The sequence below is a fragment of the Oryzias latipes genome, chromosome 2 (assembly GCF_053564925.1).
Source record: "Oryzias latipes strain Hd-rR chromosome 2, Olatipes_Hd-rR_3.1".
NCBI lineage: Eukaryota > Metazoa > Chordata > Actinopteri > Beloniformes > Adrianichthyidae > Oryzias > Oryzias latipes.
The window spans coordinates 51,681,509-51,753,391 of NC_136238.1; the positions used below are offsets into that span (position 1 = coordinate 51,681,509).

At 43.9% G+C, this 71,883-nt stretch overlaps 1 protein-coding gene and 1 long non-coding RNA gene across 2 annotated transcripts; one reads left to right on the top strand and one right to left on the bottom strand.

Annotated features, from left to right (window-relative positions):
- Positions 1-28,487: 28,487 nt before the first annotated feature.
- Positions 28,488-28,856, bottom strand: LOC144990044 (uncharacterized). The gene is made up of 2 exons (XR_013653977.1): positions 28,812-28,856; positions 28,488-28,536 (listed from the first exon to the last, which is right to left on the bottom strand). It is a non-coding gene; the product is annotated as an uncharacterized LOC144990044 (long non-coding RNA).
- Positions 28,857-44,752: 15,896 nt separating this feature from the next.
- On the top strand, positions 44,753-56,170 carry LOC101174158 (polyunsaturated fatty acid lipoxygenase ALOX15B-like). Its single transcript, XM_011493768.4, has 15 exons — positions 44,753-44,830; positions 44,894-45,065; positions 45,200-45,401; positions 45,512-45,584; positions 49,939-50,061; positions 50,164-50,264; positions 50,439-50,605; positions 51,444-51,587; positions 51,952-52,152; positions 52,239-52,325; positions 52,402-52,571; positions 52,683-52,804; positions 53,259-53,359; positions 53,925-54,107; positions 55,687-56,170. The coding sequence occupies exons 2-15, from the start codon at positions 44,919-44,921 to the stop codon at positions 55,864-55,866; spliced, it is 2,001 nt and encodes a 666-aa protein (XP_011492070.1). The 5' UTR covers positions 44,753-44,830; positions 44,894-44,918; the 3' UTR covers positions 55,867-56,170.
- Positions 56,171-71,883: the final 15,713 nt, after the last annotated feature.

Here is a 71,883-nt window from a genome sequence, read left to right on the forward strand (position 1 = left end):
CTGCTTCCTGTTAGCAGGCTGGGGTCGTCCCTGCTGCGTGTCAAAGCGGGTAAAGAAGAGGTTCAGTGTGTCTGGGAGATCCCTGTCCTGACTGACCTGTGGGGTAGTTCTGTTGTAGTCAGTAAGAGTCCTGATTCCTCTCCACATGCTGCGAGGGTTGTTGTTCCTGAAGTGTCCCCCTATCTGTTGTCTGTTGTTGTCTTTGGCTTCTATGTTTCTTTTTGTCAGATTCTTCCAGGCTGTGCTGTACTCTAGCTGGTTTCCTGACCTGTAGGCAGTGTTCCTGGCCTTTAGCAGTGCCGAACTTGCAACGCTCCAAAAACATTTACTAGGTCTTCTGATTGATACATTACCAACGGATTTCCTCACCATGTTATTCAAGCCAAACAAACCCAGATAAACCCAAACAAAATAAGCCAGCCACTATATCTGCTAGTCACAAATGGCTTTTTATAATGAACAAAAAACTGAAATTGTCTTTGAAAGATCTTTGTCCAGCATAACCCAGAAGAATTACAAAATATACCCATAGAAACACCCTAATAAATAAATGTCCTTTTCCCCGCGACAAACCCGCTGAAAAAGGGAGAAACAACAAAAAACAAACAAACAAACAAAAAGAGTCAATAGTTCTCTGTCCGCTCCTGATATGATGCAAAAGAAAATATTTGAATAATCCGTTTGGGGGGAAATCCCTTGGTAATGTATCAATCAGAAGACCAAGTAAATGTTTTTTGAGCTTTACAAACTGTTCCATTAAACCAGGGCTTCTGGTTGGGGAATGTTCTGATGTTTTCTTTGGGTACCGTTTCCTCTGCACAGAACTGATCCAGTACAGCAGCTGTGTAGTCCTCCAGGTCAGATCCCTCAGCAAACACATCCCAGTCCGTAACATTAAAACAGTGTTGTAGTGATGCGGTGGCCTCCTCACTCCACACCTATACAGTGCGTATGGTGGGTCTGTTTCTGCATCCCACTGGTCTGTAGGATGGGGTCAGTAGTAAAGAGATGTGGTCTGATAGACCCAGGTGGGGGGCTGCTGCAGCTTTGTAGGCTCCCTTGATGTCTGTCTACATCTGGTCCAGAATATTGCCGTCTCTTGTGGGGAAGTCTATATATTTGTGCAGCTCTGGCAATCCTGCGCCCAATCCTTCGCCATCTCATTTCCTGGTGTTAGCAGTCTTCCCAAATACTTATAATCATCCACCTCCTCCAGTTGTTCTCCATCCACAATTATTCCTTTCCTTCTCCTTTTCCTTTTTTTTTTTTTTTTTTTTTTTAACTTGTCCTATCCAACAGCTGGGCAGACAGATGAGAGCTGAGGGCCTCTTGTGTTGGACATATTTTACTTTAACAAGAGGGGTTATTAATCTTCAGACAAACCAAAGGTATGTCTGAATAAACACCTTTTGTAGTTGAGGCCAAACTTTATTCATTTCAATCATGTCTGAAAACCTTTGGTGTTGGACCGGACGGAAAAGGAAAGAGGGGAAGAAGAGAGAGGGACGTTAGAGAGAGGGGGGGTAGGAGGGTGATAATAGGAAGGGAAGGGGGGTAAGACCATGAAGCAGCATAAAGCAACAAGTTTACTGGTTGTTAATCATTATGGTAAGGTTCAAATGTAATACAAAAAGGGCGGAGCCTGTCCACACACACATTCAAATGTTATCAACACACCTGCTAGCTGCAAAAATGTCCACCTGTCGACATGTACACAAAACAGATAGTGTTCACACGCATACTTATGCCTTAAATCCAACTAATGTGAAATATTTCAGTCATTCAGTCATGCAAACTGTTGAGCTAACACCTGTGCTCAGGTGAGTGTTTATGTTCTTCTAAAATGGATGGTGGAACGTGAAAAGAAGGAGAGAGAGTGCCCAGCCATCCCCACCCCAAGACCCCCACCGCAGCAGCAGCGGCAGCCGGAATCCCCCCAACGCCACACGGGAACCGGCAGGGAACAACCGCCACCCGGGTGACCAAGCCCACCACCCAGGCCAGGGCCAGCAGGACCGCCGCAAGGCCCCCAGAGCCAGAGAGCAGGGAGGCACGGAGGGAAAGAGAGCGCCGCCGCAGCCCAACCAGGAGAGCAGCCCCCCCGCCCCCCCAGGAGAACCCAACGCAGGGCCCCACTGGAGAAGGACGCCCACAGCCCCAGACGAGCACCCCACCACCACCCAGGAGTTCCGGGCATCCCCCCGCCCCAACCCCAGGTACGAGCCAGGACCCCCCAAGGGAGACCCGCTCCGCACTCCAGGCAGCCATCCGCCCGGCCCACGGTTGGTCCAGGGAGGAGCAAGGCAGGGGCCCGCCGCCCCCGCCCAGGAGGGGGGAACCCCGGGGAAAAAAGAGGGCCCACAAGGGGTGTTGTAAATATGGCCCGACCAGGCTCGGCCACAGTTTGAAATTTGGCAGGGCCCAGCACTCAGGAGCAAGGACCAGAACCCACCCCCCAGGGACACGAACCCCCCCGGCTCAGATGTAATGTGAACCCCCCCACCGCGCGGAGAGAGCACCGCCGGGCCCAGGAAGCCGGCACCCCGGGGACACGGCCGCCGTTGCAAAGGGGCCCGTACCCCCCACCAGGGAAGAGGCAGGGGACAGATGGTCCTAGGTCCCACCTTCCTTGTAAAATGTGTGTGCGTGTATGTGTGTTTGAGAGGGTGTGTGTGTGTGCATGTGTGTGTGTTTATGTTGGGATGTATATATTGAGGGAGGAGGGTTGTATGTACTAAGGGGGGTGCAGTTAAAATTGGCGGGTAGGGCACTAAGGGGACATCTCCTGATTACTCACAGTGACGTCCCCTCACCCTCCCCACCAAGGGGCCCTAAATGTCTAAGGTGCGGTTAAAATTTGCGAGTAAGGTGCTAGGAGGACATACGCTGCTTGCTGGCAGTGATGTCCAAGCACCCCCCCTACCAAGGACCCTACATGTCTAAGGTGCAAATAAAACCCAAAGAGGGGTGGCCCACTCCCCTACGGCAACCATAGGAGGGGGGCCACTGCCTCGTAAACCCCCCCCCCAAGGCTCATCGCAAGCTAAGCCCCCCACCCCCTCACCCTATTATGAGGTTATATGAGGAAGGGGGTAAGTTGGGGACAGCTGGTAGACTGTCCCCCGGTGGTCAAACAGCTGTCCCCCGCCCCCCCCCAGCAAGGGGGCCAGGCCCACCCAGCCCAGGGGCCCCACCCCCGGAGGCGCCGACACCCCAGGCCCAGCACCACCCCCCCCCATACAGAGAGAGAGGAGCCAGAAAGCGTCGGCCCCCCCGGAGCAAGCCCCGGCCCCCACCCCCAAACGCCGGCCCTAGAAGAGCTCTGGTCAGGCCTTGACGGGACCGAGGCAGCCAACCGGCCGGGGAAACCGCCGATGGCCTCAGCGGAGACCCCGACCCGTCAACCCCCCCTGCCCCGTACCAATAGTGCCCCCCCCCTCCCCCAGAATGCCCCCCCACAGGACAGGGCCGACAAGACCCCCCACCCCACCCCCCCCAGACCCCGCAGCCGAGGCGGATGACACCCAGAGCGACCGGGGGCCCCAAGAGGGTTGTCCCGTCCCGCCCCAGAGCCAGGGAAGGGCCGATCCCAGCCCCAGGTGTAGATGGGAAGCCCATCCAGCGCCGCTGGGCCCCCCCCCCCGAGCAGCGCCCCCCGCCAACCCCCCCCAGCACAGGCAAAGGGACCACCCCCCCAAGCTAAGCCAGACCACCACCCCACACCCCCACCACGCACCCCCACACCCAAGCCCAGAGGACCACGCAGCGCCCCAGCCCGCCCCACCCAGGCGCCGGACCCGACCCCCCGAACAACGGAGCCCCCACCACCCCCCGCCAGGCACCGGAGGCCCCGACCCCCACCCCGGCCTACGGCAGAAGGGCAAGGAGCAGCGACGACCAGGCCCCCCCACCCCCTAAGTCATGGAGTTAGCTATGGGAGACCAGAGAGACTGAATTCTTTCAAAGTCACTTGAACTTTGGGCTGACATTTTTTCCAAGCTGATATGATCAAGCAGCAGATTTCTGTGTTGACTTATATTTATATTTTTCTTGCTTTTCCAATTTATTAAAATAGTTTTTTTAGCAATGCAAAGAGTTATGAAAATGATAGAGCCTAATCCTACTTCTACATCGATGGCACTCATGTCACCAAGCACACAAAGTGACGGAGAAGCTGTGATTGAAACCTTAAGCCAGACTGATAGATCGGCACATACCTGCTGCCAGAGAGCCTGGACAGGCGTGCAGAACCATAGTGCATGCATGTAATTGTCGGGTAGATTACTGTCACAGTGCTGACAAATGTCTGAGTTGCTGAGACCCATCTTGAACATCCTCTGTCCAGTGTAGTAAATTCTGTGAAGAGTTTTGAAATGGATTAGCTGCAGATTTGGACTTTTTGTCAGTTTAAAGGTGTTTAGACAAAGTTCTGACCAGAAGCTTTCATCTGTGCTGATGCTCAAATCCGCATCCCATTTTGTTGTTGGAAGTGAAATATTGTTATCTAAATTACATAAAAGTTTGTATATTTTGGAGAGAGTTTTATTCATTGAGAAATTGATCAGAGTGGTAACTACATCTGGTAGCTTTAAATCGTTGTCTCTGTATTTAAACTTTTTAGTAATACTTGATTTAAGTTGCTGATATTCCAAGAAGTTATATATTCCATGTTTGTCTTGAAGTTCTTGGGGAGTTATGAATCTTCTATCAATAATTATGTGCTCTAGTTGTTTTATGCCCCCTGCTTGCCAAGCTGGGAAGTGGATAATTTTTTTGTTTATGAGAATGTCTGGGTTGTTCCAGATGGGTGTCATTTTGCACGGTTGAATTGATGATTTTGATATTTTGAGAAATTCCCACCAGGCTGTTAAAGTGGCATTTATATCAATACTTTTGCAACAATCCTGTTTTTTAACTATTTGGCTAATAAATGGAAGATCTGACAGGTTGATCTTTCCACATAACGCCTGTTCCAAGTCTAACCATGAGTTGGTTTCTGGATTATTTTTTAACCATTTTAAGATGTATTGTAATCTATTTGCAAGAAAGTAATTGTGGAAGTTAGGTAATTCTAATCCTCCACAGCTTTTTGCAGATTTTAAAGTTTTTAGACTAATTCTTGCAGGTTTATTGTTCCATAGAAAGCTTGATATGGATGAGTCTAATGTTTTGAACCATTTTAATGGCGGTTGTGTGGGAATCATTGAGAAGAGATAATTAACTTTGGGTAAGATTTTCATTTTTACCGTGGCTACCTTGCCCATAAGGGACAGAGGCAGGTTGGTCCAGCGTGTTAGATCGTCCTGTATGTTTTTCAGTAAGGGGGTGTAGTTTAGCTGCACCAGTTCTGATATTTTGGGGGAAAAATAAATACCTAGATATTTTATATTGCCTGATTTAACTGGTATTGTGAGTCCTTGCTCCGCATTACTGTTCAGTGGTAATAAAACAGATTTATTCCAATTAATGGAATAGTCTGATATAGAAGAGAATTCATAAATGATTGTTGCCGTTTCATTTACAGAATGTATATTACTTAAAAACAGTAATATGTCATCTGCATAGAGACTAATTTTATGATGGCTGTGTTTGGTTTTAATTCCTTTAATACTCTCATTCTGTCTTATTGCTGCAGCTAGAGGCTCGATAAATATAGCAAAAAGAGAGGGGGAGAGTGGGCAACCCTGTCTAGTTCCTCTTCCAAGAAAAAACCTGTTGGAAGTCTGTTTATTAGTTCTAACTGATGCATTGGGGTTGTGATATAATATTTCGATCCAATTGATGAATGATTCTCCAAACCCAAACTTATGGAGGGCAGCAATGAGGAACTTCCAATTTACTCTATCAAAGGCTTTTTCAGCATCCAGGGATAGTATAGTCATTTCCTGGTTTTTGATGGTGGCAAAGTCTATTATGTTAACGAGTCTGCGGACATTGTCATCCGAGTGTCTGCCTTTGATGAATCCAGTTTGATCAAAGTGAATTATGTGAGGAGTGACTTTTTCTATTCTCTGGGCTAGTGCTTTGCAGATAATTTTTACATCTGCATTAATTAAAGAAATGGGGCAATAGCTTGAAGGACTCGTGGGGTCTTTGTCTGGTTTTAGAAGAAGGATAATGTTGGCAGAGTTCATGTTAGGTGGTAGAGATTGGCTTTCATTGATAAATTTTACCGTTTTATAAAACGTTGGTGCCAGTTGTTCCCAGAATTCCTTATAAAACTCTGCAGGAAAGCCGTCAGGCCCTGGTGCTTTACCATTAGGCATAAGTAACAGAGCTTCATGAAGCTCAGACAACGAGAGCGGAGAGTCTAAATTTGTGATTTGATCTTCGTTTAACTTGGGCAGGTTTATATTGTTAAGAAATGAGTTGATGCTTTGTTCTGATGGATTGATCTGTGGATTGTATAAGTTTTGATAAAAGTCTTTAAACGCATTATTAATTTTTACCGGGTCATGGGTGACATTCCCTGTTTGGTCCATAATAGAAGTGATTGTTGATTTTTCTTTATTAATTTTAAGCTGATTAGCTAGAAATTTGCCAGATTTATTTGAGTTTTCATATCTTTCCAGTCGAAGCCTTTGTATCTGGAATTGTGTTTGTTAACTGATGATGTCATTTAACTGCAGCTTTAAATTTTTCAGGTCACCCAGTATGTGTTCCTGTGCAGAAGCAGCATAAGCAGTCTCCAGAGTTTTGATTTTATTTTCTAAATCTAATAAATCTGCTTTCTCTTTGCGTTTTTTATGCGTTGAATAAGAGATGATTTTCCCTCTCATGACTGCTTTTGCTGTTTCCCAAAGAATACTTGGTGATTTTTCAGAAGTATTGTTGAATTCTAAGAAGGTTTCCCACTCTTTTTTAAAGAATTCAATATATTCCTGGTCTTTTAACAGAGATGTATTAAACCTCCAGGTTGAACCCGAGGGTGTGGGTACTTCCCTTGAAATAGTAACAGAAACTGGTGCATGGTCACTGATAATAATTGGATGAATGTTGGAACTTTTAATTTCTTTCAAAAGGGAGTTACTGACTAATAAATAATCTAAACGAGAGTGTGAATGATGAACTGGAGAAAAAAAGGTGAACCCCTTAGTGCTTGGATGACATGAGCGCCACGCGTCGCAGAGACCCAAATCATTCATGTACTGCTTTAGAATACTTGCAGACTGCCATGTACGCTGGTTTGCTGCTGTGCTGAGTCTGTCAAGTTCAGGGTCCAAAACAAGGTTTTGAGTCGTCAGCATTCGGGCCATAGACACTCGCTATGCAAAAGTCCTTATTCTGAATGGATATATTAATGATTACAAATCTGCCTTCTGGGTCAGTAACTGTATCCTTATGAGTAAATGTAACATTTTTATTAATCAAAACTGCAACCCCTCTTTGTTTGGAGTTGAAACTGGCAGAATACATAACTGGATACTGGGAACAGCACAGGAGATGACCAGCTGATAAAGATAAATGGGTCTCCTGCAGCAGAGCTATATCTGCTTTAAGATCATCCAGGTGATTTAACACTTTCAATCTCTTTGGCCCAGAGCCAAGTCCACGCACATTCCAGCTAACGATGTTAAGACTGTTCATAGCTGTTCTAACCGGGAGAGTGCAAGGCTAAATAGTGCGTGTGCCCGTCCGTGTGCGCGTGCACGCTGTGCGTTCCTGCTACACTGACAAGCGCTGTGCGTTGTGGGTGAACGTGTCTTGGCTGTCAGCTGCATGTTATGTGCGTCCTGTGTGAGCCTAAGTGAGGTTTTTGCAGTTTATCAACGTGTGTGTGTGGGATCGCGTGTGCATGCTCTTATGCGCGCTAGTATGCGCGCGCGCCCGTTCCGTGCATAAATAAATACTCACCGTGGTTGCGTTGACTTTACCTGATTCACATATGAGGAAATGGGAAGGGGGGGGGGAAGGGGGGGGGGACAAGAGAAAAGAGAGAGGGAAAGAAAAAGAACAAAAAACAAAAACAACGAAACAACAACAGAAACATGAATGTGAGAGAAAGAAAAAACACTTTTCCTGAGAGGTGTGGATTATTGATGATCCGATTATTTCCTATTCAATTAAATAAGTTTGCGGGTTTCTTCTGGGCGGCGCAGATGTCAGTGCACCTCTGAAAGCCTTCAGCACAGCCAGGGTGTTACCTCTGGGTCCCGGAACAGCTTGCCGTTCACAAAAAGTTTATCAACGGCAACCACCGCGCGTGCTCCAGCAGACAGGTGCTTCCTCCTCAACGGGAAGAGGATTTTCCGCCGGCGGAGGATCTCGCCTGGGAACTGATCATTCACGCTATAATGTGTGTCTTTCAGCTCTCGCCCTCTGCTTTTTACCAGCTCCTTTTGTTTATAATGTTCAAATTTAGCAACAATAGGACGGGGACGCTGATTGTCCGGCCTTTTTCCTCCGAGCCGGTGAACCCTGTGGAAGGAGATCTTCTGGACTTCTTCCTTGGGGAGCTTCAGGTGGTCTTCCAAAAAGGACCTCACCGTGGCCTCGGGGTCTTCTCCTGCCTCCTCTGGAACCCCGGAGATCACTAGATTGTCCCTCATGCTCCTCGACTGAAGATCCAGGAGGGTTTCCTTGATAGATCGGTTCTCCTCGGAGAGACGGGCGGTGTCATGGCCCAGAGTCTTGACGGTCTCTCCGAGGGCCTGGTTCTCCTCTGCGAGCTCCCGCACCTGCTGCTGGCTGAACTCCAGAGACTCCCGCAGACCTTGAAATTCTCTATGGAGGATCTCCAGCAGATTGAGGCGGCAATCAAAGCTGGAGAGCTTTTTGTCAATCGAATTCAGGATATCGCTCACGCCGCTGCCTGGAGAGGACACAGCCCCGGGAGAGTCCTCAGGCCGTCCACGCTTGGAGGAAGGGGTGGTGGTGGCGATTTTGGGTTTCACCATGTTGCAGGTATTAAAACACTCGTCAATGAATTTCTCCAGGTCCTCCAGGCTGACAGAAGCTTAATACTCTTAACAGGTTATGTTAGTTTGCCGGAAATATTTTAATATGGCAGAAAAATGAAACAAGATCGAAAATGTTTGTTCAAATGCTTACGCGCCGCCAAGTCGACTCACCACACTCGTCTCGCTGGGTCTCGCGATACTACAGCATCTCGTCCCTCCTACCTCTTCCTTCTCCTTTTCCTTGCCATTTCATTGCACATGATTTTGGTTTTCTTTTTGTTCATTTTCATGCCATCTTTTCTCCCTTCCTTGTTCAGATTATTGAGCAGCTTGCTGAGATCCTCTTCCTTTTCTGCAAATAAGATAATATCATCTGCAAATCTCAGGTTGTTCATCCTCTCTCCATTGATGTTAATTCCCGCTTCAGCTTACATTCTCCTGAATATTTCTTCCAACGCTGCTGTGAACATCACTGGTGACAAGGCGTCTCCTTGCCGCACTCCCTTCATGATCTTAATCATTCGGCTAAGTGATTCGTTCTGAACCTGAGCAGTGCCTCCATCATGTCTCTTTCAGGATGTTGATGTACTTCTCCTCTACGCTGTGTTGTTTTAGCGCCTCAAAAACAGCCTTGTGCAGGATAGAATCAAAGGCTTTTTCATAGTCTACAAACGCCATATAAATGGGTATTTTATACTCATTGGTTTTCTCGAGTATTTGCACGACTGACTGCAGATGGTGGATAGTTGAATGACATCTTCTTTTTTTTTTTTTTTTTTTTTTCTCTTTTTTTCTAACTTGTTCTGTCCAACAGCTGAGCAAACAGATTAGAGCTGTTTTTGTGTTGGACAGGTTTTACTATCACAAAAAGAGGTTATATAGCTTCAAGAAACTAGAGTGTAGATTTGTATAAACCCCTTTTTGTCGTATTATTTTTATTTATTTGTTACATTTAGTGTGTGTGGGGAGGGAGAGGGGAAGAATGTGAGGGGAGGGTGGAAGAGAGTAAAAGGAAGAAAGGTGAAAAGGTGGGGGATACAAGCACTGATTTGACTAAGTTATTAATTTAAGCTGTAACAATTATACCAGATCTGCTGGAAAGACGAATGTTACATCAAAGGTGAAAATCTGACACTAAGATGAGCGAAAAAAAAAAAAAACTGTCCATCAATACACTGTAGGTAAGGAGGAGGGATGAAGCAGACAGGGAGCAGTGTGGCAGTGTGCACGTGCATGTGGGGGTGGAGATACATGCATGCTGCCGACGTGAACCGTGTGTTCATAAGGGGAACCAGATCCTACCCAGCCAGACCAGCCAGACCAGGAGAGGGGAGGAGAGCCCCCCAGGCCAGAAGCCCCCCCAGCATCCGGACCCAGGCAGCCCGGGAGGGGAGGAGGAGGGGACCGCCCACCCCACCAGCCAGGCACAGAGAGGGCCCCCCTACAGGGCCCCCCCCAATGCCCAGAGGCACAAGCGAACCCAGTGAATGACATCTTCTGTAGGCAGCTCGTTCTGGCGGCTGGTGGTCACTCAGATTGTTATTCATCCGATTCTTCAAGATCTTCATGAAGAGTTGGTAGACTTGGGAGAGTAAGCTGATTGGTCTATAATTAGCAAAGTCTTTCTTGTCTGCCTTGTTAAATATGAGTGTTATAATGGCATTTTTCCACTCGTTGGGTACCTTTTCTTCAGTTATCACTTTATTGAAGAGTGTTCTCAGCTTCCATCTCACAGCTTCACCTCCGGCTTTGAGCATTTTCATTATCATAATCTGATCTTCTCCAGGTGCTTTGTTATTCTTCATACCTTTTATGGCATGCTCAATTTCACTATGAAGGATTTATGGTACGTCCTCTGCTTCTTCTTTTCTGATGTTCTGGGCTGCATCTTTGTACAGCGTTTCATAGAATTCTGCGCACCTCTCCAGAATTCTCTCCCTGTTGGTGATGACGGTTCCATCTTGCTCTCTCAAAGCTGATATAAGAACCTTGTCGCCTTCTTTTTCTTTTGCTCTCTTCAATCCTTTCCTACTCTCAATTGCCTCTTTCACTCGCCTGGTGTTGTGCTCTCTCAGATCTTCTCTCAGTCTTTTCCTGATGATTTGACACAATTTGTTGTACTCTCTTCTCTCTTGGTGGTTCAGATCTTTCTTTGCCATTGCTCTCCTTTCTTTCAGCAGTTCTTTAGTTTCCTGCTTGAGCTTCTCCTCTCGCCATCTTTCCTCTTTTCCTGCTGTTTCCATAGCACAGTCCTTAATGGTCTTTGTGATGTTAAGTGCCATTTCCTCCACACTGTCCTCAAGGCTTGCAAGGCTTCAAAGCGATTTTGCAACTTCAGTTGAAATTCATTCAATTCATTTTGATCTTACTTCTGACCATTCTGTGATCACTACCGATGTTTACCCTTTTGATGACATTGACATTCTGAATCATGTTTTTGTTTGCCAAAGTATAATCGATCTCATTCCTGGTTTCGCCATTTGGACTTATCCAGGTCCATTTTCTGATCTTCCTCTTCCTATTGAAGGTATTTCCGATCTTCAAACCTTTTGATTTTGCAAATTGCACCAGTCTGGTTCCCCTTTCGTTCCTTTTTCCAAGACCAAACTTTCCAACTGTCGCTCCGTCGCTTTGATGATGTTGTCCAACCTTTGCATTGAAGTCACTCATTACAATCTTGTATTGGCTTTTATTCTTCTCCATAGATTTTCCAATCTCCTCATAAAGCTCTTCAACTTCTTCATCACTGTGACTCGATGTTGGCGCATATACTTGTATCACTTGTAGTTGGTATTTGCTGTTTACTTTCAGTGTAAGCGACGTCACTCTGCTGCCCTCACCTCCATACTCTATAACTCGGTCCTTGATGTTTTTGTTGACCAAAAAATCAACTCCTCCAACAGATTTGTTCTCTCCTTTTGTGTACAGCACATGCCCACTTTGCAACTGTTTCAGTTGCTCTCCTTTCTTCCGTGTTTCTGACAGTCCAATGATGTCCCACTTGAAACCTGTCAGTTCTTGCTCTAGCTCCTCCTCCTTCTCTGGATCTTTCAATGTCCTCACGTTGTAGGTGCAAACATTTAATTGCACTCTGGAAACCCGGGGATTCTTAGCACCCTCTGCCTTTCGGCTGCCGGGGAGTGAGGGCTGTTGTGTGTTGAGTGTATTCATGTTGTGAGTGTTAACACTAAATGTAACAAATAAATAAAAATAATTAGACAAAAAGGGGTTTATACAAATCAACACTCTGGTTTCTAAAGTTCTATAACCTCTTTTTGTGAAAGTAAAACCTGTCCAACACTAAACGCCTTCAGCTCTAACCTGTTGCTCAGCTGTTGGGCAAAACAAGTTAGAGAAGAAAAAAGTATTTTATGATCTTTCATATTCCTAACTACTCAGTGTTTTATCAGGGCCTGTTTGGATGAACAAAGACCTGATATCCTGGAGATGGAAAATGTTTTTAGATCAGTTAATGAGGGCAATTTCCCATGGCACACCTGACCATCTCCCGCAGCACACTAGTGTGCTGCGGCACACTGGTTGAAATACACTGCACTAATTGGTGCCTGATGGTTTTCGACGCCATCTTGGTGAGGTCGACGACGCCCACATGACAGTGATTTCTATTGATTTTAGTGGTGTCTAAGTAGCTTTTATAAACTGTATATATTTTTAGATTTAAATATATTTATACATATATATAAATACATTATATTTTATGTATATAATATATATATACATTATTTGTTGTTGTTAAAGAAAAGAAAAAATCAGCCTTAAAAGCTTAAACTTGAATGAAAATGCATTGTTGCAGGACTTCTTACAAATAAAAAAAATATTAGAAAGAATTTTTAAATTTAATTTCTAAACATTTAGAAGTTTTAGACCTCCTTGACATGTAATTTAAATTATTTAGAAAAACCCAACAATAAGTCAATAATAATAATAATAATAATAATAATAATAATAATAATAATAATAATAATAATAATAATAATCAAAAGAAGTCCAAAAGTGAACAATAGATTTACCCTAAAAAAAACAGTCTGGCCTCTTATCAAAATCTGTTTCCACAAATGTTTTGAACAGCCAGACTGTATTACTAGTTGGTACCACAGTGATCCATCTGGGTTAACTCTTTTGATAGCTAAGGCCCACTTTTTCCTTAAGTCTGAATCCATTGGAAACCTGCAAGAATAGTTCAGTCACTGAGTCAGAAATGTATAAATCTATATTACTATAATAGCCTAGTATGCTGCATACAGGTTTAGCAAAATAAAATGTACATTTATGTTGACAGCAAAATAAATGTACATCATGCAGCATGTTGATAACAGCCCTGCAGCATCATACATGTCAACATGTGTTCTATTAATGAAACCCCTGCAGCCTTAAAAGAAAAAAAATACTAAATACTAATAAAATACTTACCTGTGAAATGATACACCTACCTCCTTCACAAACTCATTTATCTGATTTTGGCAGTTGAAACCCGCACAATGAACTGGCATTATGCAAAAAATGTGTTCACATGCATCCATAGAGACGACTGTTGTTGTGATTTTGGGCTATACAAGTAAAATTGAATTGAATTGAATTGAAAAATGTGCATGAAAATCATCAGAACATGGCACCAACCATTCAAGCACCAGGCTACTGCAGCTATGTGCGCCACCGTGAGAGGTCTAAAATTGAAAGAAAAAATAATGGGGATAAAAAGAAAACTTGATTCTCAGGTTAACCTCTCCTTTGCCATGCTTCTCTGTCAATTTTAAATAATATTTACAGAAAAAAGGGCACCTCACTAACACAAGAGGAAAAGAAAAAAAAAACACCTGCAGGTTACAGCTTGCCCTTTATGACAGCTTTGTGGATAAGGAACTCCTAAGTTTCTGCAGAAGAATGGGTAAACCACCGTGCATGTTTGTCAACACATTTTTAGAGTTGGAGCAGGAATGTTCTTCTGTTGCAAGTCCGACCGTTTTAGGGGAATTCTGCTAGGTAGCATATACTTCCTTTAAGTTATCTAAATGCTTTGAATGTGCGTGAGTGTGTGGGGGCGTTAGCTGTCACACATCTAGGTATGTGAAATTTGTACTCTGCATTTGATTGATCTCCTGACTAGTGATCAGGTCTGGGTGACATACTGAGCCATCAGAGTCTGAGCTCCCTGCTGGACTCTGGTCTCACTAGCTTTGGAACTGGTGCAGAAAGGGATAGTGAATGTCCTGGTTATGGTGGGTTCTATGGGCGTGTGGGGTCCTCCACTTACGGTGATTGGTACTTTAGCCAAACCAATGTAGTTATCTTACCGAGGGGAGTAATTGAGACTCTCTCAGTGATGACTACCGTTGCAACTTGGAGCTAAAGCCTTTTTTTATCAAATCCCATTCATTCAGTGGATTTGTCTTCCTTGCTTGTGGAGGAGCAAAGCAAGGTGAGGTCTTCTTGATTCTTTGATGCACTAACTGGTGCCTGCTGGTTTTCTACATTGGATTTCTCCTCTATTGCCAGAAACAAACAGGTTTTAATGGACATAGTTATTTTGCCAGTCCTTCGTGAGTGCTGTGGATGAAAACATCATCACTAATATAAATCTCTAAAGTGTGCCATGACACACCCATGTCCCGACACCCCCTGTAACAAGCCTATTTTCCCTGTACAGAAACAAACAAAACATACTGGCGTATGACCCAAGATTTAAGAGCAGTAAAAAAAGCTGTGCAGACCAGAGCCCAATTAACATCAGAACACCTCAACTCAAGGGAGTTGAGCAGTGAGCAGTGAGCAGTTGAACAGTCAAACCATAATTTTTTTTATCAGTGGTAAATCTGAGTAATGAATTTTTGTCCGTCCCAATACATCCATATTCTCAGTTCTGGTTTGCACTTACTTACAATGGTATTAAATTTGCTTATACCAGGCTGCCCCAATTTTTTTGCAGACTCTCCCACTATTTTTACACAAGCCATGGTGACCTGCTTGTCTGATCTACAGTTATCCCAGAAAAGCCAGCTAATAGTGTATGTAAATGACCTACTAGGGAGTGAAGATAAAGAAAGCTGTAAACAAGATTCCCTTGTACTGTTGCACCACCTCCACAAAACAGGAAATAAAATAAGCCAGGTAAAACAGCAACCGATAAAGGAAGAAGTCACATACCTAGGTCACACCATGACAGCTACAGGGAAACAAATCCATTTGACTAGAAAAACAAGTTTGAGTAGAAACCCTCAAGCCATAAACAAAACCAAACAATGTCTTTTTCCGAGTTGTGCAACTACTGTGCTTGGATCCCACACTATGCATCTGTCACTGAACCCCTCTTTGACCTAATTTACGCCAAACAAATGGACATGACTGATAAGATACAGTGGACCCCAGAGGCAAAAAAAGCATTTAGTGACCTTAAACAAGACCTAATCCACACTACCACATTATCACTGCCTGATTATTCCAAACCCTTTGTACAGACAGTGGACTGCAGGGATGGGTTCATGACCTATCGTGCTGTTTCACTGTTCTGCAGATATCAGCTGCCTGAATTTAGGAGAGAGAGGAGTCCATGGGATGGGTGAGTGGGGACCTGATAGAGATCGACCGATATGTTTTTTTCAAGACGATTCTGGTTTTTAGCAGATAACCGATATTTGGAGCAGATATTAATTTGAAGCTCCGTATATTCCAAAAAAAATTGGTGTTTACTCCAAAAATGTGGCAGCCGTAATGGCGTATAATAGAGACGGCATCTATTGGAGACCAGATTTATTCCATCACAGACAGAACAGTGATGTTCATTTTCCATTCAGTCATAAAAAGCGGACACCAACACCAGATGATCATTTCAGGATGCAAATCAGAACACAATTTCACTTGTGTTCTGATTTGCACTGGCTGTGAACGTTTATAATCTCTTTGAAGCATCAACCTACTTATCAGAAATCCTCTTTTCTTTCATGCGTAACAATTTTCTTAGAGACACCCATCTTCCTGTCTTTGCTCATTGATTTATTAGAATGTAATAGCCACAAGGAAGCTCCTTAGTTTCGATTTCAGAATTGTTAAAGCACGAGCTAAATGGTGCAGCCAGCTATTTCATTTTTTCAGGGCATGAAGTTCAACCAACACGGACTCACAGGTCAACCCACACTGGCTCTCCAGCTACTGGTCTGTGTGCCCCTCTTCACTGCACCTGGGAAACAAGGTTACAACCGGCCCCGCATAAAAGCTTACAGTCCCTCTTAACAGGTCTAACTGACAGCCTGCAGCCCTTAAAAATCCAAGCCAAGAATTCACGGGTCCTGCTCTGCCGCTAACCAAGCGGTGTGACCAAGCGTTTTCCCCCCAAAAGACAAAGAGAGTTCACCCCTGCCTTTCATAGAAACCACCTCACCTGTGATGGTACGTAGACGTACCAAAGTGGGCTCCAGCACAGTTCCCTCTGGAACCACGTCAGGTCTCACTACAGTCACTGTTGACCTATCTGTGCAACTAGCGCTGCACAGGGTATCCCTTCAACTCTTTTGAAGGGATACCCCTTTCCACTGTTAACATGGACTGCACATACTAGCATAGTTGACTTTAAAAACTCTGTTAACCCAGAATAAAAGCTGTCAATTATTCACTTTAACAGCAGAAGCATGTATACCAACTTGAAGACATCAAGAACTATTTACAGAACATCGGGCATTCCTTTGATATCATAATCGTATCTGAGACTTGGTTCAGCTGCGACAAGGACGCTGACTTTGAATTGGAAAACTAGGAACTCAACTATGTGAACAGAGTCAAAAAAAAAGGTAGAGGAGTAGCAATATATGTGAAAAAAAATATGAGGTTTACGTTAATTGATAAATTGTCTGTCGCAGTGGATGGAATACTGGAATGAAATATGTAACAATTCAGGGAAAAATGTCATTATAAGCTGTGTTTATAGGTCGCCAGGGTCAAAATTAGAGGTGTTCAGTGACTGGCTGGAAAAGATGTTTACCTCTCTAAATAACAAAATATTATACATCTGTGGAGACTTCAATATCAATCTGATAAACCCCAGCAAACATAAAGCCACCGACGACTTTATCAGCAGAATGTATGCTATGAGTTTATATCCAACCATAACAAGACCCAGCAGAATCACTACTCAAAGTGCTACTCTGATTGATAATATTTTTACAAATAATATACAATACACTTATATGATTGGACTAATGATATGTGACATAACTGATCATTTACCAGTTTTTGCACTTTTTAACATCAAGGTGAAGACAAAGAAAATGATAAAAGAACCAGTCTACAAAAGGTTAAGAAATGAAAAAATCATGAATACTCTAAATCAGGGGTCTCAAACTGGCGGCCCGCAGGCTATTTGCGGCCCCCAAGAGGATATTTTGCGGCCCCCGCCACAATATGATAGTCTAATGTAAATGCGGCCCGCCAGTCTGTGTGAATGACACCTTTCCAGTGTTCGCGGCGCTGACAACCAACCAATCACAGTGGGGTAAATGACTCTTGGGGGTGGGACATTTTCCAGGCTTGAAAGCAGGAAAATATTTAAGACAAGAAACCTGACAGCCCCCTCCCCGGACCACATTAAGGAGTTCCTTATTTTCCTTATTAGAACGTATTTATTCGCTCGTTATTTTCTAAATCCATGCAGCGGCTGCTGAACTTGTTTCTGGCTCGCATGGACCCGGAGGAGGGTTATGGTTACGGTTAGGCGCGCGGCGGCGTTCAACGCAACCAAACGGGTATCTCCGCTCCCACAGGAGAGTCGGGTCGCCGCTCAGAAAAATGTCCCACACGTACATGCGTGACACCTAACGGGGCTCTAAAATTAAACACGTGCGAGAAAACAACACGATTTAGTCTTAGACACACTGAAAATACATGTGACGTGTGAAAATGCAACGGTAGACGTGTTTGAGATGAAACAGCACTGCGCCTGTATGTTGGATAGACCAGGTGCGCGGGGGGGGAGAGGCGAATCTGCAGTGAGACTGAAGGTGGACAGGAAGTTTTAATTGTCCTTAAAATTCAATTTAGTTTTAATGTGCCTGTCCCCCTCAGTATGATCTGTGTTATGTCTTTTATATTGATTTTAATGTTTTATAATGTATGTAGCCTTTTTTTCAATCAATAGGTATTTTAAATGATTTTAATTGATCACTCAACTACAAAAACCGTCAGGACACTTTTCCCACAATGCATTGTTTTGTAGTCAATTGGCGGCTTGCAGTCAGTACATTTCCAGCTGCGTTTGCTCAGGTTGGGGCCTTGCTGCTCCCGCCCTTTTCTCCTGATATTTTTGTGATGATTGACAGGGGATGTTGGAGGAAAAGCAGAAACATCCGTCACACACCAGGGGCCTGTTTCAGAAAGGAGGTTAAGTGTAAACTCTGAGTGCGTTAACCCTGAAATCAGGGAAACTCTGGGTTTTCTGTTTCAGAATGGGAGGTTTGTTAAGCCAGAGTAAACAGAGTAAGTCAAACCCGTTTCTGAAAGAGAGGTAACTTATACTCGGAGTCGGTGTCCATGGTTACTTATGCTGTGAACCTAACCTGGTCGGGAGCAGGTTTTATCCTCTAAACTCAAGGTTTCTGCCGGTCCCCTCCCCTTTTTAAAGACGAAGCGGTATTTTTCGCTTTAACCTTCATTGCCCACATTTCCGTCACACAGAGACGGTCTAAGTGACAAGAATGGCTTGTCCTTTTTTGGAGGACCCAATAGACGAGGAGGCTGCATTAATTCATAGAGAATTATATTTACGTCGTGCGAGGATTTTGAGACCTAGACTCGATTTTTTGTCATTTCCCCATACGTTTTTGTTTGAGGGTTACCGTTTTTCGTTGCAGTCAATTACATATATACAATGAAAACAACATTAGATATCAAACTCAAACTCAAACTTTATTTATTTATATGGCGCCTTTCATTTTGGTTAAAAACACAAAGCGCTTAACATAAAAACAGATAAAACAGTCATAAAAAGTGAAAGTTATTAAAAACAGAAAACAAAGGACAATCACACAAAGAAGGTACCCCTCCCTCACCACCCCCGCCCCCACCCCCACCCACCCAGTTACCCCAGTAGAACCGTGAACAGAAAAAGAACTGCAGTTGAAGAAGGTCTGGCTTGGTACTGCTGCGAGGAAACGATATCATGGGGATCCATTCATACCAAGGCCCAGCCGGACCACAGGGGCCATTACCGCAGCGCCCGCCCAACACAGGGCAGCCCAGGGCCCCATCCATGGCTATTAGACCACAGAGTGGGACCCCAGCCCGCCCAACCAGAACGGGCACCACAGCAACGGCACCCCCTACAGGTCAAGCTGGTGGTGCCCAAGAACGATGGATCCCCCAGAGGAAACACTGGAGTAAAAAAACATCAGAATAAAAAATAAAAATGATCATAAAATAACAACAATAAAAATAGAAAAAGATAAAAAATAAAATAAGATATAAGAATGTTAGTAATTAAAAAATAAAAAAATAAAAACGTCAGTGATTAAAACATAACCTAAGAATCATTGGTAAAATAACAATAAAAAGAATTGCATATTAGAAACAAAGATAATAATAGTCCTTACAAGAAAATAAATAATTAAATATGTAAATAAATACCTCAATTAATAAATAGATGAATAATAAAAGACATAAGGAATGATCAAAGTCATATAAAAGCCAGACTAAAAAGGTGGGTCTTGAGCCTCTTCTTAAAAACCTCTACAGTCTCTGCGGCCCTGAGGTTCTCCGGCAGGCTGTTCCACAGGCGAGGACCATAATGGCAGAACGAAGCCTCACCATGTGTCTTGGTCCTTACCTTAGGGACAACTAAGAGGCCAGTGCCAGAGGACCTCAGGGTCCGCGAGGGTTCGTATTTTAAAATAATATCATTTAAATAAGAGGGCCCAAGACCATAAAAACATTTATAAACCATTAAAAGAACTTTAAAATCAATCCTGAAACGCACAGGGAGCCAATGCAGCGATTTTAAAACCGGTGTAATGTGTTCCCGCCCCCTGGTCCTCGTCAGAACTCGTGCCGCTGAGTTCTGTAGAAGTTGTAAGTTTGAAAGAGACTTTTGGGGTAAACCAGAGAGCAGGGCATTACAGTAATCTAAACGACTAAAAATAAAAGCATGCATTAGCACCTCTGTGCTGGCAAGAGAGAGGAACGGGCGGACTCTGGCAATGTTTTTGAGATGATAAAATCCTATTTTCACAATGTTTCTGATGTGAGGAGTAAAATTCAGCTCAGAGTCAAAAAGAACGCCCAGGTTTCTCACACACTGAGAAGATTTAAAATTCCTAAGTTTGGGTAAAATCATCTCTCTCTTGTCTTCAGGACCAATGATTAAAACTTCAGTTTTGTCCTGGTTGAGCTGCAAGAAGTTTTCTGCCATCCACAGCTTTATATCTAAAATGCAGTTTAAAAGAGTGTTGACAGGTTCAAGGTCATCAGGAGACACGGCGATGTAAAGCTGTGTATCATCAGCATAGCTGTGAAAGTCAACGCCGTGTCTCCTGATGACATCCCCAAGAGGCAACATATACAAGTTAAAAAGTATTGGACCCAAGATTGAACCCTGGGGAACCCCACAACTTATTTCATGGACTCCTGAGGAACGAGTATCCATACTTACAAAAAAGTGTCTATCTGTGAGATAGGAGTAAAACCAGTTAAGAGCAGTTCCTGAGAGGCCGACCCGACTCCTAAGTCTGTCAATTAAAATCTGGTGATCCACTGTATCAAAGGCGGCACTCAGATCCAGCAGCACCAGAACAGAAAGTTTCTGCGAGTCATAATTATGTCTGAGATCATTTACAATTTTTAAAAGGGCCGTCTCAGTACTGTGATTTGTCCTAAAACCAGATTGACACTTTTCAAGAACATTATGTTCACTTAAAAAATCATGTAATTGAATAAAAACAAGTTTTTCAATAAGTTTTCCTAAAAATGGTAAGTTGGATACAGGTCTGTAATTGTCCATGATCTTTGGGTCCAAGTTACTCTTCTTCAGAAGGGGCCTCAAGATATGTATTGCTATGTAGATGTTTCATATGTCAAATATTGTCAACAAAGTCTACATCCATGACATGCCTTGACCTGATTGAATTATGTTTTTATACTTCATTTTTAGCTGCTGCCATGTTCTTTTAATTCCTGCAGGATTGCATCTACATGAAAATGAAATCAGGGACATTGAATTAGATTAATGTAACAATTACTTTTTGGAAACACAATTTGCTAGCACTGCTTACTTTCTTAATCCCATATAAACCTATACCACTTGATCAATACAAGAGTAGATAAAAGTTCACTTTTCATAAGACAATTGAATGTATTAATATTAAACTGACCAACGTTTGCAAGAGGGGAAGGTTAACAAAAAAGTCCTCTAAACATTACCGACGTTAAATGCATTTTCCCCCAGATTGGTTCTGTACACTATGCAGCATTTCATGCATTTACACCAGGAATAACACTTCAAAAGTACACCTAAATATCGCCATTTTTTATTTCACTCCTTACGTTATTTAAAAAGTTATTACAGCCAATATTTTATAACAATGATTTAAATGCAAACTTAGGCATTAACTTGAGCAGCTATGTTTTCCACGCTAACTGTCTCTGTTTTGCAGATGCAGCGGTGTTGCTTTTCTTCTGGAATATGTGCTCATATTCACTGTAACTCTGCAGCAGCACGTCAAGTTCAGCTGACGAAAAATATGCAGACCTCTTTTTTTCACGGTTGCCATGGTGACTCGTGATATCTGCGCTCCATTGATAATGGCTTCTTATAGTCGCGGTGCGCACGCTTACCTCCGAATCAGTCCACTCATAGTTGATTGACCTAACTCCGATCAGCTTCTCTGAAACAGAAAACTCAGAGTTGTTAATCTCTCGATTGACCAACTCAGAGTTCATGTTGGGGAGGACTGTAAGGATGGAGGACTGTATTGCTGATTCGGGTTAGGAGTTTAACCGTAAAGAAGATGGGGTGTCGGTCAGGACACAGGGAGGAGGAAAAAGGAGAGGTGACTCCACTTGTCAGACGTTCTGCATTTATTCCTTTGCTGAATATTCCAATTTAGTCTGTAAACAACAAAAATCCTCTCATCACTAAATAAATAACACAAATAGCCCTGCTGTAAATAAATAAATTACATAAAACAAGGAAACTGACTCAGTATGTCATTATGAAATAAACTCCAAATAAGCAAAATGATAAGTAAATTGGCAACCTCCAGAATAGGCAAAATATATAAATATATAATCAGATTTGCTTTAAACCTCATAGAAACAGTTACAACAGTGACACCTAGCGTCCGAGAAAAATAACTGCACGAATAAAACGAGCGAAGCATATAAAACAAAGGATTCAAACACTTACGTTTTCTCAGTTACTTAATATTGAAATACAGCAACTGGAATGAACTGGGGTGTTAGACAAGGTTTTTTTGGCAACTTAAGTCTCTCTCTCTGCTGATGGTCCAGAGCACATGGAAACAGGAACTAGCTCAACAAATCCAGAAAACCACCGAAGAAGAAAAGGAACTCGGCATCACTTCCTGTGATGTCATCAACAATGGGCTGAGCCTTCACAACAGCCGCCCCCAAATGTGCAAGGCACATTTGCTTCAAATAAACATAAAGTGCAAACTGAAACTAATCTTCCCCAGATGGCAATGCAGGTAACATAACTAAACGAGCAACTGGTCGGGTGTACACATGTCCATTTATCTCAACATCAGCCGACCGGATGTGTCCATCATCACTCCGATGAATCTTAACAACTCTTCCTATGGGCCAGGAAGCTCGGGGCAGCTGAGGATCAACTAACATGATCACTGCACCCATGTAGAGTTCTGGGGTAGCTGAATGCCATTTTTGCCTGGTCTGCAAGGTGGGGAGGTATTCCCGAAGGAATCTTGCCCAAAAGTGGTCCGCGAGCACCTGTGAGTGCCGCCAACGTCTCCGACTCAGGATCTCAGTGTCTGGATAGACCACCTGAGGCAGCGATCCTTCAGGCCGCCCCATCAGGAGACTGTTAGGTGTCACAGGGTCAATGTCTGCCACGTCCGCAGAGACGTAGCCCAGAGGTTTAGAGTTAAGGATCATCTCCACCTCCAAGAGCACAGTTAGAAGCACTTCCTCGTAGACTGGTTGGGCTCCAACAGATGTGTATAGGGCCATCTTCACACAACGAATTTCCCGCTCCCACACACCACCAAAGTGTGGAGCTGCTGGTGGGTTGAAGTGAAACCTAATTTTCTGCTGAGCAAGCTGTTGTTGTAGGGCAGGTTCCATGCTTGTAAAGGCCTCCTTGAGTTCACGTTCTCCACCTTTGATGTTGGTCCCCCGATCAGACCAAATCTTCGCTGGTGTCCCACGTCTGGCGATTAATCTTCTTAGGGCCATGAGGTAGGCGTCCACGTCCATGCTTCTCAGGAGATCCAGGTGCACTGCTCTGGTTGTCAGACACTTGAAGATTATTCCCCAACGCTTTTCATGGCGTCTAGCCACTTTAACCAGCATTGGACCGAAACAATCCACACCAGTGGAGTAAAAAGCTGGCTTGAATATTCTTAGGCGAGCAGCTGGCAGGTCTGCCATTTTAGGGATGGCTGGTCTGGCCCTCCAGCGCCGGCATTCCACACAGGTGTGTTGGTATTTGCGGATGGCCTCCCTGCCACGTAATATCCAGAATGATCTCCGCAACTCCGCAAAGACCCGCTCTGGACCTGGATGGTGGAGATTTTGGTCGTACCTTTTAATCAGCAGCAGCGTAACTGGATGTGTCGGATCTAGGACGATCGGGTGCAACGTTAAGTCACTAAGGCCCTCTAACCGACGTAGCCGACCACCTACTCTTATTAGGCCTGATGACTGGTCCAGCTCAGGAGAGAGGGTAAGTAAGCGGCTGCTAGATGAGACTGACTTCCCTGCTGCTAACAGTTTGTAGTCCTCTGGGAAAGACTCTTGTTGTGCCTGCTGTATGACAAGTTTCTCCGCTTGGCGATACTCTTCGGCGATCGGAGGAGATTCTGAAGGGCTCGATGCATGGAGGGCATGGACTTTAGCCTCGATGCACTCCTGCCAGGTCTTGTAAACAGTAGCACTTTGGCTGCTTGGTGAAGTAACTGCTAAACCACAGAAGGCAGTTTTCCGAAGCTCTGTAGTCTTCCTGTGGCTCCGTGCTAGGTCTCTCTGGCCAGGTGTCTGGGTCTTGGAGAAGAAAAGGAGGTCCTTGTGACCACCTATTATGCTCTGTGAGGGCTCTCAGGGGTTTCCCTCTGGTCAGGTCATCCGCCGGATTGTTGACTGAATTCACATAGCGCCAGGTACCATTCTTTGTGAGCTCTTGGATCTCGGCTACTCTTCCTCCGACAAAGACCTTATAGCGACAGGATTGTGATTGCAGCCAGGTTAAAACTGTTGTGGAGTCGGACCATAACACCATCTGACTCACTGTCAGGGTGAGTTCTTTCTCCAGGACATGAGCTAGTTGGGCCGCTGTGAGGGCAGCGCAGAGTTCCAGACGGGGAATCGACTGGACGCGCTTAGGAGCCACTCGTGATCGTGCAAGAATGAAGGACAGGTGTACCTACCCGTTGCTGTCTTGAGTTCGCAGGTAGGCCATTGCTCCGTAGGCTTGCTCAGAGGCATCAACAAAAATGTGGACTTGGTGCGTGGTTTCTCCTGAGGTGGTACTTACAGGCACATAAGGCCGTGGGAGAGACAGCAGAGGTAGAAACTGAAGCTCTGCCTCCCAACTGGTCCAGGCTTGAAGTAGTTCTGAGGGCAGGTTGGAGTCGTTCCAACCACGTTTCTTGTCCCATAACTGCCGAATGACGATTTTTGCGCGGGTGGAGTAGGGCAACAGATAACTTAGGGATCATACTGTGATGCTAGGACTTTGTAGATGTTCCTGAGAGTTGGTTTCTCATAGGTCACGGACCTATGTTTGTAGCCCAGGGTGTCTGTTTCCCAGTTCCAACTGAGGCCAAGGGTAGATTCTTGTGGATCTGACTTATCTTGTGCGAGCCACAGCTCCAGGCTCTCAGATCTGGCATCTTGAGGTAAGTGACTGAGTACACTTGCATCGTTGCATGCCCACTGGCGTAAGTCAAAGCCTGCTGATGCTACGAGGGCTCTTAGACGATCCACGAGGGACTTGGCTTCCTCTGATGAGTCCAGACTCTGTAAGCAGTTATCAACGTAGAAGCAATTTTCCACTGAAAACTTCAGGTCCTCAATGGGATGGCTCTGATCTGCGACGAGGCGTTGAAGAGCATAAGTGGCACAGCAGGGGCTGCATGTTGTTCCAAAGGGAAGGACCTGCCACTCAAAAACTCTCGGAGGTTCATCCACTCGTAGGTCCCGCCACAGGAACTTGAGGAGGGGGCGATTGCCAGGAAGGAGGCGGACCTGGTGGAACATCCCTTTGATGTCACCACTAACTGCAATGGGGTGCTCTCGAAATCTTAACAGGACTCCAAGTAAAGAAGCCCCGAGGGTGGGGCCCGGTAGGAGGAACTGATTCAGGGACTGTCCATGGTACTCATGAGAGCAGTTAAAAACCAGCCGGGATTTCCCATTGTGGGTAACAAGATGATGGGGAATGTACCACTCCTCTTGGTGAAAGGTTTCTTGAGGGACTTCCTTCACAGCACCTGCATCTATGAGCTTTTTTCTTTCTTGTACACCTCAGCTTGTTCTGGGTTCCACAGAAGGCGTCTCTCCGTGCTGCGCAGCAGAGCCAAGACAGAGTCCTTTGGTGCAGCTAGCAGTGGCATGTCTGGGTGGCGCAGTAATGGGGTGGCATATCTGTTGATGCCATTCACCTCTGTGCGGATTGTCTTGGCTTCGAGCATGACCACAGCCTGTTGGTCCTGTTTGGAACGAACAACTTCCTTTTCAGGTCGGTACGGCACGGTGTCCATTTGCCAGAGCCTCTCCACATGCTTGTAAAGCTCTTCAATCTTTTGTGGGGATGAGGTAAACAGGCACTGCACTGCATTGGTAGGCCGCCCCGTCAGGTGAACTGGGCCTTGGAGGGTCCACCCTAGTCTTGTGTGAACTGCTGCTGGGCTGCCGGGGGGACCGAGTCTGACTGGCTCAATTGGTGGGATGAGGTGAGGCTGGTCAGAACCGATAAGGCGGAAGGGTTTTGCATCTCTAAGAGCAGGGATAGGAAGACCACGTAGGTGGCTGAACTTCTTCTGCAGGCGTTCAATGGGATAGGTGTGCTGGGCTAGGCTGAGACGGTTAGCTGTAAAAGCACCCTCAATCTTGTAGCTGGTGTGAGGCCGAGCCACCGAGGAGATGTGGAAGGTCACAGCATATCCATGCAGGACCTGAATATCCTGTCTGACTGTGCGGAGAGGAAGATCTTCAGGTGTCCCCTTAATGCCCAGAGCTTTGGCTGCTGTTGGTAGCCAGAATTGCAAATTATTGCAAATCCAGAATTGCAAATGCGCTCAGGGTCCGTCCACCATAATGGATGAGGATGGGAACCACCTTCAGCATGACTCGGCTTCCTGCTCCAGGTCGATCTAAGTAGAGGGTGTTGGAGGCAGAGCTGGTTAAGCAGCTTTCTTGCTTGGCTACTTCATGAGGAACATTTTCAGTCTTTGCATTAATCTCATGAAGGGGCAGGAGATGCTTTCCATTGCACAAGCTGCAAGGTTTCTTTAATGTGCACTGAGCAGCAAGGTGGGTTCGTACACAACGCCAGCAACGCCTATTGACTTGAATCCAGTCTTTTAGCTGCTCTTTGGAGAGTTTGGCAACTTCACCACACTGACTGAGATAATGTTCATTGCTGTCACAATAGGCGCAGTACACTTTACTCTTAATCTTCTCTTTCATGTAACCACCTTTAGATGACAAGGTTGGGTTTGACTCACCAGCGCCATGGAGGACCATCACACTTTGTTTGGCTGTACGAGTCTCGTTTTTCATGCTCGGCCTGTCTCTGGAAGTCTTTGGAGTGGTTTGGTTGTCAAACGCTTGACACCAGGACTCATAGCGTAACCACTCTGACAGGTCAATTAAGGTGTGGCTGGTTCCTGACTGCTTAAACTGGTGTCTGCGGAAATCAGCACGCTGTTCAGGTGGAAGCTTGCTGAGGAGACGTGCAACGTGTGATCCACAGTTCAGTTCAACTTCACCTTCAGGGCCCAAGGTTTGCAGCAGCCCCACCAGAGACTGTATTTGGAGGGCAAACTTCTGAAATGCAGCGATATCTCCACGCTTCACTTCCGGTGCATCGAGAACACTGGCTATCTTTCTGAGGGCAAGTTGATGGGGTTGGCCAAACTTATCATGGAGAGCTGCCAATGTGTCGGTGTAGGGGGTTGGAGAATTCAGATAAGCATCCGCTATAAGCCTGGCTTCTTCCAGCTTAAGGTGGTCTACTAATACTTGGTATCTGAACAGTTCGGTGGTGTTAGCAGGAAGCAGGTTCTCTAGTGCTATGCGGAGTCTGGCAAATTCACTGGGGTCTGGATTTGTGAACTTAGGAATGGTAGGTTGAGGACCTCTATAGAGCTGTTCAGGTACTGCAGGTGGCATGTGGGGTTTAGCAGGCTGAATGCGTGGTGCTGCCCTCGTAGCTGGAGATGGGGGCTGAGTTGGCTGAAAGAATGACTGCTTTGTATTTACAGAGGCTGCAGCCAGTGGTATATGTGGTGGAGGAGGAGGAGGCCACTGGGGGGAATTGTCAGAGTCTCTAGAAGAGTAATATGCTTGGTTACTTGCCCCTTCAATCTTTAGCTGCTTCATATCCTGCTGCAGGTCTTCTTCAGGTTCAGGCCAGGGGGGAGGATCAGGCCAATCACTCTCCTCCTGAGGTTCTAGCTTAGGAAAGGAGATCTGGGGAACTTCAACTCTGAGATGTTGAGCTGGACTGTGGGACTGAGCAATTTCTGATTTCAGTGTCCGAGCGACATTGATTAGTTCTTTGATCTCGCTTCGAGCTTCATGAAGGTCTTTTAAGCCCGACTGGATCCACTGTTGTGACTGAAGCAGCTTGGCATTCTCCTCTTGAATAGCTCTGATCTCTGCAGAGAATTGGGGGCCGTGGTGTGGTCCAGCCTGGTATGAGCGTGTGGGTGCAGACAGCGTTTCCCATCCCATATTTCTCCTCTGGAAGCAGCTTGGGGCTATCTGAGGCGTCTCGGAGTGAGCAGCATTCTCCATGAAGCTTCCTGAGGGAGCTTGAGGTGGTTGGAAGAAACTCATCTGGGCTGGGTCCTCTTGCAGGGGGGCGAGAGTCCTCAGTGGCGGTGGTGAGCTCCACTGTAGTAGATCTCTTGGCTGATATCCCACATAATCTACTTCATAATCTTGAAGTCTGAGGGGACGTCTAATATGTCTCTTGGGCCTTACATCAGGGTGCATTTCTTCTGCTGGATCCATCTTGAGTACTGTTAAATCCGGCTCGAAGGACCAGAATGTTGGGGAGGACTGTAAGGATGGAGGACTGTATTGCTGATTCGGGTTAGGAGTTTAACCGTAAACAAGATGGGGTGTCGGTCAGGACACAGGGAGGAGGAAAAAGGAGAGGTGACTCCACTTGTCAGACGTTCTGCATTTATTCCTTTGCTGAATATTCCAATTTAGTCTGTAAACAACAAAAATCCTCTCATCACTAAATAAATAACACAAATAGCCCTGCTGTAAATAAATAAATTACATAAAACAAGGAAACTGACTCAGTATGTCATTATGAAATAAAGTCCAAATAAGCAAAATGATAGGTAAATTGGCAACCTCCAGAATAGGCAAAATATATATATATATATATATATAATATTAAGTAACTGAGAAAACGTAAGTGTTTGAATCCTTTGTTTTATATATATATATATATATAAAACAAAGGATTCAAACACTTACGTTTTCTCAGTTACTTAATATTGAAATACAGCAACTGGAATGAACTGGGGTGTTAGACAAGGTTTTTTTGGCAACTTAAGTCTCTCTCTCTGCTGATGGTCCAGAGCACATGGAAACAGGAACTAGCTCAACAAATCCAGAAAACCACCGAAGAAGAAAAGGAACTCGGCATCACTTCCTGTGATGTCATCAACAATAGGCTGAGCCTTCACAACAGTTCAGGTTTAACCTCAGAGTTGGTTGAACCTCCTTTCTGAAACAGGCCCCAGGTATCTGTTGCTGCGTTTCGTCCACCTGAGTGATCTCAAACACGCTTATTGTGCATCTTGGCTGCACATATTTAGTGTCACCAACATGAATTTCTATCCGTTTTTTATAAAAATATAGGAGTGTCTGACCGGCGGCTCCACAATAACTTGTGACCAGGGTTTAAATGTGCAAAAGGTCATATGATAGAAAATCCAAAAAGGGTTACTGAATTTTTTTTCTTCTTTACTGATTTGTGGTTTAAAGAGTCAACTTAAAAAAAAAAAAACGTTCAACACGGACTCAGAATTGGGAGCACATTCACTCCGACGTCTCCACCTTCAATTTCAATAAGTCCAAGTCCAGGTTTAATGACAATCATCTTCATCCACTCTGAGGGTCTCAGTTTGGGAGGAAGTGCTGCCAAGTGTCCAGCAGTAAGAAGAAGACAAGAGGAGCCGTGTTCAGAAGAACCATTGATGGATTTACAGAACTGTAGAATTGGAGTCTCCTTTAGTCTTTAATAGTTATAATTTAACAGTTTTAACTGAACTGTGTTAATAAGGATGTTTAAATGAGAAAACAGCAGATATAGAACACTTAATGAACAGAAATGTATTACTGATTTATTTACTTATTGATTTTTTTTACGTATTTTATTTGAATGAGAGTTTTATAAGTAAATTTTGTGCAGAAAACAGTTAATAATGGAGTATAGTAATAGTATAGTACATGTTCCATACAAATTTATTGGCTCTCAGACACTCACTAGTTGCGTGTGTGTGTGCGTTGAAGTTGCGGCCCTCCCTCAGCTAGACCCTGCCTTCAGTGGCCCCCAGGCAAATTGAGTTTGAGACCCCTGCTCTAAATAGTGACTTATCCGGACAAAACTGGAACTCTGTGAACAGAGAGAAAGATGTCGATATTGCTTATAAATGTTTTTTAGAAATATTTAGCTCACTTTACAAGAAGAGCTGTCCAATTTATAAATTCAAGAACAAATTTGCCAAATGCCCTTGGTTAACTACCGGTCTACAGAATGCTTGTAAAAAGAAAAATAAACTCTATAAAAAAACAGACACTATTAAAACAGAGAATGAGAGAAACTGAACAAAGATATAAGTCATATAAAAATAAACTAACTGAAATAACACGGTGCAGTAAAAAAGTGTAGTTCAATTATCTACTGAATGAAAATAAAAACAACGCAAAGCGAGTTGGGAAATATTAAAGAACATCACTAAAAAGCCTCTCTAACACGGTCTCTCGCCTCATGCATAGCTTTCGTGAACTCTCTGGCCGCGTCATCCGACCAGCCACACGCGCTGTCCTCCCCCACTTCTCCGCTCACCTCGTCTCTTACTTTGGTCTTTCACCGCACGGCCATGCTTCCAATCTATCTCAAGTTAACATGGCTAATACGAGAGCCACAGTGAACAAAGTCTGACACAACGCCACTCCACGTCTGGAATACCTTCTGACACCAGTATAATGGCCACAATGAAGCTTCTTAGTCGAGCGGTTGTCAAACGACTATTTTTTTTCTTAACTTGTCCTGTCCAACAGCTGGGCAGAAAGATGAGAGCTGAGGGCCTCTTGTGTTGGACATATTTTACTTTAACAACAGGGGTTATGAATCTTCTGACAAACCAAAGGTATGTCTGAATAAACCCCTTTTGCAAACGAGGCCAAACTCTATTCATTTTAATTATTTTTTAAATTCTTTGGTGTTGGACCGGACGGAAAAGGAAAGAAGGGAAGAAGAGAGAGGGATGTTAGAAAGAGGGGGATCGGAGGGTGATCATAGGAGGGGGAGGGGGGTAAAACTATGAAGCAGCATAAAGCAACAAGCTACTGGATGTTTATCATTATGGTAAGGTACAGATAGAATACAAATCTCAAAGGGGCGGGGCCTGTCCACATACACTCAAATGTTATAAACACACCTGCTAGCTGCAAAAAAGACCACATGTCAACATGTACATGTAGGACAGGTGACTCCTGTGACCACAGGGTGGCAGCACTGTCGAGACTAGCCCTTGTGCTCAAATGAGTGGGCCAGATGGGACACCGTAGTTCGGTTGGGGTTTTGCTGGGTTAGCGCCATTTTGTCTTCAGTTTCCTTGTGCCTGTTCTGAAGGTAAGATGGGCTGTGCGGCCCCGCAGGTTGTTACAGTTACACATGTTCAAACTGGTAATTTGTAATCTTGTTTCAGGACTGTTCATTAAACTGTTTTAAACTTTTACGTTGAAAAAGAAGTATGAGGCATTTGCACTTAGTTTAATTTAAATAAAGTTTTGGTAGGAAGCAGCCGTTGGCTAGTTGTCAGGGGGGAGTGGTCCATGAGCAGGCTGCTCGTGACGGCGATGCAGGCAGACATGATTTAATTCCATGGGATTTAGACGCTGAAAGATATATTATTTTTGTATGATGTCTCTGTAATTATCATTTTGTATTAACCTTTGGTAACCTTATTAATTTATGGTTTTATTCTGATTTATGTTTCTTTTGTTTTAAATTTACAATTTACAATGTCTGAGTTTACCTGACACGGAGTTTCCTTGTGCATGTTCTGAAGCTGCCTGACTGCTGAGTGGACGTCAAGTTCTAATTAAAACAAAAAGAGTTTGTGGTTCAGTCCAATCCAGCATCCAGTGTCCTGTGGTTCTCTCTTCGTCACTCCACCACCATACAACATCAATAAAAACACAACGCAGAGGGATGGCGTCGAGGGGCCGGAAGCAGACTTGCTGATGCTGAGGGTTACATCTTTGGTGCCGTGACCCGGATTGTGACAGTCTCTTGGACCCTGCAGACTCTGATTTTAGATAGGCATCCACCTACAAAATGGGTATCCTTTATTCTCAAGAAGTGGAGTGTAAGTGATTGAGTTTTCCTGTTTTTGATATATAGTGGAAAAAAAAATCAGTGTCATTATTTTAATTCTAAGCTAAATGAAACCTGAAGTATTTTTTTCTCTCTCCCTTTTCTTTAAAAGTGTGCTACCTATTAGTTTTCAAGATTATGTCTTATGCAGCTACTTGGTTTAACTTGGAGACATTTTGAACAAGTGGGTTATTGCTGGACTGTTATATGGTTTTGATTTGAATCATGACTGAATTTTATATTTTTTTCTGTTGAATTTGACTTTATTTTTACATTGCCTACCCTCATACCTTGGGCTATAAAGTATAACGAGTCCCACGCCCAGTTCCAAATACACTCCTAGCATTCAGAACAGACAATTTTTTTTAATTTTTTTTTGCATGTGTGCATAATAGGGGCAGGCAGAATAAGATGTTAAGCGAGTACATAGACCCTCCACTAAACCTGGGGATGTCTCCAGGTGCACCTGCACACAGCTGTCCTCCTCAGGGTCCAGCACTAAGCCACTCTCATGAACTTGATGAGATCAAAGTTATTCCCTGCAGTGATGGGAGAATGGCAGAACACAACACAGCAAGCCAACAGCCAGTAGTGAGACCAAAGCAGCTCTATGACACCACCCGTTATACCAGCCCCCACTCGCAGCTCTTGGGTTTTGAGTCCCAGCCTCATAGACACCCCCTGGGGCAAGACCCAGAGTCATGGCTAAGCTTGCAGCCCCCTGTGCTATCACCATATTACACTACACCAGCCCCTCCGGCCCAAGTCAGCATTCCTCAACCAATGGCTCCGCCTAGAGACATTCGGCACCCCATGCCACAACAAGCACCAACTGTGCCAGAGCTCCCCATACATCCCCAAGCTGTCTCCCACCTCAGCCCTCCGCTCACTCCAAGGCAACAGGGGTACATGGGGTACTCCCAATCCTGCACCGTGCCCTATGGTCCTGCACTGAACCACCATCACCCACCAGCTGATGTCACCGCAAATGGCACTCCACCTAAAGGATGTGTCTCCCAGATGCCCACACTGCCGTCACCTATTTTTTACTCTCAAGGCCCTTCAACTGCTGCCTTACCTCCAACCATGGGTGCATTGGAATCCAGCCTGACTCTGTCAACCCCTATAAACCTGAAGACCACATCCCATAACCAAACTGCTACCGCAATCCATCCCCAACACACTATGCCATCCAAACTACCACCACAGGTGGCTCCCCCATCTCATTCCACCAACCCATTATTGGCCTCATATGCACCTAATCCCCCGTTTAAGAAACTCCGGGACTACTCCAAACCCAAGCACTGCACAGATGACATATGGTGGATTTATGCAGACACACCAGTTGAGAAATGTCCAAGTTTTTACGGGCCATACGGATAGCAAAATGCTGGTTGATGATTGGATACGGGATATGCAGTACCTTCTGGATGCAATTGAATTACCAGCACACCTCCCCTTTTCAACTGTGGTGAGGCACCTGAGTGGAGAAGCTCGGAAACTGGTTTTGAACCTGCCCTCTTCTGAACAGACACCAGAAAAAGCCTTTGAGGAACTGCGGGCGGAATATGGTGATGCTCAGGGCTCCTTGGATCCATTAGCTGACTTCTATGAGCGCACCCAAAGGCCTGGGGAATCTGCCTGCTCATATGCAATTGCCCTTGAATCCATCCTGCGCTCGGTAGAAGAAAATCAAAGAAGGAGCAGGCCCTTCCCAGATCGCGACAGCAAGCTCACCCGACAATTTCTGAGGGGACTCTGTGATGAAGTTGAGCTGCAAGATCTGGCAAGAGAATCCAAAAAGTTCCACTCCCAGCCCAAGTCAAAGAAACCAGGTGCACAGGTTCAATTTGCAGAGTATAGCACAAATGTCAAAGCTGAAAGAGCTAAACCATCATCTGAGCTATCAGCACTGACAGAACTGGTGCAAAAGTTAGCCATTAATCAAGAGGAACATATGGCCAAATTATCAAGACTTGAGGCAAGAATTGCTGGTCCTCCTCTGAGCCTCCCATCATGGCCCCAGTCCACCCCTGCTCCTTCGCCAAGACCTCGCCCACCCGCCCCTCCTTACTCCACCCCACCCATGACAAACACTGAAAAAAATCAGAGTTTCGTATGTTATCGATGTGGGAAGCAGGGACATATAGCTCGTGTCTGCAAAGCAGCGTTCCCCAGCCCCTGCCCTAATCCTACCTGGGCTCAGCAGCCGCAGCCATCAACCCTTGCGGAAGAGGCTGCCATGCCACCATCACAGGCTTTAAACTCTTAGAGCCCGTGGGAGTGGGGGTCACCAGGGGCGAGCAGCAAAGTTCCCCAAAGCAGGAGGGAGAAGCTTATGATGGAGGAGAAGGACCATCTCTGGTGGGCCCACGGAATGAGGGTGAAGTGGAAGTCAGTGGTACGAAGTGTAAAGCGCTCATTGACTCTGGCTCACAAGTGACTAGCATCACGCATACGTTCTGGTGTAGCCATCCTACCCTCAAAGAACAACAGCTGCAAGCTTCCAAGATACCAATTGAAGGTGCTGGAGGCCAGACGGTGCCTTACTATGGCGTGGTGCATATAAACTTGAAACTGTTAGGCCAAGACTACAAGATGGTGCCTGCTTTTGTTGTTCCAGATTCTGTGTACTGTTCAACGGTCCCCCTGCTGATAGGCACAAATGTGCTGCGGGCTGCTAAACATGATCTCCAAGTCACTCATGGGCAGCAGTTCCTCCATCAAATCAAGGAACACTATCCTGAGTGGTATACAGCACTGTTGCAACTTGGGGATGCCATCCAGGGCAACATGGATGGCCTGGTGGGCCCTGCTGTGTACACAGGCAAGAAGGTTTTAATTCCGGGAGGAAAAGAAGTTGACTTGTGGTGCAAAATTAAATCTGGCCCACAAAGAAAGACATTTACGGCTGTTATTGAAGGCCATCCATTTCTGCATCTCCCCCCAAACCTCCTGGTCGCAAAGGTACTTGCCGATGTAAAGAAAGGCTGTGCCCCAGTCCGCGTCATGAACCTTTCTGAGCGAGCTGTGACTATCATGCCTCACACAAAACTGGCCAATGTATTCCTGGTCCGCAATGTGGTGGAGTTTGCAGGTGACAAGCAGGAGGAGGGTGAAGGACAACAGGAAGATGGTGCGTGTCTGAGTTTTGGCCAGGTGGTGAAAGGTGCTGGTGTCAATCTGACTGAAGCAGCTGTGGAGAATGAACAACAGCGCTCCCTTCTGCTGGAGCTTGTGGAGAAGAATGCAGATGTGTTTTTGCAGCACCCAACAGATTTTGGTCACACAAAAACAGTACAGCATGAAATTCCCCTCGTTGATTCTAAACCCTTTCGGCTCCCGTACCGTAAAATTCCCCCCTCCCAGTGGCAGGATGTCAGGCGCCTGCTAGGTGAAATGGAGACTGCAGGAGTCATTCGGCCAAGCAAGAGCCCGTATGCTTCGCCAGTGGTGATTGTTACAAAGAAGGATGGGTCATTAAGGCTGTGCATTGATTACAGACGGCTTAACTCCTGCAGTACGAGAGACGCATTTCCCTTGCCAAGGATTGAGGAGGCGCTGGAGTCACTGGGCCAGGCAAAGTATTTCTCCACACTTGATCTGACATCGGGTTACTGGCAGGTGGAGGTGGCAGAGCATGATAGGCTCAAAACAGCATTCAGTACTCCTATGGGACTGTTTGAAGCCAACAGGATGCCTTTTGGGCTACAGAATGCACCATCCACTTTTCAGATGCTCATGACTTGCTGCTTTGGGGACATGAATTTCACTCATCTTCTGATTTATCTGGATGACCTCATAATTTTCTCAAAATCATTTGAGGAACACCTGGAAAGGCTGCAGCTGGTGTTTGACCGACTCCGTGAGCATGGGCTGAAGCTAAAGCCCTCCAAGTGCCTACTGGTGAGGGAAGAGGTGCAATATCTCGGTCATTTGGTGTCTGCTGAAGGAATTAGAATGGATCCAGAAAAGATCAGTAAGGTTAAGAACTGGCCTCAGCCAACTACTAGAAAAGAAGTCCTGCAGTTTCTGGGGTTTGCAGGATATTACAGGCGGTATGTGCAGAACTACTCCACACTGGCAGCTCCTTTGTATCGCCTCACCTCAGGCGATCCCAGAAAGAAGAAAAGAGGGAAGATGCAGTGCACAAACTCTGGCCAACCATTCGTGTGGACGAGCGAATGTGTGGAGGCATTTGACTCCTTGAAGGAAAGACTGGTCACTGCACCTGTGCTTGGTTACCCTGACTACAACAGGCCTTTCATTCTTCAGACTGATGCATCAGGAGAAGGGCTCGGTGCTGTGCTGGCGCAGGTGCAGGATGGAGCAGAGAGGGTCATAGCCTATGCAAGCCGAGGGTTGAGCCTCGCAGAGTCGAGATACCCAGCACATAAACTTGAGTTTCTAGCACTGAAATGGGCAGTCACGGACAAATTTTATGACCACCTCTAGGGGCGAGAATTTTCTGTCCAGACTGATAACAACCCCCTCAAGTATGTGATGACTACTGCAAAACTGGATGCAACAGGTCAGCGGTGAGTGTCTCGGCTGTCAGCGTTTAATTTCAACATCCAGTACCGCAGAGGCCAGAATAACACCAATGCTGATGCCCTCTCTCGCCTGTCCACCCAGGATGTTTCGGATCTTCTGCAGATGTGCCCACAGCGGGTGCAAACAAGTGTGTTAGCAGAACTTCCTCCTGTTGTTTTAGATGAGCCTGAGACCAGTGAACCTCCTATGTCAGAGCCTTACGGGGATGTGGGGACTGAGTCACTCCCTGCCATGACAACACAAGTGATACGGGCTGCTCAGAGGGGGGACCCCGTTATTGGTCCAGTCCTTCACTTTAAGAGCCGGGGCCAAAAACCCTGTCGCGGGGTGAGACTCAGTGGTGACACGCAAGGAAGACTCCTCTTAAAGGAGTGGAGGAGGTTGGTAATAAAAGATGGAATTCTGTACCGGAACATAGAGGACACTCACAGAGGTGCAGTCCACCAGCTCGTTTTGCCTGAGCAACTTCGAAATTCAGTCAAAACTGCTCTTCATGATGACTCGGGGCATCTGGGATTTGAGAGAACGCTGCAGATGATCAGAGAGCGGTTTTACTGGCCAAGAATGTTCCAGGATGTAAAAACATTGTGCGAGCAATGCGAAAGATGCTGCCTCAGGAAAACACCAACCGCAGGTCTCAGAGCTCCTCTGGTCAGTATTCACAGTAGCGCACCCATGGAGCGTGTGTGTGTGGACTTTTTGACCCTGGAAAAGTCCAAAGGTGGAATAGAGAATGTACTTATTGTAACAGACCACTTTTCCCGATATGCACAGGCCTACCCCACTAAAGACCAAAAAGCTCGCACAGTGGCTAAAGTGCTCTGGAAAAACTTCTTTTGCAGATTTGGTTTCCCATCAAAATTGCATGCAGACCAAGGTCGCAATTTTGAGAGTGCTATTGTGAGAGAGCTGTGCAAATGTGTCGGCATCACCAAAACACACACCACGCCTTACTATCCCCAGGGGAATCGAGTGACCGAGAGGTTCAACAGAACTCTGCTCAATATGCTTGGGACACTTGAGCCGCACCTGAAACCCCACTGGCATGAACATTTAAATGCCATGACACATGCTTATAACTGCACACGGCATGATTCCACAGGCTATACACCTTACTTCCTGATGTTTGGGAGACACCCCAGGCTTCCAGTGGACCTTGTTTTTGGACTCTCTATCAGGGCTGAGGAATGTGGGTACAGTGACTATGTGCAGATCCTCTCTGACTGTCTTTCACAGGCCTACGCCCAGGCTAACAAAACATCTCAACATGCCAAAGGACAGCAGAAGAAGTACTATGACCGAACTGCAAAAAGCCACGCCTTCAGCCCAGGGGATTGAGTGCTGGTCAAGGTCTGTCATATAGAGGGGCGACAAAAGCTTGGGGACAAATGGGAGTGTCATCCGTACATTGTGGTGAAAAAACAGAAAGGCATCCCGGTCTATGTGGTGCGTCCAGAGAATGGAGGAGCAGAACGAGTTGTTCATAGAAACCTCCTCACTCAGTGCATGTTCCTCCCAGTGGAGCAGAATGAGGATTCTGTGGAGGAGCTGTTAGAGACTGACGTAACAACTGGAGACATAGGCACCGAGCCATGATGGAGGACAGAGTGCTGGGGGATGTGGAGGACAATGTGGAAAGGGATGTGCAAGACTTGACAGATGGTGAGCATGAACACGACAACATGGTGGACTTCAGCGCAGAACTGATGAACGAGGCAACAGAGACAACAGCAGCTACAAGTGGGGGTCACACTTCTCAAGTTCCTGACTTTCCAAAAAGAAACCCACCTAGGAATAGGCGCCCCCCAAAGAAACTGTGCCTACTGCACCAGGCCGCAGGGCCTTTGAAAGACCAGGAAAAGATAAACCGAGGCTGGGAGTTGTGGCATAGAGTGAAAGCTAGGAGAGAAGCTCGGTCATAATGATCCATTAGAAATAGTTAATTCATTTGGGTTCAAAATACAAAAAATCTTAATGGGACACAATATGGTTTGTTCGGTGGGTGGTCTTTGAAGGGCTAGGGCAGGGGCATTTGTCTGATGGCTGGGACGCCATCAATTAAAGTCGGGGTGGATGTAGGACAGGTGACTCCTGTGACCACAGGGTTGCAGCACTGTCGAGACTAGCCCTTGTGCTCAAATGAGTGGGCCAGATGGGACACCGTAGTTCGGTTGGGGTTTTGCTGGGTTAGCGCCGTTTTGTCTTCAGTTTCCTTGTGCATGTTCTGAAGGTAAGATGGGCTGTGCGGCCCCGCAGGTTGTTACAGTTACACATGTTCAAACTGGTAATTTGTAATCTTGTTTCAGGACTGTTCATTAAACTGTTTTAAACTTTTACGTTGAAAAAGAAGTATGAGGCATTTGCACTTAGTTTAATTTAAATAAAGTTTTGGTAGGAAGCAGCCGTTAGCTAGTTGTCAGGGGGGAGGGGTCCGTGAGCAGGCTGCACGTGACGGCGATGCAGGCAGACATGATTTAATTCCATGGGATTTAGACGCTGAAAGATATATTATTTTTGTATGATGTCTCTGTAATTATCATTTTGTATTAACCTTTGGTAACCTTATTAATTTATGGTTTTATTCTGATTTATGTTTCTTTTGTTTTAAATTTACAATTTACAATGTCTGAGTTTACCTGACACAGAGTTTCCTTGTCCATGTTCTGAAGCTGCCTGACTGCTGAGTGGACGTCAAGTTCTAATTAAAACAAAAAGAGTTTGTGGTTCAGTCCAATCCAGCATCCAGTGTCCTGTGGTTCTCTCTTCGTCACTCCACCACCATACAACATCAATAAAAACACAACGCAGAGGGATGGCGTCGAGGGGCCGGAAGCAGACTTGCTGATGCTGAGGGTTACATACACAATACAGATAGTGTTCACACACGCGTACTTATGCCTACTAGCCAACTAGTATGAGATATTTCATTCATTCACGCAATTTGTTAGTGCAAAGGTGAGCTAACACCTGTGCTCAGTTGAGTGTTTATGTTCTTCTAAAATGGACGGTGGAATGTGGAAAGGAGGGGGAGCAACCAGCCACCCCCACACCCCAACCCCTGCCGCAGCAGCCGCCGCAGCCAGAAGCCCCCAACGCCACATGGCAGTAGGCAGGGAACAACCGCCTCCCGGATGCCCACGCCTGCCACCCAGGCCAGGGCCAGAAGGGCCGCCACGAGGCCCCCAGAGCCAGAGAGCAGGGAGGCATGGGGGGAAAGAGAGCGCCGCCCCAGCCCAACCAGGAGAGCAGCCCCCCGCAGCGCCAGGAGGGCCCAACGCTGGGCCCCACCCGAGAGGGCCACCCACAGCCCCAGACGAGCACCCCATCACCACCCAGGTGGTCCGGGCATCCCCCGCGCCAACCCCAGGTACGAGCCAGGACGCCCCAAGGGAGACCCGCTCCGCGCTCAAGTCAGCCCCCAACCAGGGCCACTGATGGTCCAGAAAGGTGCAAGACAGGGGGGCACCCCGGGGAGAAAGGGGGCCCACAAGGGTTGTTGTAGACATGGCCCGACCAGGCTCGGCCACAGATGGAAATTGGCAAGGCCCAGCACCCGGCGGCAAGGACCAGAACCCACCCCGCAGGGACACAGACACCTCCGGCTCAGGTGTGATATGATCTGGTGTGATATGGTTTCTGGGCTTGCCAGAAAGCTCAGGGATCCCTCTCCCTGTGTGGGGAGAGCACCCCTGGGCCAAGGAAACCGGCACCCAGGGGACACGGCTGCTGTCGCCAAGGTCCCCGCACGCCCCACTAGGGGTGGGGTAGGGGACAGATGGTCCAAGATCCCACCTTCCTTGCGACATGACTGTGTGTTAGTGAGGGTGTGTTTGTGCGTATGTGTGTGTTTATGTTTGAATGTATATTTTGAGGATTAAAGGATGTTTGCACTAAGGGGGAACAGTTGAAATTGGCGGGTAGGGCCCTGAGGGGACATCTCCTGATTACTCACAGTGATGTCCCATCACCCTCCCCACCAAGGGCCCTACATCTCTAAGTTGCAAATAAAACCGAGAGAGGGGGGGCCCACTCCATACGGCAACCATGGGAGGGGGACCACTGCCAAGTACCCCCCCCCAAGGCTCAATGCTGTCTAAACCCTCCACCCCCTCACCCTAATATGATATTATATGAGGAAAGGGGTAAGTTGGGGACAGCTGGTAAACTGTCCCCCGGTGGTCAAACAGCCCCCCCAGCCCCCCCCCCCAGCAATGCGCCCAGGACCCCCAGCCCCAGGACCCCATCCCCGAGGCGCCGACGCCCCAGGCCCAGCACCAGCCACCCCACACAGAAAGGTAGGAGCCAGTAAGCCCCCCCCCCCCCCCCCCCCCCCAGGAGCAAGCCCAGGCCCCCACCCCCAAACGCTGGGAGAGCTCTGACCGAGGCCGCCAACCGGCCGGGGCAACCGCCGATTGCCTTAGCAGAGACCCTGACCCGTCAACCCCCAAGGTCCTGTACCGATAGTGGGACCCCCCCCAGAAAGCCCCCCCCACAGGACTGGGCCGACAAGCCCCCCCCCAGACCCCGCAGCCCCAGGGGATGACACCCAGAGTGACCGGGGGCCCCAAGAGGGTTGCCCTGCCCCGTCCCAGAGCCAGGGAAGAGCTGATCCCAGCCCCAGGTGTAGACGGGCAGCCCGCCCAGCGCCGCTGGACCTCTCCTCCCAAGCAGGACCCCCGCCAACCCCCCCCCAGCACAGGCAAAGAGACCACCCCCCGTCAAACGACTCTTTATTAGAAATCTATTTCCGAACAGCTACAGCACGAGCAAAATGGTGCAGCCAGTTCTTTTAGCTGATTCATTATTTCATACATGCATAATATATATCTGCCCCTCTTTTCTGTAAAGACAGGGTCTAATCATGCAGCATGAATCTTATGCAAGCAGATAAACTGGCTTGCTAAACTTCCATCATAATGTAATCTAATTTTAAGAGATGCTTGTCAGCTGTAGGTGTAATTAACCAGAACGAATGTGCACACAATGTTGGACTGAAAACATTCCTCTTTGGACAGGCCTATTATCAGACTAGCTAGTATTCAGAGATTATTTAACTTAATGTTAATATGTTTAAATTAAAATTAATAACAATAACTATTAGTTGTTAGTAGCTGCTAGAAGTTGAAGCTGGGGTAACTATGGTGCTCTACCCTTCCTCTCTTCTCTATGATCTTGATCATTATTTATCATTTAGTTCTCCATGCTTCTGTTTGGTGCAGTGAGTCATGTATTGTTCCTCTTTCCCCTCCTGGGGAGTGGGAGTTCTTCCAGACTCCAGTTGGTTCATCCGTGCTCCTGTTCCTGACCGTGTACCTCGTCTCTGCTTCTGCTCCTACAACTGGTTATGGATCCTGTCTCCGGCTCGACTCGCGCCACCGACTATCCCTCCAACTCCATCTGGATGAAGCTCTTCATCTGGACTTTGTATATATGTAGTTGTAGATAGAGATAAGTTCATTATTTTCTAAGAGTTCTGATAAATCGCCTGTCCGTCCTGGGGTAGGATCCCTCCTTCATGTGGACACCCCTGAGGTCTCTTAATTTTTTCAGAATCCGTTTTTTTAGGAGTTTTTCCTTAACGTGAAGGTCTAAGGGCAGGGATGTCAGTATCGCTTAGTCAGTTTGTTAGTTCATTTTAGTATTTTCCTATTGAACCCTACGTATTCATGATCCTTTTGAGTTAATGTTTCACTTTTTCAATTACCGATTCGAAGCCCATAGAGACGACTGTTGTTGTGATTTTGGGCTATACAAGTAAAATTGAATTGAATTGAATTGAATTGAAAAATGTGCATGAAAATCATCAGAACATGCCAACAACCATTCAAACACCAGGCTACTGCAGCTATGTGCGCCACCGTGAGAGGTCTAAAATTGAAAGAAAAAATAATGGGGATAAAAAGAAGGCTTGATTCTCAGGTTAACCTCTCCTTTGCCATGCTTCTCTGTCAATTTTAAATAATATTTACAGAAAAAAGGGCACCTCACTAACACAAGAGGCAAAGAAAAAAAAAACACCTGCAGGTTACAGCTTGCCCTTTATGACAGCTTTGTGGATAAGGAACTTCTGAGTTTCTGCAGAAGAATGGGTAAACCACCGTGCATGTTTGTCAACACATTTTTAGAGTTGGAGCAGGAATGTTCTTCTGTTGCAAGTCCGACCGTTTTAGGGGAATTCTGCTAGGTAGCATATACTTCCTTTAAGTTATCTAAATGCTTTGAATGTGCGTGAGTGTGTGGGGGCGTTAGCTGTCACACATCTAGGTATGTGAAATTTGTACTCTGCATTTGATTGATCTCCTGACTAGTGATCAGGTCTGGGTGACATACTGAGCCATCAGAGTCTGAGCTCCCTGCTGGACTCTGGTCTCACTAGCTTTGGAACTGGTGCAGAAAGGGATAGTGAATGTCCTGGTTATGGTGGGTTCTATGGGCGTGTGGGGTCCTCCACTTACGGTGATTGGTACTTTAGCCAAACCAATGTAGTTATCTTACCGAGGGGAGTAATTGAGACTCTCTCAGTGATGACTACCGTTGCAACTTGGAGCTAAAGCCTTTTTTTATCAAATCCCATTCATTCAGTGGATTTGTCTTCCTTGCTTGTGGAGGAGCAAAGCAAGGTGAGGTCTTCTTGATTCTTTGATGCACTAACTGGTGCCTGCTGGTTTTCTACATTGGATTTCTCCTCTATTGCCAGAAACAAACAGGTTTTAATGGACATAGTTATTTTGCCAGTCCTTCGTGAGTGCTGTGGATGAAAACATCATCACTAATATAAATCTCTAAAGTGTGCCATGACACACCCATGTCCCGACACCCCCTGTAACAAGCCTATTTTCCCTGTACAGAAACAAACAAAACATACTGGCGTATGTCCCAAGATTTAAGAACAGTAAAAAAAGCTGTGCAGACCAGAGCCCAATTAACATCAGAACACCACACACAGTGAGCAGTGAGCAGTTGAGCAGTCAAACCATAATTTCTTTATCAGTGGTAGATCTGAGTAATTAATTTTTCTCCGTCACAATACATCCATATTTTCAGTTCTGGTTTGCACTTACTTACAATGGTATTAAATTTGCTTATACCAGGCTGCCCCAAGGTTTTGCAGAGTCTCCCACTATTTTTACACAAGCCATGGTGACCTGCTTGTCTGATCTACAGTTATCCCAGAAAAGCCAGCTAATAGTGTATGTAAATGACCTACTAGGGAGTGAAGATAAAGAAAGCTGTAAACAAGATTCCCTTGTACTGTTGCACCACCTCCACAAAACAGGAAATAAAATAAGCCAGGTAAAACAGCAACCGATAAAGGAAGAAGTCACATACCTAGGTCACACCATGACAGCTACAGGGAAACAAATCCATTTGACTAGAAAAACAAGTTTGAGTAGAAACCCTCAAGCCATAAACAAAACCAAACAATGTCTTTTTCCGAGTTGTGCAACTACTGTGCTTGGATCCCACACTATGCATCTGTCACTGAACCCCTCTTTGACCTAATTTACGCCAAACAAATGGACATGACTGATAAGATACAGTGGACCCCAGAGGCAAAAAAAGCATTTAGTAACCTTAAACAAGATCTAATCAACACTACCACATTATCACTGCCTGATTATTCCAAACCCTTCGTGCAGACAGTGGACTGCAGGGATGGATTCATGACCTATCGTGCTGTTTCACTGTTCTGCAGATATCAGCTGCCTGAATTTAGGAAAGAGAGGAGTCCATGGGATGGGTGAGTGGGGACCTAATAGAGATCGACCGATATGTTTTTTTCAAGACGATTCTGGTTTTTAGCAGTTAGTAAGGCTGATAACAGATATTTGGAGCAGATATTAATTTGTAGCTCTGTATATTCACAAAAAATTGGTGTTGACTTCAAAAATGTGGCAGCCGTACAGGCGTATAATAGAGACGACGTCTATTGGAGACCAGCATTTATTCCATCACAGACAGAACGGTGATGGCTAACGGGTTCATTTTCCATTCAGTCATAAGAAGCATACACCAACACCAGATGATCATTTCAGGATGTACTGAAATGAGGAGAACATTGTATGTGTGCTTAACCCAATGTGACAAAAAAATAAACAAATGGCTTCACCTCTCCAGAGAATGCACTATGTCCCATAACATTTACAGGAACCTAGTGATTCTATGGGTTGTCAAGTGACTCGTTTAAACTTGTTCATAGTTTCAATATTGTAGGTGACAGTTCACAGTGACAGACACACCCTGTAAGGTTGTGTATAAAAGAGCAAAGCAGAGTTGATGTTCTGCATCTGTTGAGTAGTTTTTCACAGGAGCATCTTCGTCTTAGACCCAGGTATGAAATGATTCTTTTGAAAAGTGCAGGCTTGTCAGTTATTGGTGTTTTTTGTTTTTTCAGGACACATCCACCTGTAAGTCAGAAAATGGCTGTTCAGTATGAAGTGACCATCCACATCAAAGACGATTGGTGTTACACTGTGATCGGATCACTGTACACGACTCTGGTGGGCAAAGAGGGGGAGAGTGACAGAGTAGAAAGCTCTACACCATTTAGGCCCTTGAACAAATTTGTGAGTGTGAAACTCTTTTTCATTCCAAGCTGTTTCATGTGCCTTATAAAAATAATTGTAGAATATCTATATAGCAACATCTATATATATAGATGTTGCTGCTGAACTCTTTGTCTGTTCGACTATTTTTTCAGGTGTTTAAAATCACTGTGAAGTGCACTAAGGACATTGGAGACCTGTTGATGATAAGTATTGAAAGGTTTCATCACGGCCTCATTCCATACACTTGGAAGCCTGAAAAGGTGGAGGTGAAGTCTCCCTCTGGGCATGTCTACACTTTCGGTGGCTATCAATGGTTCTCTGGCCAGAACATGTACTTGTTCCAAGAGGAAACAGGTTTGTTCATCCTCTTAAATCCTCTCATTTAGTTGAAGAGAGAGCAATATTTTAAATGTTGCTCTTTTGATTATGTTCAAATGCTTTTTTGTTGTCTTTTTGTGTTTCAGCTTTGTTGAGCATGAATTCTGAACTTCGTAAAGTGTGTCGAGAGGAAATTGATGAACGAAGAAAAATCTATTGGTAAGTGCCTATCACACATACACAAATGACAAATATTCACTTTCTTATTTTTGTTTTGTGAAGCAAATGGAGAGGATTAATTGACTTTTTATGTAAGATTTGTTTTACTAAAATTCAGTTAACATAATATATACATAATTATTGTATATATCATATTGTTTTCTTTTATGTTTTGTATTATTATATGTATAATTATTGTTATGTTAAATGGGTTCAGCACTCTTTGCAATGATAACCCCGGGCTGAGGAGACATTGGACCCAAAGCCTGGGGGGTGGGGTCAATATTGGGGGTCAAACAAATAGCTGTCCCGAAGTTCCCTTCATTCTCTGTACACCAAGGGGAAGGGATCAACTTGCGATGCACCTTGGGAGTGGGGCCATCTGGCAGGGGTCCCTCTTTTTTTTAATGCTTTGAGCCCCTCCCCTCCCCTTATGATTTTAAAAGCACCAAAGGGCCCTTTCGTGGGGGTGGTTCTTGGACGTCACTGCCAGCAAACAGGGGAATTCCTCACAGAACGCCACACACCAATTTTAACAGCGCCTTTTATTACGCACATCTTCTTACCTCACAAACACAATACACTCCAACACACACACTACACAAGGAAGGCAGGACCTCTGATCTTCTGTCCCCTACTTTATTCCTGCTGGCTATCTGGCCTAGGCGGCCAGGGACTCCTGAGTATCTGGCAAGGCCATGCGCTGGTGATCACATCACATCTGAGCCTGGAGATGTCTATGTCCCTAAAGGTGTGGGTTCTGATCCTTGTTTGCGAGTGCTGGACCTGTCCAAAATTTCAACAATGGGTGAGCCTGGTCGGGCCATGTTTACAATAGAATAAAATAGAATATAATAGAATAGGTCTTTAATAATCCCTGAGAAATTTAAAAATGGCCATCTGCTCACACTCAGAAAAAACGTACTTATATTAAAAACAATAAAAATTGAAAAAAAATAGCAATAGACTAAAAAGATTAATAGATAAAAAGATTAATAATTTAAAATCAGTGGGTAAGAAAATAAAAATAAATAAATTAAAACAAGAATTACAAGAAATTGCTTCTAAGATGCCCTGCCAGGGAATTATATTGCCTGATGGCACGAAGAACAAACAATTGCTTTAGTCTTTCTCTGGAGCAGTGCTGGGACAGCAGTCTGTTCCTGAATGTACTCCCACCGCTGGTGAAGGCCTCATGTAGGGGATGTGAGGGATTCCTCATGATGGCCCTGAACCTGCTCAGAGTTTTCTGCTCTGCCACCTCCTCCAAAAGATCCAGCTTCATCCCACTTGATGATCTTGTTAAGCCTGCAGATGTTCTTCTTGCTGGTATTGCACCAGCACACAGCAGCATAGAGGAGAGCACTCTCTACCACTGACTGATAAAACATGTGGAGTAGTTTAGTGCAGATGTTAAAGAAGCGCAGCCTCTGGGAAAAGTCCAGCCTGGACTGGCTCTTCTTGTAGAGCTGGTCCGTGTTGGTAGTCCAGTCCAGTTTGTGGTCCAACATAAACCCCAGGTACTTGTAGGTCTATACCATCTCCATGCTTTCTCCCTCTATGTGCACGGGCTGAGGTGTTCGGGCTTTCCTTCTGAAATCCAGAACCATCTCCTTGGTCTTCTGGATGTTCAGCTGCAGCTGATTCTCCCCGCTCCAGGCCACAGAGTCCTCCACCAGCCGCCTGTACTCCCCCTCCTCTTCCCCTTTGATGTAAGCCACAATAGCTGTATCGTCCGGAAACTTCTACATGTGGCAGGTTGATGTGTTACAGCGGAAGTCGGACGTATACAGCATGAAAAGAAGAGGACAGCACAGTCCCCTGTGGTGCCCCTACACTGCAGCTGGAGACAGACCCCCCCATGCGGACATATTGCTGCCTTGTTGGTCAGATAGTCCATGAACCAGGACACCAAGAATGGTTGTACAGTCATCCTGGTGAGCTTCTCCTGCAGCAGGTGAGGATGGATGGTGTTAAAGGCACAGGAGAAATCAAAGAAAAGCATCCTCACAGCGCCGCCTCCTTCATCCAGGTGAGAATAGTGTAGTAAGTAGAGGATTGCGTGGAGGATTGATTAATGATGAAGCAGCAGCCTGAGCAGCTGGGCCCTCCTCTGGCTGAGGGGGGAGGACAGGCAGTGGGAGGGGCACTGTGATAGGTGTAGCATGGACTGGGCTGGTATTGGAAGTGGGGGGAGTGGGGAGTGAAATGTCAAACCTCTTAAAAAAGGTAATCAGCTCATTGGCTTTTTCTCTACTTTTGTTGCCTTCTTGCTCCATGTGATGGTTTTCATTTCTTCCCAGACTTCCCTGATGTTGTTTTTCTCAGTTTCCTCTCCATCCTGTCCTTGTAGGTATTTTTCATCCTCCTTCCAGCAGCTCCTCAGTTCTGTCTGCAACCTTTTCATGTCCTCCTGATCTGTTTTGTTGAAAGCTCTGTTCTTTTTATTAAGAATCACTTTCACTTTACTTGTTATCCAGGGTTTGTTATTTGCATACAGGAGTTCATATAGTCTGTTATGCATTAAGATGCTCCGTCAATGTCCTCCCCATAGTGATCCAGCAAGACGGTCCAGTCAGTGCTTCCAAAACAGTCCCTGAGCTCCTCTTCCACCTCAGGTGTCCACCTCCTCACGCTAGAATTTAATGCCTCAAAGCTGTGTCTGTAGGCTGTAAGGAGATCAAAACCTGATCTGATCTGCTTAGAGCGGGGAGGGTTGTGGCCTGATAGGCATCTTTGATGTTGCAATAAAACAAATCAATCGTCCTGTCAATGCGAGTTGGGCAGTTCACGTACTGCTGCATAGATGACAACGGGGAATCCAGGGAGATGTGATTAAAGTCCCCTGAGATGACCACAAGTGCCTGTGGGTATCGTGTTTGTAGTTCCATGACCGTATGAACAGCCACCTTTATCGCTGTTTCTGCGTGAGCTCTGGAGGAATGTCAACACAGACATCCAGGACATGCGTAAACTCCTGTGGTAGGTAATACAGCCGAATGCTAACGGCTAAAAGTTCTCAGTGTCTGCAGCAGATGATCTCTTTAACAGTGAAGTGTCCAGGGTTACACCACTTGTTATTGATGTACATTATGAGGCCGCCTCCTTTACTTTTGCCGCACGCCCCGGTATCTCTGTCAGCGCGTGCCAAAGAGAAGCCGGGTAGCTCCATGTTGTTGTCGGTTGTGTTGGCTGTTAGCCAAGTCTCTGTTAGCATGAACAGACAGCACTCTTGATATATCCTTTGACAACCGACTGACCCAAGGAGTTCATCTGCCTTATTTGCCAAGGCATTTACATTTCCCATGATCACTGACGGGACTGGTGGTTTATATCTCCAGCTGTGTTCTTTCTTGGTGATGGCCCTTTTTCTCCTCTGCGCCACAGCACGGGTCCCTCTGTATCTTCTTCTCAGCTCTTCTGGAATGTTATGCCGTATTCCAGCCTTGCTTTTCATAAGACTCAAACGTTCAGTTCTCTTGTAGACAAGCTTTCACACTCGCATTCAAACAGAGCAATAGACCGGAAGCACACCTGACCCAGCGGCGCCATCTTGGAATTGACTCTCAGGGGGTCCCCTGAGGTCCCACTCTCAGGGGACCCCAACTTCTCTTGGGCATCCTCCTCCCCACCAGGGGTGGGTAGCCCTGCCTTTCTCTCTACTGGACTTCCTGATGATGTGGTTGCGTGGAGCATGGTGCGGGTCTCCTTTGGAGTTGGGTTGGGGAGATGCTCAGAACTCCTGGTTGGTGGTGTTCCACCTGTCTGTGGCTGGAGGGCCCTGTGCTGGGCACTCTGGCATGGTGAAAGGGCTGGAGCTTGTATTCTTTGTGCTCCTGTGCCCCCCTACTTGCTGACATTGAGGGCCCCTATGGCAGTTTGTCTGGCCCTAGTCTGGGTTGGCCGACTATTGGGTGGATTTTATTAATCTGCTATGCCTGTCTGGGGGACCATGGCAACCACTGCTGCCTTGCCTTCGGTGGGGGTCTTGGTATGAGGATAGCTGATCCTTCTTACCACTCTTACTAACCCTAACCCGGTTATGATCAGGAAATAGGCAGGAATTAGCAGCCACGCCAACACCAAGTATGAGTGAGGAGTGAACGAAAATAATTGACACATTGTAAATGCTTTGAGCATTTGGAAAAAGCACAGATAAATATAATTCATAATAATAATAAATATTAGTATCAAGACACTGTACCCCACCTTGCCTCTGGTGGTTATAAGTTTGGAATAGTGCATGATGGGGACTGACACTTTATAGCGCTTTGTATTAGTTTAAATTACAATTACAGTCTGTTTTTCTTTGTGTTGACGTAGGTTACATACGTTTTTTTCTGTTTTGCTGCAGCTGGAGCACTTACAAAAGCAAATGGCCAAGTTGCATAGATGCAGAATCTGCAGCATCTCTACACCTTGGCAAGTGCGACCTTATAACAAGAATTACGAAGCGTGAACCCCTTGCGGTTGCAGGGTATGGTCCTTGTTTCATATAGCTGCTTCTCAAATAATCCCCCAGCATATGAACATTGTTTCTAACTCAAGAAGTGACTGTAATTTTTTGTTGGCCATGTAGTGTGGTGGAGCTGGAATTAACCAAAGGTATGCACGCTGACAACTTTACAGAGATGAGTCAAATTGAAGATCTCCACAAGCATCACATGACTCCAACATCTGGTACTGTCACATTTCTGCCTATTAAAGCTATTTTTTATTAAACCAGTGTACACAATTAAAGGTTTATTTTTTGCTGTTGTTGGTCAAAAGATAATATGAAGTTCAGATTGTGTGAAGGAGTACTTATAATCCAAGAGTTTCACCTCACCAAAGTCAAAGCACCTTGTTTTCCAGAGTACGTCATGAACCATTGGAAGGAGGACGACTTCTTTGGCTACCAATTTCTAAACGGGGTCAACCCCATGGTGATCAGACGCATCAAAGCTCTGCCTGGAAACTTTCCTGTCACTGATGAAATGGTCTTCAGCAATGGCTTATTCACTCTGAACTCTGAGATGCAGGTAACTGTTCTGACATGTAGTCTGACTGGGAAAGGTTTCACTTGTTTTTTATTGTTGAAAGTTTCGTGAGATTTTCTGCCAAGTGACTTTCATTGGTATCAAATATTTATAGACATAATGTATGAATTATTTTATGTAATTTTAACCTAATTGCATTTTCTCATTTTGTATGTATTTTAAAATCTCATACTTTAAACTCTCATACTTATATATTTTGAATATAATTTTTTTATACATCTATTATATGTTTAGGCTGCATGGTGACACAGTGGTTAACGCTCTTGCCTCACAGCAAGAAGGCCTGCGTTTCAAGTCCCAGCTGGGGGCCCTAAACCAAAAAACATGCTTCATAGGTCAACTGGCAACTCTACATTGTCCCTGGGTGTGAGTGTGAGAGTGCATGGTGTGTGATTGTGGCCCTGCAACAGACTGGCAACCTGTTCAGGGTGTCCCCTGCCTTTGCCCACAAGTGGCAGGGATAGGCTCAGAGAGCCCTGTGACCCCAAAAGGGATAAAATGGTAGAAAAATTAATTTTATTTTTATGGATATGTAATTTGTCCAACCATTTTCAGTCTGTTTTGATTGTTAAAGATCAGCCCTTTTGTGTTCAGTCCTGTCTATTTGACTCCATCAAACAGGACGCTCCATTTCTTTACGTTCAATGTCTCACATTCTTGCTTGTTTTGTTCATTTTGTAAGTTGCTGTGGATAAAAGCCACCCATAAAAGACTGATTTTAAATGCATATATAAACCGTAACAAACAGAGCAGAGAAATCTCCATACACCTGTTGAGCTTTCACCTGCGTCCTCTCCATTCGTTCACCATTTCCCAACAGAAGGGAAACATATTCCTGTGTGACTACAAGATTCTGGAAGATGTGTCAACAAGTACCATCAACGATAAAGAGCAGTTCTTGGCTGCTCCCCTGGTTTTGCTCCACAAGGATGAGAATGATAATATGATGCCCATTGCCATCCAGGTAAGCAAAAGCTCAGATGAAACTCGAGCTGCAGTTTTTTTCCAGTTAACAATAACAGAAGACAAATAAAGACAAATACATGTTTGTGTGCGTTTGTCTGGATTTTGACCTTTATTCTTATTCTTATTATTTTTTACCTCAAAATTAATTTCAAATCTTGACAAAAGATTTAAAAAAAATGAGCTGAATAAGATTGAAAAAAATAGAAAAATACTTTGGTTCAAAAAGTTTCAGATTATCTTCCCTGCAAAACTCTACAAAGAAGAGAAAGGTGGACAGTCACATATGAAAAACTGTTTTTTATAACCTAACTATAGAAACATGATCAATTTTAAGCCACATATATATTAAACCTTTTCTGCAGCTGAAGCAGGAAGGAGAAAACAATCCCATCTTTCTCCCCACTGACTCCGAATATGACTGGCTGCTGGCAAAGACGTTTGTGAGAAGTGCAGAATTCAACCTGCATGAGATCGACTATCACCTGCTTCGCACTCACCTCCTGGCTGAGGTTTTCATTGTTTCCCTGAACAGGAACCTCCCCAGTGTTCACCCTATTTACAAGGTACCTAAAGCTGATGCATCACTGTGCACAAATAACTGTGAGTACATGATATGAACAAAGGACATGAAAACATTTGTCTCTTTCAGCTTCTTGTCCGCCACACACTAGACACTCTGCAGATCAACAATGGGGCTCGAACTCTTCTTGTATCAGATAATGGAATTCTGACGGAGGTCTGTACAGAAAAAGCCATGGGACAAGAAGTTCAGGCTGACAGAAATCTCTGACTTTACTTTGATTGTTGTGCAGAATTCAGCAGCAGGTAAAGACGGTATCAACACCATCGTTCAGAGAGCTCTCCAAACGATGACCTACGCTTCTCTCTGCTTCCCTGATGACATCAAGGAGAGAGATCTGGAGGATGTGCCAAACTTCTACTACAGAGATGATGGACGCAAACTGTGGGACTGCATGCACCAGTGATTATATTTACTCTTTACCTAAAATGTCTGATATTTTGGGATGTTTTCCCGTTTTTCCTTAAGCAGCAGTTATGATAACTTTTACTGAGTGTTTTAATTTTCTTAAAGGTTTGTGAATGACATTCTTGGGCTCTATTATAAAAATGATGACTTGGTGAAGAACGACGAAGAGCTGCAGGACTGGATTAAAGACATCTTTCAACATGGATGTTTTGACCAGGAAAAGTCTGGTGGGAATCATTTCAATAGGACACAAACAAACATTACACTTGAATTTCCTCAAACTGAGTAAATGCATGTTAAGAACTAACAAATACAAATAGAAAAAAACAGAAGAGTGTATAGCCATTCTTTACAATGACAAAAAAGATTGAAGACAGAGAAAAAGGAGGATGTGGCTCTGGGGTAGAGTTTTTCCCCACGAAAGGGCTGTGGGTTTGGATCCTGGATTCTCAAAAAACATGCTAGTGTCCTTGGGCAAACACATTGCATGGTTGTGCCATGCATCACTGGCAGCACCCCAACCACCAGTGTGTGAGTGACACATAGAATTTTAAATTGCTTTTGCCCTAACTTAAGCAAAAAAAGAGTTCTCTAAGTTCATGCAATTTGACTAATAAACAAAAATTAAAGGGTTCTTGTCTGATTGCCTAACTGATCCAGTTATTCTTCTGAAATCCTCAGGAATCCCAAAAGAAATCACCTCCCTGGTTGACCTGGTCAAGTATGTCACTATGGTGATGTTCACTTGCTCTGCACAGCATGCAGCTGTGAATTTTGGTCAAGTGAGTCTTTTTCACTTTAAACTTGTTCTTTTGTTTTTAGAAATTTTATGTCTCCATACTTCTAAACATCCGCAGGAAACTTAAAATTTCGAATACAGACAAGAGCGGAAGAGATCCCTTAACCCTTGTGCTATTTTAGATCAACCTCCCCTTCCATTAAGGTGTTCTCCTACCATGACAAAGGTGGAGAGGATTTCATGTGATCCATGGACACCAGTGAAGATCACAAATCATTGAAGAAAAAAGGTTCAGAGCTCTGTCTAGTGGGTCTAGATGACCCACTCCCAATGTTAAAGTGCCTAGGATAAACAATGGTTACATCCTAAACTTAGTGAGGAGTGGCCAATGTTTCTGTTCAATTGTTCTCCTGTACAAGCATCAAAACCAGGATTTCCACTTATAGTTATAAAAGTTATACAATTATGTTGTTAAAGGTTTGAAAAACACAATAAAGACATTTTGAACAAAAAAAGTTATGAAATGTCCAAAAACATTCCCTTCATCAATAAACAATAACAATCTTCTAAAATCAATTTTCTTTAACATTATGCTATATTTTCTCTAGTTTGACTTTTATGGATGGATGCCAAATGGCCCTTCCACAATGCAGGTGGCCCCTCCCACAGAGAAAGGGAAGATCGAAGACAAAGACGCTCTTCTTGAACTCCTGAAAGCCTTACCAGACTATAGAATTGCAGTAAAAAGCATGGAAACTGTTTGGCTGCTCAGCGCGCCAACTCCTGAAAAGGTGAGTGATCCAAATTCCCTTTGCCAGTTTGTTCACCTTTTGGCATATCAATTCAGGGGTCAGGAATCAGGTTTCAGTGATTCACATAGGTGGTTTGGCTGAGATTTATATGCCCGATGCCCTTCCTGATGTAACGGATTCATTTTGGTCGTAGATCCACAGTAAAGAGGACAAGACTCAAGTCTAGTTACTGCGTCTTTAATGCCTTTAAAACAGCACAAACGAAAATGGCATCAGTGGACAGTACAAGTACAGGTCCCTTCTCAGACTGATCACTCCAACTGAAAATGTGCATTCATCCAAAAGGTTTAACAATTTTGCAATTTACACAAATAAATACACACACATTGCCCAACAATAACACAAAAAGAAGACACATATTTGGTAAATAAAACAGCATTTAAAATAAAACAGTCTCCAACAGGATAAAACAAAATGGTGTAACCCAACCTTTAAAACACAGCAAAAGAACACAGCATTAGTGCTCCCATTTTTTATGATGTGAACTCAAAGATGTGAAACATTTTCCAAATACACAAAATAACCAGTTCTCTGAAATATTGTTAACAAAAGTGTTGCGTTTATATTTTTGGTCAGTGTATTTAAGAAGCGAATACCAGTTTTTAACAGCTAACTTAGAATATTGGGAGACTGCAGAAAACACAACTCCCCAGCTTGCACTACTCACTCCAACTGAACAGGGAAGGGCAGTGGCCTAGTGGTGAATGGAGGGTGTGTCGCACTAATTACCTTCCCTGCACAACATGCAACAGTTTGGAACTAATTTCTCGAATAAAATATTTAACATATTTATTACTATGATGTGTTGACTCAAAATAATTTCAAAATCAAATCATCACTGTGACGTTTTGAGAATGTTCATTAAAAATAAAATCCCTTTGCTACACTGACACAACCCTGTGATTTCAAGGCACATGGTGTGTGGAAAACGGATTAGACATTAGAGCCCAAAAGGAGGTAAAATTGCATAATGATAGAAATGTTATGATATTATCAACTAAGAGGCGCACGCATCCACTCATCAACTCCAGTAACCATAAGAGTTTTTCGGTTGGGGTCAACCCTTTAAAGGTTTGCTCTCACTCTCTTGTTGAGGGTTAAATATGTTTTTTTACTCATCTGACTAATTCAGTGAGCAATATTTTTGTCTGTTGTCTAATTCTAATCTTTCAATAATTCAACACAAAAGAGTGGAGGAATAGGAGCTTCTAGTTTTCACATCTGACCAAACAAGCATCAATGCACCACAGATATTAAAAACAGCCAGCAGATGTGTGTATTTGTATTTCTATACCTGTTGCTTATGTGCTCGTCAGGACTGATGAAGAAACAAAGCATCTTTGGATGATTTCTGTGCAAAGGCTTAGTAACAAATTAAGTTTAAGTGCGTTTTTTTTTACTGAAAATGCACATCTGCATTTTAAACGTTGTCATTAATCTCCAAATAAAAAAATAAAAAAATCAGAGTTTAAGGTGTAAATTAGCAAGAAATTAAACTTGACATAAATATCTAGCTATCACTATAACTTGATTTAATGATTATTTTTCGTATTCACAGAATTACCTTCCTGACTTCGATTTTAAGGATTTCACTGAGCACGCACCCCGCCAGAAGATTAAAAATTTCCAGGAGAAACTCGCAGAGCTCAGTAACATCATCCAGACAGGAAACCAAGAGCTACGGTGCAAATATCCCTACCTAGACCCAAATCAGGTGGAAAACAGTATAAGCATTTAATGTGGTTATTAATGCGGGAGAGGGCAATTCTTTCATCTCAATAAAATCAGCTTCATTCATTTATTTTACATTGACTTTTTGGAATTTAGATGATATCAAAGACCAACACAGGTCTGCTCTATTGTGGCAGTGCACCTCAAATAGTGGGGCGCGCCCCCCAGGATGCTTGGGGGGGGGCTTGATAAAAAGATTTGAGAAGCACTGCATTATGGGTTTTAAATCTTATGGGGTTTTTCTCTTTCTTTTTTTCCTGTAACTTTGTAACTTAAACCAAATAAAATTCATGACTTCCAAACGAACATAATGTGAGTGCTTGCTTTGATGGTCTGGCAAAACATTCTGACAGATGAAATTATGCATCGTGAGTCATTGACGTCTATGAATCTGCACGTCATCATTTTTTTCTAAACATTACCTATTAGGCACACCATTTTAAAATTATTTTTCAAATGAGTGAAAGCAATAAAACAAATTCAACTTTATTGATGATAGAATTCTGACTTTGAATTTTATGTATTTTTAACATGAAGTGATTTATTTTAGAATTAAAATAAAAAACAAAACGAAGAAAATACCAAAATGGAAAACATTGACCAAATGCAGAGATCTTTAAATCAATGGTTAATCAGAGATTTAACCATTTTTGGAAGAAACTTTTCCAAATCAGAAGGAATTTCAATATTAATATATCTGTGCCATTAGGGTTAGGGTTAAGGTTAGGTGTTTTGCGAGAGTTTCGCGAAGCAAAACTCAAGCCAAGCTATGTCAGCCTTGCGGACTTGGGACATAGAAGGGAAGCGGGGTGGCACTCTCACTTCTATTCAGTCGAGGCAACTGACGTCATACAGGTACCATGTGAATAAAGAATGGAGTTACTAAGTGTGGTGTGGTCTAAGGACTTAGGGTAGTTTCATCTGTGAGAAAATAGTGATATTCGTTCTGTATAAATCCTTGGTTAAAAACTAGGATACTTAGCAGGATGAAGAGTCTACTAAGGGTAGTTAGGGGAGAATCTAAGAAGGGAAGGGAAAGGAGGAGAGGGGGCAGAGAAGTGTTTTGAAACGAGAAATGGAAGAGTGGTTTGGTGAACTATAAAAATGGGGTGCAAAGGGATAATTCCCGTGAGTCTGGTATACTAAAAATAGTGTGGTGTAAAAAGATAGATTCTGTAAGTATGTAGTATGGATGCAATGGAACAGACCTGTCCAGTCCAGTTATTTGTGTGTGGTGTGGCGTGTGGAGCAGATTTTGTAAAATTAAGATGCAAATAAATTAAGATGCAAAGGGACAAGTCCTATGGCTATGTAGTATGGATGCCATGGTACGGACAAGTCCAATCCAGTTATTTTTGTGTAGTGCGGAACGGTTGGGGCTAGGATTAAGAATCGTAAAGGTGGCAATGGGGGGTGGGGGGGGGTGGGTGTTGAAATCTGGTTAGGATTAGGATAGGTTAGGGTTAGGGGTTGAAGATTAGAAATGAGAAAACCTCAAGTGCATGGGCCTTCCTTCCGTCCATAAAGCCAGAGTCATCCGCCCCACACTCAAAAATTAGAATAAATGGACTTACATGATCAAAAATTAGTCTCTCATCGTCCTGGATAACTTGTATTTTCAATTTAGTCTCCTCTTCTTTTTTCTTTGCAGGGACATTTCCTCTATTTCCCCAGGTAAGTAGCCTTGTCTTTTCTTTGCAGGATAATCTTCAGGCTCCTCCTGGAGTCACTTGTTGCCCAGAATAATGCATTATTTCGGACTTCCTGGTCCTTCTTCAGATGCTGAACTGAGCAAATTTTGTTTGTATATCCCTTGTACATGAGAGCTTGGATGGAATAAAAATCCTTTGTCCATAAATCCTGGTCTGATTGCCTTCTGTTTTATTGTGTCTCCATATGACAGGACTGTGAGGTGAGTGAGTGAGTTGAAAGAAGCAGGTCCAGTTAAATAGAGCAGGTGGGCGGAGTTAGCCTTTGTTTTGCTTCTGAATGGCTGTGGATCCATGCTCTTCCGAAATTGTCCGTAGCTTTATGGCTCTTTGAAGTATATTCTCACATATTGTTTTTAGGAGTGGGAGCACACCCCCCCTCACCAAGATGAGGTCCAAACAGTTAAGGAAATCACCCAGCTTGCACAAAAAATTTTCTTTTTCCTCTTCAGTCATTTTTCCTCCAAAAATCCTCTCAGAATAGGTTTTTCTCACTTCTTCACTGAGGTTAAGATTAGGAAAGGATGACTTGGAAAGCATGTAAAGTCCAACATCATGTCTGAGAGAAGGTTGTTTTTCTTCTCAGCATGGAATTGGGGCTCCGAACTCCAGCACCAGACCGGCAGAGGGGCACGAGCGTGTTAGGTTTAGAAAATTAGAATCTCACTGCCAAAGGCAGTGAAACTCAAATGCATAGGCCATCCTCCCGTCCAGAAAACCAGAATTCTTTGCCCCACACTCAAAAATTAGGATGAAAGGACTTACATATTCAAAAATTGGGCTCTCACGTCCCTGGACAACTTGTATGTTCAATTTTGTCTCCTCTTCTTTCTTCTTTGCAGGAACATTTCTTTTGTTTCCTCAGGTAAGTAGCCTTTTCTTTGCAGGATATTTTTCCTTTTAGGGCTCCACTTGGCATCACTTGTCACTCAGAGCTTGTGCACGATATTTCGGACTTTATGGTCCTTCTTCAGGTGCTGAACTGAGCGGAATTTGTTTGTATATCCCTTGTACATGAGAGCTTGGATGGAATAAAAATCCTTTGTCCATAAGTCCTGGTCTGATTGCCAAAAATCCTCTCAGAATAGGTTTAGGGTTAGGGTTAGGGTTAGGTGTTTGCGACAGTTTCGCGAAGCGAAACTGGAGCCCCAAAGAGGTCAGCCTGGCGGCCTTGAGATCTCTAGGGGGTGGGGGTTGCACACTCACTCCTGTTCAGTCGAGGTAACGGACAGCCACAGGTGCCTCGTCAGTAGTGTATGGTGTCTGGTGATTTGAGATGTGCTGTGTGGTGTTTGGGCCCAGCAATCGCAAGTATCTCCCTTATGTATGTACTTGGGTACTTTGTAATTGACCCTGTGAATGTCAGTACCTGTTGGAGTGAAATTTGGAAGGTTACTGTGGTTAGGGTTAGAAAAGGGTTAGGGTTTAGTGGTTGGGGTTAGGGTTATATTTATTTGCACTGGCCAACTGGCTGAACACAAATAAAAGTAGACCTTCCACTGGGGTTTGATCCTGGGTTTCCTGGGTGGAAGGCCAGTTTTTTCCAGGGTGTGCTACAAAGACCTGGTGGAGATTTAAGAAACAGAAATCCCTCTAATTCACTTCATATTGAAAAAAAATAATAAAAAATAAATAAAATAAATAAATAAATAAATAAAACGTTAAAAAATATATATATATATGTATAAAAATATAAAAAAGTACTTTATTGAGGAATAATAATAATCCCAGTGACAAAAAAAGGGGGGGGGGGGGGTTTAAGCAAGGTAGATGTATCTTATTTAAGAAAAACTTGTTTTTGTTTAGTGGAAAGATAAAAGGGGTTTTCCAAGATAAGTGCTATAAAAAGTTAGTATAAAAAGTGCTATAAATTGTAAAAAGTGCTAAAATCAATATGAACACACAAGACAAAATATATGTACAGCATGCTAAAAGTAAGTAATTCATAAGGGGTTAGTATAAAAACAGACAACCATAAAATCTTGGAGAACCTTAAAAGAGAGGGAAGAATATAACAGGAAATAAAATAGTATGCATATTTTTTAGACTAAGGGGGAGAGGGGATGTGAACCCTAAAAGTCTGGATGCCAATAATCATGTCAGGCGTTTTACCAGTTGAGCTATAAGCTGTGAAGAAACTGGTAAGGAAAGGGATAACTGATGATAAATAACAGAAAAAAAAATTAAAAAATAAAATAAATAAAATTAAAAAAGGGGGCGTGCGTGTGGAGATGGGGTAGGGGGCCAGCGCAAAATTAACACCGTGGCGGGGAGCGGAAGCCCCCGGAGTGGTCAGTTGTGAAGGTTTCAATCTTCATTTAGGCCATCCGGGGCCATTGTCCCAAGCCTCCGGATCCAGATGTTTTCCGCTCTTTTTCTCTGTGCACATGTCCATCTGTCGTTATGCTCTAGTCCAGAAATTATTAGGTGAGTTGTGGGGTGGGATGTAAAGTGAGAAACCAGGTGGGTGGTGAGTCGACCTCCCCTGATATTATAAAGATACTGATTTAAGCGTGTTTGAATTGAATGTTTGGTCTCTCCGATATAATGCTTATTACAAAGGGTGCAGGTGATAATGTAAACAACATTTGTTGTGTTTATGGATAGTGGGCCTGAAATTGGATGTAATGAGCCGGTTCTGGTATTACGGATGATTTTTCTGAGTTTGTAATGGTGATTTAGTTGTGGTTGGCGTGTGCTTTTGTTTTCACTGTAAAGGGATGTGACTAAAAGAGATTGAAGGCTTTTATGTTTTCGAAAGGCTGATATAATTCTGAGATTGTTGAATGCTGGATGGTGAGCCTGTGAAGAGGTGAAATTCCGTTTGATAATATGATGGAGATCTGTTGATTTGTGAGAAAATGTAGATACAAATGGTACCAGTTGTGAAGTAGAAGATGGGGGACATGATAAAGAAAATGAACGAGGGCCGGGTTCTGGGACCTGGGCAGGGGATGGGGTGGACTGAGAGCGAGTGGGAGTAAGGGAAGCCAAGGTTGATGATTTTATGGATCTCAGGAAGCGTTTTGAGTAGCCCCTGGTCCGGAGGCTTTTAAAAAGGATACTGGTTGCAGAGTGAAAGTCAATGGGGTTGGAACAGATTCGATAAAAACCGATGATTTGAGATTTTATAAGACCTTTAAAGGTGTGCCTAGGGTGATAACTGGTTTTATGCAGAAGTGAATGCGTGTCTGTGGGCTTGAAGTAAACCTTGGTCTGTAGAGTATAGTGCGTACTGTTGGTGATTTGGAAAAAGACGGTGGTGTCCAGGAAGTTTATTTGATGGGCGTCAATGGTATGTTTGAGTTTAATGGATGTGGGGATGGTTATTTAAAATATTGAAGAATTCTGTAAATTGAGAGAGGGAATGAGACCAAATACCAAATATATCGTCTAGGTATCTGAGGTAGAGGGTTGGTTTGATTGGGCATTTGGTTAAGGCTTCCTGCTCCCACTCGCTCATGTAAAGGTTAGCATAAGAGGGGGCAAACCTCTGGCCCATGGCCGTCCCGGTGATCTGGAGGTAGTATTGATTATTGAATAAGAAATCATTATTGTTTAAGCAAAGTTCAATAAGTTGTAATAATTCTTTGTCCGGGCGTTTAGGATTAGGGTATTTAATAAATGTGTTATTGACTGTACGTAGGCCAAGGTGAGTGTCTATGTTGGTATAAAGACTGTCTACATCTATAGTGAAGAGGAAAGATGATTTTGGGACGATCATGGGCCGTAGGATGTCCAGAAAATGGTAGGTATCTTTGATATAGCTTGGGTGTTGTATGGATAGGGGGCCCAAAAAATGATCAATGTATTGGGAGATGTTATAGGTGGCACTATTGCAGTCGGAAACTATTGGTCTGCCAGGAGGAACTTCAAAGGGAACCGTCCAGGAGGGAGGTTCTTTATGTATTTTGGGGAGTAAGTAAAAGTAGCGGGGTCTTGGGATATCAGGTCCAAAGAGAAAGTCGCGTTGTTTGGCCGTTATGTGTTTTTTCATATACAGTGTTTGAATTATATTCCTGAGAGTGACCTGGGTTTGTGGTTGTAATGAGTCAGCTATGAGTTTATAATATTTGGAGTTTTGAAGTTGGCGGTTGGCTTCATAGAGGTACTGGTGCCGGTCCATGATTACAATTTTGGAGCCTTTATCTGCTGGTTTGATGATGATGTTGGGGTTGCGAATGATTTGGGTCAGGGCCCTGCGCTCCTCCCCAGATAGATTGTCTGAGACATCTGCTGGGAAATGGTAGCGTGCTAGGGCCCTCCGGTCAGTCTGCAGTAGTCTAAGTGTATTGGGATGAAGACCAGAGTCGTGCGGTTCCCAATTGGATGGGTGTGTAAATGGGATATGTTGATAGGCAGTAGGGTTGTTGGAAAAGTGGTCAATGAGTTTTAATCTCCTGTGGTAGAGACAGAGGTCCCTCTGAAGTTCCTCCCGATCAAAGTGGATGGGTCGAGGGATAAAAGTGAGCCCCCTTTCAAGAAGATGGCGTTGAGAATCTGACGGTGTAAAGAGGGTGGAGAGATTGAGAATTGAGGATTGGGAGTCCCAGCCCAGGTCCCACTCTGGGTGTCTAGGGGTGTGAGGTACCGGTTGGGCCTGTGAATTTAATGTAAATTTAGTTGCTGGATCCAGTTATGAAAAATGAGGTTGGCTGTTTCAGAGGTCCAATGTATGTTGTCCTTCTCTGTATAGAATGTATCATGGGGGATTTCTGTGAGGAAAGGAACCGTTATGGTCATGGTGTTATTGATGAGTTTAAGGTTGTGGCGTTGAACTGGGCTTAGGTGGGGCGAAAAGTTCATGATGGGAAAGTAAAGGTCTGCATTAGGGAAGGTCGACTTAGCCTGTCGGAAGAGGCCCTTCAATTGTTTGATGGAGGTCTGCTTGGGGTCCTGATCCTTATTATTAATTCCCACGGAGAATATAACTATTTTAACCTGTGGGTTTGGGGGGGTCTTTTCACAAACCTTTAGAAAATGATAGGTCGTGGCCCCAGGATAACTGTCCAGTTGGATCTGGCTATAGTTGTGTTGAGGAATCCTGTTAATGTTTGAGTCCCCCAGAATCAGGACTGGTTTCCGCGGCTTGAAAGACCATGATTGAATTTTGCGATTGGGGCGTGCTTGATGGTAAGTGGGGGCAAAGAGCTTTGAAGTGATTGGACTAGATAGGGTGAAAACAGATAGCTTAGGCCTGGGTTCCGTGGTCACGGGGCCAAGGGTCCTGTGGTAGACAGAAATGGGGTTTTGTTGCGAAATGTTGTCCTGTAAGTATGAGACCTCTAGTATAGGTGAGGTACCTGATTCAGGTGGATGTGGAGGATCAGAATGAGAAAGAGGAGCCGGAGTTGGTTCACAAGAAGAAGTTTGAGGGGACGAAGGTGTAGGGGTCTGTGGGGGCTGAGAAGAAAACTGGTGAGAAGAGTAATCCATGTTTGAAAGGCCTAGTAGTGAGGTTGGTTCCAAAGAAGGAAGGGGAACCAAGGTAGACTGATCTGGGATGCAGCTGGGCAGCGTCGTCCCAACCTGATTGGTTGAGGAGGGCTCAGATTGGGTTGTTTGGTGGTCTTGTTTGACCTTCACATTCCCTCTCATCATTTTTGCCGTCTCCTCCCCTTGCAGGGGTGTATTTTTTAGGGAGGGAGGGTGCCACCCAGCCGGATAGCCTGGGGAGCCAGTCCCCTCAGACTGCTGAGAAGATGGATAAATTTCATCAGAAGTGAAAACTGAAACATTTGAATGCAGTTTCAAAAGAACAGGTTGTGAAGTTTGGATTTGCATGGGTGAGCGTGGAGGTGGATGTACCTGTGGTAGAAGCGGAAACGCCACCTTGGAGCAAGGTTGAGGTGTCTGGTTAAATGAGACAGAAATGGAGGGAACCATGGAGTTTTCTTCAGGGCGGTCCTCCTGGGTTGAGGAGTCTTTCCTGGAAATCTCTGAGGTTCTTTGTGGTCTGGGGGTGATAGTAGGCAATAAGGGAGGGATAGATGATGGTGGAGACCTCTGAGTTGGTCCCTTAATAAGAGGCAGAGGCAGCATAGTGGAGGTTGCTGAAGAGGCTGGTAGAAGAGAGGTTGAGACTTTTATGGGTCCACTTCTAGCTGGTGGTTGCCTGTTGGGAGTGAGTTTGGAAGCATATGATGGTTCAACAGTTAGATTGTTCTGGTGGCATGAGGATACTGGTGAAGAAAGAGGCCTGAAGAAATGTACCAGTGTCTGGGGTGCTTTAGCTGCAGGCAAAGGTGGAAAATTCTCCAAGTCCCCCGGAGTTGGGGGTTGGACATCACAACCATCCGAAGATGGTATGGTCTGAAGAATGGTGTTGACAGAAGTGAGAGTTTCTGCAGTCAATTTTGGCCCGTAGCGCTTTCGGGCCCAGCCGGTGGCTATCTGTAGGGCTAGTGGATTAAATGCATTGATTGGAGAAGAATTTATTGCCAGAGAGTAATGTTGCTGTAATATGAGAATAGTGTTTTGCATCCACTGAGCAGTATTATTGTAGATTTTTTTGTAGGTGTCTTCTGTCGGACTGGATGGTTTAATAAAGTTTTAGGGTTAGGGTTAGGGTTAGGGGTTAGGGGTTAGGGTTAGGGTTGGGTTAGGGTTGGGGTTTGGAGAAATACGATTGTATTTTCTTAGCACTGGCCTGCTGGGTTAGGGTTAGGGTTAGGGGTTAGGGGTTAGCGTTAGGGTTAGGTCGAAGGGTTATGGCCCCCCTTCCGTGGAAGTTGGGCGGTGCACGGTCCATCCCCAAGCGGGCATCATTGCCAAGTCTCCTCTGGTTTTGGAAGGTTCGTTTCCCTCCCCTCCGCGGACGGACAAGTATCCACTCACCGTCCATATTGTTTTGGTTTTCAGGTTCACCTTTGTTATTTTAATTTAATAAGGCGTGGATAAAAATTATTTTTTTGTACGTTTTTTGTAATGTTTTAATTTTTTTGTATTTTTAATTTATTTTTCGTAAAAGAAAATAAGACAGTCAAGTTAGAGCAAAGAAGGTTTTTGAAAAAATATATAAAAAAAGAAGAAAAGAGAAAAAAAGAATAAAAAGAGCAGTATTGAATAGAAACCAAAATTAGCGTGCTATAGCGGCAACGTTTCGACCTCTAATAAGGTCTTCTTCAGGCCTATACAGCACGCAAATCACTGTGGCTAAATTGGCTGGAACTTGTGGAGATGTTGTCCCTACAAAGAGCAGAGCAGAAATGAGCTCTGTTAGGGTTAGGGTTAGGGTTAGGGGTTAGGGTTAGGGGTTAGGGGTTAGGGGTTAGGGTTAGGGTTAGGGTTAGGGTTAGGGTTAGGGTTGGGTTAGGGTTAGGGTTAGGGTTAGGGGTTAGGGTTAGGGTTAGGGTTAGGGGTAGGTCGATGGGTTCTGGCCCCCCTTCCACGGAAGGTGGGCGGTGCACGGTCCATCCCTAAGCGGGCATCATTGCTACGTCCCCTCAGGTTCCGTTGGAAGGTATGTTTCCTTCCCCTCCGTGGCTGTACAAGGATCCATTCAGTGTCCATGTTTTGTTTTTCAGGTTCGCCTTTGTTATTATAATGTAATAAGGCGTAAATGAAATTTGTTTTTTGTATGTTTTTATAATGTTTTTAATTTTTTTGTGTGTGTTTTATTTTTTGTGAAAGAAAATAAAACAGCCGAATGAAAGCAAAAAAAAAAGGTTTGTAAAAAAAGAAGAAAAAAGAAAAAAAGACAAGTGCAAAATTGAAACCAAATTAGCGTGCTTTAGCGGCGACGTTTCGACCTGTATTCAGGTCTTCCTCAGGCCTATATAGCACGCTGGTGAAGTTGGCTGGGTTTGCTGGCACTAAGAGAGATGTTGTCCCTTCGAAGACCAGAGGTTAGGGTTAGGGTTAGGGTTAGGGTTAGGGTTAGGGGTTAGGGTTAGGGTTAGGGTTAGGGTTAGGGTTAGGTCGTGAGGTTTTAGCCCCCCTTCCAAGGAAGTTGGGCGGTGCACGGTCCATCCCAATGCGGGCATAACTGTGTTGTCTCCTGGGGTCCTGCTGGAAGGTCTGTTTCCTTCCCCTCCGTGGGCGGACAAGAATCCACTCACCGTCCATATTTAGTTTATTTTCACCTTTGTTATTCTAATTTTAATCAAATGTAAATGAAATTTATGTTTTTTAGTTTTGTATTTTCAAGTTTTTTTTGGGTGTTTTTTATTTTTTGTGAAAGAAAATAAGAAAAAAATGTCATAAAAAGAAGAAAAAGAAGAAGAAAAAAAGAAAGGCGTTCAATAAAAGAAAATAGCGTGCTTAAGCGGCGACGTTTCGACCTGTATTCAGGTCTTCCTCAGGCCTATATAGCACGCTGATCAAGTTGGCTGGGTTTGCTGGCACTAAGAGAGATGTTGTCCCTTCGAAGAGCAGAGCAGAAATGAGCCCTGCTCAGCCTCTCTGTATATATAGCCTCTGGGCTCCACCCCTTGTATTTTCCCAGCTTCTATTTTTCACAGTTTCATTTAATTTTTGCCTTTTATTTTAAAGTTACTTTTTAAACTTAATATCCCAATCAATTACCAAATGAAATTTTGATGCCTTTAAATTGTAAACTTAAATATTATATTGATTTTGTTAAAGAAAATAGTAATGATTTTAAATTTTAATCAATTTTACTGTTACTTAACCCAATTTTTATCCCTATATATTTATATATACATCTTTTTAGGATCTTAATGTTGTATTGCATGTTTTTAATAATCCCATCTTTAAATTATGATGTTTTTAAACTAATTATTTATATAATTTATTGATTCGTAAAGGATTTGGTTAGGGTTAGGGCTTTATTATAATTTTGCTTTAATATTTCAATAATCTGGTTAGGATTAGGGCTATGTACTCAATTTGGTTAGGGTTAGGGCTAATTACTCTGGTTAGGATTAATTTAAAGGGCCAGGTTAAGAAGATCCAATCAAGGTAAGTAATTTATTCAAGGTAAGTGATTTACAAGGTAAGTAATTTTCTAATGAGGGGCTCGACTAAATTAAGGGATTAGGGTCATATACTCAATATGGTTAGGGTTAGGGCTATTTACTCAATTTGGTTAGGGTTAGGGCTAATTACTCTGGTTAGGATTAATTTAAAGGGCCAGGTTAAGAAGATCCAATCAAGGTAAGTTATTCATTCAAGGTAAGTAATTTATAAGGTAAGTGATTAAATTACTAATTAGGGGCTCGACAAAATTAAGGGGACTAATCATTGAAACTGCAAAATGGGACTTTATGATAATGGATAATGTCTTTTCATGTTTAAACCATTTGGTTCGTTTGTGTTCAATAAATATATCCATTGTCTCTCTTTTGACTTTCTTTCTTTGTCAGTCCAAATGGAATTGTTTTGTATACCTGCAATCTTTACATTATGCCATCCATGTAAAATAAAGTGTTTGACCAAATTAGTGTCCGTGTTCTTTTTGTTTATAATGTTGTATTTGTGTTGTGCAGTTCTTGTGGCAATTGAGTTTTTAGTTTCTCCAATATATTGAATTTTGCATTTGGCACAAAATATGACATAGACACAATTTCTCGATTTCAAAGTAAAAGTTTGGGGAATTTTGAAAATTTTTTTGTTTACCTTATTTTGAATGTATTGTAATTTAATAAATTGGTCCTTAAGGTTTGTATGTTTTTGGTTTTGTTGTAAGGGTTGTAAATTTGCCTTCACCAAATAATCTCTTAGACTTTTGTTCCGTCTATACGCAGAGATTACTTGATGTTTTTTCAGTAATCCCTGGTCCGTAATAAAGTGTTTGAAGTTATTTTTTATTTTATGATTTAATGTTTTACTTCCTGTTGAAAAATTTGTAATCAATGGGATTTTTTCTTTTTCATCATTATGTTTTTGTCCAGAATCCTTGAGAGTTTTGAAACAATGTCGTAGAAATGATCTGGAATATCCCCTGTGTCTCAAGGCAGAGAATAATACTTTCACAGCAACCCTAAAATCTATGTCCTGGGTACAAATACGCTTAAATCGGAGTAGTTGTGACTTTACCAACCCCCTGTATGTATGTTGTGGATGAAAGCTTGATTTGAATAATAAAGAATGTGTGTCTGTGTCTTTGAAAAAAACTTTAACTTCCAGTTTACCGGATTGTTCAAAAGAGTTTCCTTTGTAAATAGTTGTGTCTAAAAAATCAATAGAATGTTCATGAAAGGTATATTTCAAGCGAATGGATGAATCATGTGTATCAAGTACTTTTATAAATGTCAAAAATTCTTCTTTAGAATTGGTCCAGATTCCAAAAATGTCATCAAGGTATCTCAGATATACCAAAGGTTTTACTCTACATTTCTGTAGTGCTTTTTCCTCCCAATCAGCCATAAAAATGTTTGCATAAGACGGAGCAAATCGTTTCCCCATTGCTGTCCCTTTAATTTGTAAAAAATATTCCCCATTAAATTCAAAATCGTTTCTTTTCAAATTGATTTCCAATAATTGTAGTAGTTCCCAATCAGGTCGATTCTCATCTGGATATTTAATAAAGATGTTTTTGATTGATCTCATGCCTGCTTGAATGTCAATGTTTGTATAGAGACTCTCAATATCAATAGAAAAAAAGAACGAGTTTTTAGGGATAGTCAAGGTTTTAATGATGCTTATGAAATGATATGTATCTTTGATGTAGGAGGGATGTTTGATAGACAGGGGATTCAAAAAATGATCTAAATATTCTGCTGTTTGGTAAGTTTCACTCCCACAATCTGCTACGATTGGTCGTCCCGCAGGCACTTTGAAAGGTACCGTCCAATTTTTGGGATCCTTGTGAATCTTGGGTAGAATGTAGAATCTTCTCAGTCGTGGTTCTACATCTCCCTTCAAATATTTTAGTTGTTTATCATTTATAAATTTCTTTTCATGTAGTTGGGCCAGAATTTTATGTACCTTGGGCACTGTGTTTAGATAGATAGGTTTTCTCAGTTGTTCATAATATTTTCTGTCATTTAACTGTCTTTTTGCCTCCATTATATATTGGTCTCTATCTAATATTACTACAGTACTACCTTTATCAGCAGGTTTGATAATTATATGTTTATTTTGGGTTAATTGTTTAAGTGCCCTTTGTTCCTGTAATGATAAGTTTGGTTTTTCATCTTGCATTTTAAAGTGTTTGTAGAAGTCCTTTTCATCCTTCTTAATTAAAGTTTTGATTTCTGGAGGCAATTTGTCATTGTCAGGGGTCCAAATAGAAGTGGGCATAAATTTTTGTTGTTGTTGGTTAGTATCATTTTTATCCACAAAATATGCAGCTAATTTTAGTTTTCTATGATAGTTTTGAATATCATATTGAAGTTGGGTTGTGTTAAATATACTTTTTGTGATAGTGGGAACAAAGGTTAGTCCTCTATTCAGAAGGTTCCACTGAGCCTGGGTTAGAGTGAAATTCTCAGCTAAAACTAGAACATTCTGAAGGAAAAGTGGTGTAGAACCTTTTGTCCCCTCTTCAAAAAGACTTATGGGGATGTCAAGTTTAAATAACTTGCCCAATGTTTAAGCATTGCTCGAGCTGTTGTTCGAGTCCAATGCACATCGTCTGGTTCTGTTTCAAAGTCTGATTCCGGAAGAGGGGGAATGTATGGGAAGTTCCTTCTGATGTGTTGATTGAGCAAATGCAGAGTTTTTCGTTCTGCATGACGTAGGTCCTCGGAAAAGTTCAAGACTGGTATCCACACTTCTGCATATGGGAACTGTTTTTTAGCAGTTCTCAATGCAGCCTGTGCTTGCTTGATTGTGGTCTGTTTGGCCTTTTGTCCCCTATGGTTAATACCAAAAGACAGGACCACTTTCTCCACAATCACATGGCTGGTTGATTTTTCCATCAGTGCTTGAGCATGACGAAAATTGGCTCCGGGGTAACTCTCAACCTGTAGGTCCCGGACCTGGTGTTCCTGAATCCTAGATAGGTTGGAATCTCCCAGTATCAGCCACTTTTTCCGTATGCTCAAGTCCCAGTCAATCATTTTACGATCAGAGTTCGGATGTCTTTTAACTTTATAGCAGTGCGGCCTGGGTGTGGAAAAAAGATCCTCCGAATTCCCCGCTTGGGAATCATCATGAGAGACATCAAAAGAAGCATGGACTATGGCCGACACTCTTTGCACATTTGGAGATGTGCTCCTACTTAGTAGAGTCTGTTGTATGTTTTCTACTTCTTCGAAGTCAGAAGTGATTGACTCTTCCTCAGAAATGTTTGGTGTTTCCCTGCGTCTTCTTACTCGAGGAGGTCTCTTTTCAAGTGGACTGCTGCTGTTTTCAGAGACATCCTGAAGGTTGGAGACTTCCATGATGACTGCGTTGCTGTCTTCTTGCACGTGGCGTCTATTCCAACGAACTCTCTCAGGTGATGGAATTTCCTCTGGGAGGGATTGAATTTCCAAGTCCTCCTCTTGTATGACTTGTTCTGTCATGGTAGCAACTGCTCGAGTGCAGGTTTTCTTTCCAGTAACTGCAGTCCTGTTTTTATTTCTTTCATGTCTTGGTGGTTCCACCTGTGCAGCAAATGTTCTTTGCTCGGGCACTGCTCTTACTTCTTGTTCACTGTCCTCCATAGTAGAAGTAATGAGTGCCTCTACATGATCCACTACACTAGATGACATACGTGGCAGGTTTCTGTAGGCCCATCTTGTGGCCACTTCAAAGGCCGGCCTCCAGTTTGTAACCAGGTCTGTTTTCAAATCCTGCATCTGGTGCTTAAGACTTGTCTTGTAGTGATCCTCCAAGATCACTAAGGTATTATAACCCCAGTTCTTAGCATTGCCTCTGATTAAATCCATGGTGTCGTCTGTTGGAGCTGCAGGTTTGATCATAGAGGACAGAACATCAACCATACGGGAGATCATCTTTGGCTCGTTCTTTCCAGGCTTAGGAGCAACATTTTGCAAGTGGTGAACAGTTTTTATCACCATATGCATCTTGCGGACCAACTGTCTGAAACGTGGGTCGGTTTGTTCTGGTCTCCGAATGTCCTGTTGTCCAGGTCTACCAAAATGTACTGCATTTTGGTTTCTCCTCGGGCCATTTCGGACCACTGATGCATAGGAGCGAGACTGTTGTTCGTGGTAGCGATACCCAGCAAAGGGAGGCGCAGGCTGGTTAGGTCGTGAGGTTTTAGCCCCCCTTCCAAGGAAGTTGGGCGGTGCACGGTCCATCCCAATGCGGGCATAACTGTGTTGTCTCCTGGGGTCCTGCTGGAAGGTCTGTTTCCTTCCCCTCCGTGGGCGGACAAGAATCCACTCACCGTCCATATTTAGTTTATTTTCACCTTTGTTATTCTAATTTTAATCAAATGTAAATGAAATTTATGTTTTTTAGTTTTGTATTTTCAAGTTTTTTTTTGGGTGTTTTTTATTTTTTGTGAAAGAAAATAAGAAAAAAATGTCATAAAAAGAAGAAAAAGAAGAAGAAAAAAAGAAAGGCGTTCAATAAAAGAAAATAGCGTGCTTAAGCGGCGACGTTTCGACCTGTATTCAGGTCTTCCTCAGGCCTATATAGCACGCTGATCAAGTTGGCTGGGTTTGCTGGCACTAAGAGAGATGTTGTCCCTTCGAAGAGCAGAGCAGAAATGAGCCCTGCTCAGCCTCTCTGTATATATAGCCTCTGGGCTCCACCCCTTGTATTTTCCCAGCTTCTATTTTTCACAGTTTCATTTAATTTTTGCCTTTTATTTTAAAGTTACTTTTTAAACTTAATATCCCAATCAATTACCAAATGAAATTTTGATGCCTTTAAATTGTAAACTTAAATATTATATTGATTTTGTTAAAGAAAATAGTAATGATTTTAAATTTTAATCAATTTTACTGTTACTTAACCCAATTTTTATCCCTATATATTTATATATACATCTTTTTAGGATCTTAATGTTGTATTGCATGTTTTTAATAATCCCATCTTTAAATTATGATGTTTTTAAACTAATTATTTATATAATTTATTGATTCGTAAAGGATTTGGTTAGGGTTAGGGCTTTATTATAATTTTGCTTTAATATTTCAATAATCTGGTTAGGATTAGGGCTATGTACTCAATTTGGTTAGGGTTAGGGCTAATTACTCTGGTTAGGATTAATTTAAAGGGCCAGGTTAAGAAGATCCAATCAAGGTAAGTAATTTATTCAAGGTAAGTGATTTACAAGGTAAGTAATTTTCTAATGAGGGGCTCGACTAAATTAAGGGATTAGGGTCATATACTCAATATGGTTAGGGTTAGGGCTATTTACTCAATTTGGTTAGGGTTAGGGCTAATTACTCTGGTTAGGATTAATTTAAAGGGCCAGGTTAAGAAGATCCAATCAAGGTAAGTTATTCATT

Excerpts from the sequence above, each read along its gene's own strand:
- LOC101174158 (XM_011493768.4), top strand. The coding sequence starts at position 44,919 with ATGGCTGTTCAGTATGAAGTGACCATCCACATCAAAGACGATTGGTGT. Across the intron at positions 52,326-52,401 it reads ATAATGGAATTCTGACGGAG|AATTCAGCAGCAGGTAAAGA; the intron begins GTCTGTACAGAA and ends ATTGTTGTGCAG. Across the intron at positions 52,805-53,258 it reads TTTTGACCAGGAAAAGTCTG|GAATCCCAAAAGAAATCACC; the intron begins GTGGGAATCATT and ends TGAAATCCTCAG.